Raw genomic sequence first — 72,089 nt, forward strand, 5'->3', positions numbered from 1 at the left:
TTAGTGCATGCAACTGCATCACTATGTATACTATATATCTGTGTGGCCAGAGCAGAGCACAGTCAGCAGCTGCTGCTGACTTTAGTTTGGAGACGCGAGACTGCTGCGTCACGTTTACTGCACTGGTTGAGGGCCAGGCCCTGGCCTGGGGCTGCATAATGGAGACGCGAGACTGCTGCGTCACGTTACTGCACTGGCTGAGGGCCAGGCCCTGGCCTGGGCCTGCACAATGGAGACCAAGACTGCTCCATCACGTCACTGGGTTGAGGGCCTGGGCCTGCATTCTTCGACGGCGTGGCTGAGACCTGAGTGAGTCACCACACCCCACCCACACCACAACAGAGTATGCATGCATAAATAAATATACAACACAACTTTTGTTTGGGAAAACATTGCTGCAGGTTTATTCCATACAAAAGTATGCAATATGTCGGGTTATCTTACGGGCGATACAAGGGCAGGCAGCTGTACCAACCTATGTTGCCCGGCCCGCCTGATGAGCCAAGCATTGTGGAGAAACCAATCGGCGCTATCCTTAGGGGGGTGATCCTCTTACTGGATCACGTGACACATTGGTCCCATATTACTCATGCCCCTTTCAGGTTGGAGCGTAGCAAGGAAAGCCCCCGGTTGTCCAGGTCCACAACCGCCTGAAGGACTAACGGGGCGCCGACGTAATTACTCCAGGACTCTCCCCTGAAGCTCCTGGGATTTGGCTCTGGCACCCTTACTGTGCTCTTGCAGAGGTACCCTTCTATATTCAAATGCTTCCAGATCTCCCTGTAACTCCGCCACAGCTCTGGAGGCGGCCACCCACGCCTAAAGAGCCCCCCACCAAAACAGTTCCTTTCTCACTGCAACCTGCAATTTCCCGGGCAGTCTGTGTTCTGCACTTCTGTTCTGCTTTGTGACGCAGCACCACGGTCATGGCTGTAATAATGGCCAGATGCCATGGCAGATTTACAAAGTTGAGAACAACTTGCCTGCGAGAGCCTCTGCCACTGCCAGAGGCTTTATCACCTATCCAACTTTCCTGCTTTCCATTGCGCTTCAATCTTATTGTCCGTGATTTTTTAATAATGTTTGCATCTTAGTTAGTTAATTATTTGAGGGCCCTGCCTCCAGTGAGGAATAGTAGTTATATCTAGAATCGTCAGTCGAATGCAGGCGAGCGCTGAGGATCGGAGCGCACTGGCAGTAAGCACTATACTTTTAATGAAACAAAGCCACCCATTTGCCTTGTGCAACTGTCCTGGCTTCAATTGTTCTAATTGCCTCCTCTGACCATCAGAGGCAATTGGAACAATTAAAGAACAGTCGCACAAAGCAAATGTGCTTCTTCGCTTCATCAAAAGCAGTTCTTCAAGTTCTGAATTGCGTTCTCAGGTCGCGTCCCCACTCTATATAAACACTAAGTCTAACACTCTTTGAAGTGCAGTCTAGAGTGACTCAATCTGCACTTCAAAGAGTGTTAGGGTTTATAGAGCGAGATCGCAGACTGGTACTTTTGCAGTCTGGTTCTCAGCATTGTATCTTGAAGTCTATTATGAAGCTCTGTGGTTATACTGAAAAAGCAGCTACCATGTTGTTGTTATATGACATCCCTTTATTAATGTAATAACTGCACTTTCACAATTGCTTTATTAACCTTCTCGCTTCTCAAATTTGCTTGAAAATGCACCATTTACCCACTCATTTTTTTCTGAATTTTCTCGGGTGGAGAGCCCCCCCCCGAATCCCTCTTTAATTGTTCAGTCTTGCTCACTGCGCTCGCTCGCAACGGTGCTCTCCCACAAGTTTTACGTCCTCCACTTTCAAATGTCACCAGCCGCCACTGATACCCCTCCACATTGACCACTGTCAGTGGCAACTTGGCAGCTCAGGCTTTTTCTTTTTTTACCCTCCCATCTATCGCCATTAGAACACCCTGTGGCTCGGGGGGGGGGGTACCATTTTGTCACAAACTATGACTTAGACAACAGTACAAGTACAGTCACCTAGTTGAACCAACAGAAATGCTGGGTAAGGGGGTCAATATATTACTGTGAGAGTCAAAGGTAAAGGGTTACCCTTACCCAGGCATAGTGGAAGGTACCAGTAGAGGAAGCCTAATGTTGGTATGGGATTATCACCTATCAACTCAGGGCAGTGCTGCCCGGAGTCCTTAAAATAAACCCACATTACTGCCCAAACTATTCCTCAACACATGTTTTTTTCAACATTAAGGAGATCCACAGCCCTTTTTAAAGCTAAGACAAAGTATGACAAACGTATTGACTTCATTTAGAGTTATTTCTGTGTGCAAGTTATTGAGTGTTTACACTGTGTGAAAGTTGTATGTTTGTTGCATGGATGGTGGGGGAAAACATCTGATCCACTCCACGCTGCTCTATCTCAGAACCTTGGCAGACCCAATGACTGAACCAGAAAAGTCTCCACGAGTTAGATATTCCACATAGGGTGGTAAAGTTGCTGGGGGAGGAGAATCTGTCATTTTGTTGCAGACTTTTATTTTCCCCTCTTCTCAAGCTAAAAATAGCTGCCTGGTGCCAATACAGACACCCTTGCGCCACAGTGCTTTGGTGCCTGCGTTGCAGGGAATGGTTGATTATGTACAGGATGGTGTCTCTTCCTGCACATCAACAATCAGTGAATAATGGCAATTTGCTACTTCTATGTGTGCTGCAGAATGCAACACACATAGAAGCAGCAAATCGCCCTTATTGATTGTTTATGTGTAGGAAGGGACACCATCCTGCACATAAACAATCATTCCCTGCAATGCAGGCACCATTGCACTGTGGCGCAAGTGTGTATGTATTGGCACTAGGCCGCTATTTTTGGTGCCAGCGCAAGGGAAAACACAAAAGTGCATCATATTGTTGTAAATACTGCGCATTCCTGCGTTTTCTAAATGGCCCAACTCAGCATGGTTGTTTCAGCACCACACCATTTCCTGGTAGATATGCCCCTGTATGTCATAACCTCAGCCAAGGATTATGCTGTTTCTTCACATTTATTCTCTGCAGCCAGAACATAAACTATGTCAACAAACATTTCCCAATAGCCAGAAAACAGAAAAAACAACACCAACATCATGTGACACCAGTAACCAATGACATTCCATAATTCCTCCATAGAAGACTGTGAGCCTCAGCAACACCATCTTTCTTCTGCTCTTCTGCCTGGAGTTTAGTGCCCCAGTATTAACTTTTTTTTTTTAAACAACTTTATTTACATTTTTCAACCCCCAGGAGATGGGTTCACCATAAGAAACAAGTTACATTTTGTACATATCTCATCAGTTGCAACTCTTCAGTAGGTTATCAACGGTATCATTGTATAAGTGTGTGCTAGCGCTACAACATTAAATCGCCTTCGCGGCTGGAGTCCATCTTGTATATTTCCCTCCCTCCAGAATCCCTCATCACATTTCATCAATTATCCCTTTCCAAAGCGTGTTCCTCTGTGAAGCGGCTCAGTTCGGGGGTTGGGGTATCCTCCTATCACGTTTGACCTAGGTTAGAAAGGGAGTCCATGTTTTGTCATGTGCAGGCATTGTGTCCCGCAGTAGTGCAGTTAGCCTTTCTATTGTAGGAATGTTCCATATTTTAGTCCGGCACATCGCCAGTGTCAGTGGGCTGGGATTTCTCCAATATTGTGCCACCACAAAGCAGTACAAAAGGGGGTGGTGATGGACGGAGCATCTGAACCAATCAAACACTCACACCCAGTCAACAGATCTGGGTTTAATCCATCACCGTTCTTTGGCCCACTCTGCCACCCCAGTTCAGACATGGCCATATGCAAATCAGTCTGACCCTGTGCCTCATGGGAACAGTCCAGCCCGAACTGCCAAGCCATGCCTTCCCTGGACCGGAAACAAGCTTCACAAGGCAGGCGGCTAGCAGCATTGCGGTTAATAATCTAGTTGTAGAAGGAGAAAGGGGGGATATGTCTTCATCATCATCTACCATGCCCAACAAGACCATTAGCGACTGCATGGGTAGAGTTATGTTTGTGATGTGTTATATGACCCCAAACACATGGGCCTAAAACGGTCATGTCTGTGAGCACTCCCACCACATGTATAGGTGTCCCCCCCTGAGTTTACTTATTTAATGCTCACAAATGTGATGAGTGCTTGGATGATTCTTTTCAGAAGGTGCGAGGGGTAGTGGTCTGATAGACTGGAGTGACCACTGTGACTGCTGAAGACCTGTGTGTGGTGGCCTGCGGCAGCCTCCTGGTATAGGATGACCTCCTTTGCTATGGTTCCCCTTGAGTGACGTTCAACAGAGATGTCCACCTGCCTTCCAACAGAAGTGCCACAAAGTAATGTGAGTGTCAGGGAAGGCTGAGTGCCTGGCACTGCAGCCTCCTAGGAGGAACGAGAGGTACCCTCTGGGTGCAGGCAGGAGGGCCAACTGTCCACATTTTGCAGGTTTGTTCTCCAATCCACGCGCTGGTTTAACTGCCTACATATTGACCTGCATTTTCGTTCCCCGCTACCTTTCACCTTTGCAAACGGTAAGCAACTGTCATAGTGGTCGCAGCCCTTCCCAGTTGCCCAACCCAGACCTCAGTAATGGAGACAATTCCTATTTGCATGGAAAAGTAAAGGTCACAGGTTAACGCTGATTTCATTAACACGCGATCCATCATAGTTTCACTTTGCACTCTAAATTGATAGCAATAGTGTTTATGGTTTTCTCAGTCCCAGCAAACATTTAGTGGTATCACCTTCAGACAATCAGGCATACCGGGTGGCCGTCCGCCTCCGGTAGACATGTTCCACTACTTTCAGTCAATTAGGCGTGCTGCGTGGCGTCCACTTCCAGTAGCCAGTCCTCAGTCAGGAAGGCACACCTGGTGATCATTCAATTCTGGTGGCCATTCCTCAACAGTCACCTTCTTGCAGAAGCCACGTTTCATTACCTTCAGTCAGTCAGACATGCCGCATGGGTGTCCTCTCCCGGTAACCATCCCTCAGTAAGTTGGGCACACTGGGTAACCTTCATGTCTGGTGGCCTTGCTTCAATTGCTACCATCTCACAGCGGCCGCGTTTAATTCAACTTCAGGCAACCAGGCATTAGGCTGTATTGCCGTCTACTTCCGGTAGCCATGCCTCAGTCAGCCCGGCACTCTTGGTGGGCCTCCACGTTCAGCAGTCTTGCTTCACTCACCTTCACTTCAACCAGGCCCACTACACGCCCACACCACTCCCTTTGCTAACATGCTTTTCCAGTTGAACTTAACTGGCAAAATTGATCCCTCCCCTGAGATTTCTGGGTACTCCCCACTGCTGTGTCATTGTGACTGTTGGTACTGCTGGATTTCCTGGGTACCACCTCTTCTACCTGGGCTGGTGGCTGATCTTGAGGCTGCAGAAGGTCATCTTGTACATTGTATGCAGAAGAAGTGCAAAACAACTAGTTAGGACATGCCATAACAGTCCTTATGTGTTCTTCTCAATGCACTTTCCCTGTCACTGTTGTGGGGGTGATAGGATTGCTTTTGTGCCGCCTTTACGAGTCTGAACAGAGGGTTCTGGAGGGTGGCAAGAGATTAAACATCTGCCCCTTTCCTTTGCCTGCCTGAGGATTTGGGTGGAATCCCTGGATCAGCCAGAGATTGAGGGCAGCCGCTGGTCTTTCCTATGCCCGGCTGCATACTCTGTACCTGGCTGGAGCCTGTGTAGCGGTGGTCTCCCTTGAGGACGTGCTGCCCTTTGACCTCTCCTTGGGGAGGGGCCAGGAGCACTGGTTCAGCCCCTTATGGGATGTAAAATAGGTGCTTGGAGGAGCTGCAACACCGGTGGGGTCCTGCACAAAGCAGCTTCACGAGCTCTTTCAGCTCATGAAATGCAAACAGTCTTGAATGTGGAGGCAAAAATGAAGCTCGTGATCCTGGAAGAGTGCCCTTGGTATTTCGTTCTTCCATTAAACCTGTTAAACCTGTTTCAAAGTGCTTGCATATCGTCAAATCATTGGACAGAGGCACGGGGAGAGTATGATTTTACCAGGCTCAAACAATTTGTTATTTTGGTGGGCTCAAGAGTGCAGCAGACTTATTTGCTGCAAAGGCTATACATTTAAAACTACATTACATTTTGGTTTATACATAATGAGACTGGGCACTTCTTCCCTTCCACAGGTAAAGTGATTGCCCAAGAACACACAATTTGTACTTACTGCAAATGCTATACATTTACCACAAAATAAAAGCACAACAGAGTTTTCCAAAATAATGTGGGTGTTAGTGGTTCCTGGGTTAACCTTGTTGCTTCCTGTGTTTTTGTCTGTGTATAAATCATTACTTCACATTTCTCAAGGTTTCCGATTACCTTTTGCCTGTCAATTCATCATCTCCTTAGTCTTTAATTTTGTGTCTATGACTTTTGTTTATTTTTCTTCTTAATTCGGGTCTCTTTGTGGGTCTTCGCATCCCCAGCTACCTTTGTAGCTCGGTGTGGTGTTCAAGTTTATGGCTGGTGTTCCCTCTGCTACTCCTCTCCATCTAGAAATGTAATGAGGAATTATTTATGCCTTATGTGCTTTTTGCTCCTGAAGTGGGATCTTTTTGTTGGATACACTCCCCGACTTTGACTGTGTTTTCTGCTGGCTGGTAAAGTAGTCAATAGATGAGACCGGGCTTTGCACCCTGTCATTGAGAAGAATGGGGTTTGGCAGGAGGAACCATGCTTTACTTTTCCCCTCTCTTCATTCTCCCAAATATTTAACATCTTCTAAGCTCTAGTCCAAATGTCATGCCAGCCTTCATGGATCTCATTTCTAGCCATTAAAAAAAAGCAAAAAATGTATCTTTATTGCTAGAGGAGATGCTACCATCTGACTCCATGACCCCACAAACTCTTGCACCTGCTTCTCTTCTTAGAACATCATGGCAGCTGATCTCCTTCAATTATTTCTATCGCATAATAGATCTTTTCTTACTAGTGGGGGCCCTTCTATCTACACCTCACTGGAATGTCCTCAGTACCGCTATCCAGGAATCTTTGTAAACTCCATCATCTGATCAGTGAAGGAAAGAGTTAAGTAGACACTTGTTGTCTATAGACATCCTCCTCCTCAGCTTATATGTTGAAAAACACATACACACCCCACCTAACTATACTCGCCTAAAAATGTTATACTTTTCCTATTGAATGCAACCACAAACTGCCTAAATGTACTCACCAGAATAGTAGCAAAACTGAAAAGCCCTAGAAATGTGTTCAGATTTGGGGTAGTTGGAATATGCATAGGGCACAGGTGTGTTTTATGTTTTAAGTAGGATGCCAGTAATTTCCCTGCTTTGTTACCTTCACATATCCTCAAGGACTTGAATTTATTAACCCAGACCCCCGCCCTCCTACTAAGTATCGCGTTATACTCTTATTTCTTTTTAGTGAGGTCATTTAGAAACGAAGTATTGTGGAGGTCCGCAGCGTGAGCTAGTTCCAGATTCTTAATATCTCTTTCTAAAGCAACAAGCTCTAAGTTTAGTGTCTTGTTAGTTTGTGCCCGAGTACCAATAATCACCCCTCTTATAGTGGCTTTAAGTGCGTCCCAAACATTCGCAATGTCCGAGCCCGGAATATCGTTCAAGGCAAGGTAGTCTTGTATGGCTGCTTCAATTTTTTTCTTGTTTTCTGGTTCCGTGAAAATATCATCATTGAAGCGCCATCTCTTCGGGGGAAGGATAGATCTGGAGCCTACTAATTTAGTTTGGATGCTGGAGTGGTCTAAGACCAGTTTGGGGGCAATATTGGTTTCCTCAATAAGGTGGGTGAAGGGGCTATTGATAAGGATATAATCGATCCTGGAGTAGGAGTTATGGGGGGTCGAGTAGAACGTGTAGTCACGACCGTCAGGGTGCTGCTGGCGCCACAAGTCTTATAGGTCAAATTTGGAGCAGAGGCATTTTAAACTGTTGTGTGATCGGGTGGGGTGGTAGGTGCAATTTGATTGGCAATCAATTACAGGGTCGAGGGGCAAGTTGAAGTCCCCCCCAACTATAAGTAGTTCATCCTGAGGTACTTTTTCGAGTATGGGGGAGAGTGAGTCCCAAAAGATCGGATCATCTCCATTCGGGCCATAAAAATTCAGAACGTGGATGTGATCATCGTTCTTTAATAGGTGAGCCATGACTAATCTGCCATCGGTATCCTGAGTGTGTGATACTAAGGAAATATTGGATTTTTTTGCAATAAGGGTAAGGACCCCTCTCTTTTTGTGTACTGCTGAGGAGCATAAAGTGTGTGAAATCCAGTGTTGTTTGATAAATTCAGCGTCCCCGTTAGACAATTTGGTCTCCTGGAGAAGGAAAATGTCGCCCTTGGATTTGGCTAAATATTCTAGGACTTTCCTCCGTTTAACCGGGCGATTGAGCCCTTTGACGTTTAGGGAGACAATGTTAAGGCATTCCACTATAGACATTGTGTGGGTCATGAGGCTGCAGTGAGTCGCTTGTGGATTGATAAACCTACTGAGTGAAAAATTACCACATATTTGGCTACGCTAGCTGCGGCTTGGCACGGCTGTAATGTTCGTGTAGGACAGAAAAGGGCTGGATGAGCATGTAGCAGACAATCAACCATAAGCATTTCTGTTTGTTAGAGATCTGTACTGTTGCAAATAAAAGGACACTGCAAAAAGCAAAACAAGAACACAAAAGGCATACTGAAACAATCCAAAATTTTTCTCCCTGCAAAAAGCAAAACAAGAATACAAAAGGCATACTGAAACAATCCAAAAATGTTCCCCCCCCCCCTTCTCCCCCTCCCCCTCCCTCTACCCACCCCATCATCCTCCCAACCCTCCCCCCTCCCCTCTCCCCCATAACTAGAGTGAAGGAGCAGTGACGGCAGTACCGTCCAAGCTCGACTTAGGATGAGACTAAGATGTCATCATAATAGGAGAAATCGTAATATCTAGCTAGTAAGATGTAACAGAGCATAACCAGGGTATTCCAAGCTATTGGTAAAGAGCCTATAGAGGCAAGAGCTGGTCGGATTTACAAGTGTAACATTATTCAGGACTATAAAACAATCAGAAGAACAGCAGAGCATAATGACTATGCCAGAGCCACAGGTATTAATGTGGTACTTCAGAGTCGAGCTAATAATAGTGACTATAGGCAAGTCTTACAGCATGGACGTTCCGGTTCCCTAAAGTAACAGGGGTCATCTTAACAGGAGAGAACATTAAATCAATAAATCTAGCTATTATTTTGTATATTGTAGTAGAATCAATCTTAAGCTAATCTAAGCCATTGGTAGAGTGCCTGTACGGGCAAGAGCTAGTCACAACTACAAATGTAACACTTTACAGGACTATAACATTATGGGAAGAACAGCAGAGCCCGGTGACCATGCAAGGGTCACAGGTGTGAAAGTTTCCATTTCAGAGCGCATATAACAGTAAAGTCACTAGGTATGTCTTTGAACATGGATCTTCCGGTAGGTACCCCAAGTAACAAGAAGGAGCAGTCTGAATACGTAGCATGGGGCCCAAAAGTAGTTAAAATTCGGTCCTACCTGACGGCGAGGGTCACTTTGGATGCTGGGAACCAGCTAATGTAACATATAACAGTAGTAGACACAACTACAAGTTTAACGCTTTACAGGACTATAACATTATGGGAGGAACAGCAGAGCCCGGTGACCATGCAAGGGTCACAGGTGTGAATGATTCCATTTCAGAGCGCATATAACAGTAAAGTCATTAGGTAAGTCTTTGAACATGGATCTTCCGGTTCCCCAAGTAGCAAGAAGGAGCAGACTGAAGACGTAGCATGGGGCCCAAAAATAGGTAAAATTCGGTCCTACCTGACGGCGAGGGTCACTTTGGATGCTGGGAGCCAGCTAATGTAACATATAACAGTAAAGACATTAGGTAAGTCTTGAACATGGATCTTCTGGTTCCCCAAGTAGCAAGCAGGAGCAGTCTGAAAACGCAGCATGGGGCCCAAAAGTAGGTAATGTAACATAAACCAGGAACTTACATTTTGAAGGCAGGAAAGCAGACATATGTGGGCCTATGTAGGCGACATGGGAAAACGGGCGAACACGGAGTGATTGTAGATCACAGGGAATCAGTGGACAGCTCAACCTTGCCCCGTGGTCAAGTTTTCAGCTTCATGAATTTCTGTCTTTCTTTTATTAGATGCGATGTTAGATGAGTCCATTGCTTGCGTAGGTGGGCCTTCCAAAAACTGTGCTAGCTCATTAGGGTTGGAGAAGAAGCGAGGTCTGCCGTTGGTGATGCTTGTTAACACTTTTACCGCCGTACACAAGGCGCAGGATTTACTTTGCAAAATTTTTAGCCAAGAGGTTTTTAAAGGGGCCGATCGTAGCAGCGGGCACGTGACTGGTGGACAAGGGATGTATGACATGAAAACGCGGGCTTTTACCCCGCGCTGCCATTACGACGCTGCTTTTACAATGAGAGTCGTTACAACGCCTTGGGCTGTAGGCGCTGGATAGTGGAACAGTTTAATTTTCTATTCCAACTCCAGCCCACGTTACAGTAGGGAAGGTGTTGGAATAGAAAATTAAACTATTCCTTTTCCAACAGCGCGCAAGTCGTTGTAACGACTTTTGTTGAAAGAGCAGCGTTGTAATGGCAGCGCGGGGTAATGCCTGCGTTGTCATGGCTGCTCACCGTTGTCAAGTAAGTCAAGGTTGCTAGGATGCTCAGGACTTTAAAAGGAGCACCCAAAGGCTGAACCAGAGGCACTGGTGAGCAGCTTCCAGTCAGAAGCATGGGCAACGGGGACATAGGATGAGGGTTCTTGAGTTTCACTATAAACTTGGAAGTGGGAACACTCAGCCTGCCCAAGTCAAAGAAAACACAGATCAACCAGGAATGAAAAGGTGTTATGCAAGGATATGATCTACCTGCAGCAATTGACGAGGATGGCGGGACTTTCTGCGTCCTCCATTATGGCCATCTACATTTCAATGAACTGCAGAGACTGAAAGTTGATCACTTGAGGACCTACTTGTAGATGGTCTTGCTGTCTCGGAAGGCAAGATGAGGGATCCACTGGTGGCTGGCTCACATGGAGGGCTGGAACTGCCAAGTGCTCTTTGGCCTGGATATGGTGATCAAATTGGGTGTTGGTCATTGGTGTCTGGAATTTTCTGTGACAATACTGGTACAAGCACAAGGTGGTCAGATGAAGAACGAAACCTTTGTATCAATTGCTTGGAGCTACTGTGAAGTTGTTCATGTAAGCAGTCTGTCTTAAAACAGGGCAAAGTGTTGTATCCTCCTGCTGATCATCAAAGTGTCAGCGGTGGGTCATGTCAGCGACCTGGCCAGTACAAAGTCTGAACTCCTTGCAGCCAAACAGTTTTGGCATAGAAAGATTTCAGCTATAGTACAGTTCCTTGGGACCAAACAGAATCTAGTTGCACATTTAAAAACCCTTGCTACTGCTGGTATTTCAGTGACTCGATGCTCAACGAATGGAGTTTCCCTTGCTTGATAGACAAGTGGGGCCTGTGTAAGTATGATCAATTTGCTACAAGATTGAACTCCTAGCTTCCAAGGTTTTTCCATTGGAATCCGGACCCAGAACTGTTAGCATGAGATACTTTTCTGCTGGACTGGGTGATCACTGTAAATTATAAATCGTCCCATTTGCCATAATCGCAAGATTGAAGGTGCAGGTTCGAAGCAAGGAGGTGACCCTGATTATGGTCCCACTACTTTAGCGGTTTCAAGCATGGTTTTCAGTTCTATTCGGCTTTTCTTATGATTCTCTGATCCTACTTCTCTGCTGCAGTTAGCCAATTCTGAGCTGTCCCACAAGGTACCTTCAATCTCTGGTCGTCTGGTCGTGGAAGGAACCCTATGCTTGGTGGTGTGGAAGATTACAGGAGATAGTGGCTAATTCCAGAACTTTCGGAACAGGCTGTGCTCCTTATACAGCAATGATGATCTTTAAGCATAGTCAAAAGATACTTATCCGCATAGGGTGCAAGGGGAGGTCTAATCCAATATGCTTGGATCTAGTACATGCCCACATTTTATTTCTTAGAATTGTCAGAACACAGTTTATCCTACCCAGCCATAATTTACTTCCATTCCCCTATATCAGTGGCCCACCTACTAATAGATGGTGGTGTGATTGGGGAGCATTGTTTGATCTGCAAATTGTTGAAAGTGGTGTGGGTTTCCAACATTCCAAAGTATAGGTATGGTTGTCTTTGGGATATGAATGTGGAATGTGGAATGAGCTGCCACAGAGCATGAGACAGATTGATTCTCTAATCGAATTCAGAAAGAGCTTAAAAACATGGCTCGGGGGCGTGGCCAAGACGGCAATGCTGTAAGACGTGCTCCGGGGGAGCTCCCACTGCATACCGCTGCTATAGGCGATTAATGCGGAGCCAGGGCACTTACCTGCCACCCGGGAAGTGCTGAGGACCTACTGATTTCGGCGCTGCACAGGACGTGGTGCCCTGGACCCCGGGAGGCTCCGGGAGACATTGGGCGACGGCGACACTGCCATCCAGACAGAGCGACCGCCATCTTGTGCCCTGTGCCCTGGGGCTTTGATTGAGACGCAGGCGGCGAATAGGTGGCCCTCCAGCCACAGACGCATTCTCCAGGCGAGGGATTGCCCATAACGGACACTCGGCTGTGAGGTGCGAGGCGTTCTGGCCCCTCCCGGACGGCGGTGACTACTTGGCTGGGGCTGCTCGAGGGTCCTGATCGGAGCCCGCCATTTTCTCCCGCCTGCGGCTTCCACTGCCCTCTGGTTGCTGGGGAGATCGGGTGAGGCCGCATCCCCTTGCAGGTACTGTGCCCGGGGCCTCAGTAAAGATGGGGCTCTGGCGCTGAGGGAGGCCCCTGCCGGAGCCCACGCGTAGACCTGCTGGTTCCTCGCCCGAGGAGACGGTGCCTGTGGTGGTCAACAGCCGGAACTGCAGATATTTTGCCCGGCGGCGCCCTCGGGACGGCGTGGGACGGAGCGGCTGCCTTTCCCCACTCCCGCGGCGGACAGAGATGGCATCGGGGCGGGGGGCGCCCTGGGCGCTGCGCCTGCGGAGCAACTCCCTACATGTGGCAGCTGGCGGGCGGAGGAGAGGAAGGAACCACGGCCCGCCATTTTGAACTCCTGAGGCCCAGAGGTATGGCTTAATGGCAGCGGCTTGGCCGTTTGAGAGGCCCGGGGACATATGCGCGCCTGAACCTCCGCTGCTCATTGGGGGCTATACCAGGCGGCGCGAAGAGTCGCCTGTTGTAGGGGTGGTATTTGGCCCCGCTGCCCCATTGCCCGGGATAAGAGCTGGAGAGGAGTTGGCTGCATGAGTGTAAGGAGCGGACCGGCGAGCGGAGTGGGGCCGAGAGCGTGGCCCGCTTGCCCTCCGTCCTTGTACCCGTGACGCTGCCCGGTCAGCTTGCTGGATGGACGTGTGTTACCCCGGTGGGAGAGGAAGCTGCGACCCGCTATTTTGAGTCCTGGAGGTGAGGGCCTGGGCGCTAGAGGGCTACTGTGGAGCGGACGTCGCTCCTCCTTCGACTACAGGGCGGACCTCTGGAGCGGAGCGGAGTACAGCCTGCGGTGGACCCGGAGGGGGTACCGCTTGGGGGTTTGAGGAGCTGGGTCCCTGCAGGTGGTGGCCTGAGCTGGACGGCTCCCCCCGCAGCGGGAAACCATTGACTCACGGGCTCTTGGGCAGCCTGTGGCGAGTGCGGCTTACTAGAGGCTCCGTTCGGCAGTGGAGGGGCCTGCACTGACGGACGCTGAAGGGACTGGTCCTCCGAGGCGCCATCATCTGCGGGTGCGAGCAGGTACTGTGTTGATCATTTCAAGTGAGAAGAGTGGTCCCTGGGAGCTGCGGGGTGGTGGCCTCTGTGAATTGCCTTCCAGTGTCTCTGTGGGACTGCCAGGGGCTATCCGGTGGCTGGAGCAAGAACCTTAGGGTTGCGTGGACATTGATCATAGACTGCGCCTCATCCCATCTCTGTGACATTCTGGGCCTATTGGCGGGGAGGTCCCTCAGGGCATAACTGTGCGTTCTTTGTTAATGGACACGGGAGGGTGCTGACCTCAGCCTGGACACACTGGTGGGGGACCCTACTGGTGCTCTCCCCTTCTGAGGTGGTCGCTAGCCGGACCTCCCCCCCTGGCCTCACACCCTTCGGGCTCTAGCAGTGACGCTGGTGTCCCGGTGTTGTGGGCTTGGGCACTGCGGGTGGAGGGGGGAAACTGTTGGCCTGGTGTGTGGTGAGAGGCGTGGGAGCGGAACCGGACTCTAACTTCGACCCCTGCACGGCCCTCTATACCCCAATCTGACGTCTGCGACACGGCGAGGAATACCTGGGACCCTTGGCTTCAGGCGGTTGTCGCCCACGATGACGCGCTCCAACAAAGGGAGCAAGTCCGACTTGTCAGCAGCCCCCAAAGACAATACTGTTGTTGCGATGTGGGGGAAGACTGGGGTGACGGCTGGCGGGGATGGGCCATCGCGAGCTGCGGAGGAGTCCCCGCTGGTCACACAGGCATTCATGTCCACCTTCATGTCCGAATTGAAAACGGAGATTGGATCGTTGAGGTCTGAAGTACACTCGTGCGTGAAGGAAATGCGGAAGGAGGTCACGGAACTTGGAGACCGTGTAGACGGATTGGAGCGAACGATGGATGCGCGCACGGAAGATCAGGAACACCTATGGCAGCGCCTGGCGACCCTCGAGGAGCAGAACATCGAGCTCCAAGTGAAGCAGGAGGACTTATAGAACAGGAGTCGCCGCAACAACCTTCGTATCCGGGGAATTCCTCTCAGGGAAGAGGGGGAAGACACCATGGGATACGTGACGCAGCTCCTCCACGAGGTCTGGGGGGACGAAAAGGCTTCCCCTCCGGCACTGGATCGGGCGCATCGAGTGTCCGCCCCGGCGGGCAGATCAGGACTCCTGCCGGACATATTAGCGCGGGTCCATTTCTTTACCGAGAAGGAGGCAATCTGGAAAGCCGCGCGGGATAAGCCGGACCTCCGATATAGAGGCCACAAAATCCAGATTTTCCAGGATCTGGCGCCCGACACCCTGAAGAGGAGACGAGCGTTTCGGCCGGTGACGGAGAAACTGCGCAGTATGGACATTGCGTATCAATGGGGTCACCCGTTTGCTCTGATATTCCAGTGGGAATCCAAGCGGAGAGTCATCCGGACTTACACAGAAGCGGCGCAACTCCTCCGACTGCAGACGACCCCGCCGGCGAGCCCGACACCGTCTCATAAGCGAGAGAGGACGGCGGCGGCACCCTCGTGGACTACTGTACGCCGTCAGCACCGCCCGCCGTCTGACGCCGAACAATTGCCCTCACAGGCTAAGCAGGATATCATTGCACATATTCGATCTCTTGAGGGGGACAAAGAGGGCCGTGATGGGCGCTCCCCGCCACCTTTACTTGCGGCATGTTAGCGCTCCTCGTCTCCTATTTCTGGGGGCCCTACACCTGGGCCTTATGCTGTCTCACATTTCACCCTGGCTCCTGATGTACGGGGCGGGGTACCAGTGGGGGCTCCTTGAATGCAGAATTTCCAAGACCGTCACGACCCCCCCTCTTTGACTGTCCCTCAGAGAGTTACATCCCAGAGAGCGTCCAAACCTGTGGGTGTAGGATGCCCTGTACCGGGGTCAGTACAGTGAGGCCCTGTTGGCTGCAGTTGTTGTTTTTTGACAAGTGGCATCCCTGGCTGCTACTTGCTACTTCCTCTTTTCTCTACTTTTCCTGTTTCCCACTATTCTACGCTCTCTCTTCTTTCTCTTTTCTGGAGGGCGCGGGGTGGGGACGTCGGTGGATGGGCTGGGGTGGGGCGATGCGGTTGCGTGGCTGTAGTGGGCGTGGGGTACGCGGGATGTGTGCTGTGCGAATGTTGCCGGGTGGCGCTCGGAATCAGTTATGGCAGTAAACGCTCCTAGTCCTCTAAAGGTCCTGACGCTTAACGTGAAGGGCCTTAACTCACCTAATAAGCGTAAGCAGGTTTGGCAATATCTCCTACGGCAACACCCTGACATCATATTTCTCCAAGAAACACACCTCATACAGGCTGATACTGTGCGCATGGCTCACCCTAAATACCCGCTCCAGTTCTGGGCTGCAGCAGACACTAAGACAGCGGGAGTAGCAATCTTGTGCAGGACTGGAATCAGGCAGGGGGGCGGCAGACCCTACCGGGGTGATGATGGACGATTTCTTCGTGTGGAGGTTGAAATTGGACGCCGTCACATCACACTGTGCAATGTGTATGCCCCTAACCAGGCGCAGGCCCGCTACCTTCGAGACCTTCTAGGGGGGCGGGTGCCGCAGGACGGCTCCTCGCTCATCGTGGGCGGAGATTTCAACTTAGTCTGGAATTCAAAGATGGACCGGAGTGAGAATTCCTCCAGTGGCACAGGGGCAATGTCGGCGACTCTGCGCAAGCAACTGACGGACTTTGGGCTGCTTGACGCCTGGCGGTACTTTTCCCCAGATAAGCGAGGATACTCATACTACTCCCATGTCCATCGATCCTACTCTGGCATAGACTATCTCTTCGTCACTAGTGATCTCCTCCGCGACACGGTGGAGGTTGATATGTCTGACGTCTCCCTCTCTGATCACGCTCACGTTGAGTTACTGCTGCAGGACCCGGCGGCATGCCCTACCTGGGAACGGAGGTGGTGCCTCCCGCCGAGTATTCTGCGGGATGCAGCGGATGTGGAAGACATTAGGGTAGCCATTGTCTCCTACTTTGAGACCAATGATCTTCCTGAAACACCCTTTCCTGTGGTCTGGGACGCCTTCAAGGCTACCATATGGGGCCACATCACATCCCTCTCGATTGCAAGGGCGCGCGAAGCACGTGCGCTGGAGGATAAACTGGTGGGAGACTTGAGGGCGGCGGAAACGCAGGATCAGGACCATTCTACCCGACACACGAGACGGCACCTAGCTAATCTTAGGGGGCAGCTCCGGCTGATTCGCACAAATGGGGCGGAGAAATCCCTCCTGGCACTGAAACAGAGGTATTTTGAAGGGGGGGACAAAGTGGGGAAGCTACTGGCGTGGAGGCTGAGAGCCCGAGCCGCGAGAGAGCACATAGCAAATGTTCAACTGCCTGACGGGACAAGGGTTGTTATGGCAAAGGATAAGTGCCGAGTTTTCCGGCACTACTATACGGCGTTGTACACGGAGGAGAAGCCACCTTCGGCGCTGGTGGAGGAAGTACTGGGGCAATACGGGGGTGCGACACTGCACCCGCAACACGCGGAGGAACTGGAGGAACAGATCACGCCAGAGGAGATAGCTGCGGCGATCCGCGAGCTCCCCTTGGGGAAAACACCAGGGCCTGATGGGCTTCCAATATCCTTCTATCGCATGTATCAGACGCAGTTAGGCCCTTACCTTCTCCGCCTGTTTAACTCCTTTACCGAGGAGGTAGGCCTGTCCCTTGATATGGGGCTGGCAGAAATTGCCTTGATCCCGAAACCTGGGAAAGACCCCTCACTGTGCGCGTCGTACCGACCGATTGCTCTGCTAAACTCGGATTTTAAGATCTACACCAAACTACTAGCGAAGCGGATGGGTCCTTACATGCTGAGCTTGATCGATCCAGATCAGGTGGGCTTCATCCACGGTTGTCAGGGAGCGGACAACGTCCGCAGGGTTACCCACCTGGTAGGTAAGGCCCATCACTGGAGGATCCCAGCTTGTCTTCTCTCGCTCGACGCGGAGAAGGCGTTTGACCGGGTGGACTGGGCCTTCCTCAGGGCGGTACTGTACAGGGTGGGGTTCGGTCCGAAGATGATTGCTAAAATCATGGCCCCATATATTACACCACGGGCCAGGATACGGGTCAACGGGCAGCTCTCGGAGTTGCTCAACGTTGGAAGGGGCACCAGGCAGGGCTGTCCGCTATCACCCCTATTATTCGCCCTCGCAGTTGAGCCCCTAGCAGATATGATACGAAGGGACCCCAATATTCACGGTATTCCTCTAGGCGGCCAGGACAACAAGGTAGCGCTCTTTGCAGACGACGTTATTCTCTCACTCACGCGGCCCTGCGAGTCCCTGCCAGCAGTGCATTCTGCGCTGTGCCTTTTTGAGAGGGTTTCTGGCCTGAAAATTAATCACAGCAAGTCCTGGGTACTCAGCCTCACTATTCCGCAATCGGACATCTCCTCCTTGGAGCACTTAGTCCCTTATAAATGGTCGACCCAGCACATCCGGTACTTGGGCCTGACATTAACCTCCTCGCTGGACGGCTGGACACAAGCCAACTGGAAAGACTATCGGCGATCGATCCTTGAGGACCTACGGCGGTGGAGACCACTGGTACCATCCTGGCTGGGCAGAATCAACGCTGTCAAGATGTCCATCCTGCCCAAAATCCTGTATCTATTTCAGTGTCTTCCTACCCCGATACCGCTACATGGCATCAGAGGCCTTCAGCGTGATCTAACGAACTTCATTTGGGGGGGTAAGAGGCCTCGCTTCTCTCAAGCTTTACTTATGGCACCCAGGGACCGGGGGGGTCTAGCCTGCCCCAATCTGGTTGAATATTACTGGGCTGCTCACCTTCGGTGCGTAGTGGAGTGGGGTGTAACAGAGAGTGAAAAAGGGTGGCTTCATATGGATAGGGCCGTGACCGGGCGCACCATATGGGATCTGGCATGGAAGCCTAGGGCAGGACGATCTCCGAGCGCGTACCTGGCGGTGCCCACGAAGACGGTGCTGGAGATCTGGGATAGGATAGCGGTCCGCAAGGGCCTTACAACCTTCCCCTCGCCTCATACCCCTATTGAAGGGAATCCAAGTTTCCCTCCAGCACATCGGTCAGGGGCTTTTCGTAAGTGGCCTCAAGGCGACTGCAGGGTGCTCACGGATCTGTTTGCTGGAGGTTCCCTCAAGACTTTTGCGGACTACAGGGAGGAATTCTGAGTGCCGCGTACGGCCGGAATGCAATACGCTCAACTGAAGCACTGGGTGCTAGCAGACGATACCTATCATGCGGCCACACGCGCCTTTACCCCGTTTGAGCGACTGGCTCGCTCTTTTACGGAGACAAAGGGACTTATTTCCAAAATCTACCGGATTTTGCAACACCCGCACACTCCGCCTTCCCCGCCATACCAGCAACGCTGGCACTCCCTCTCGGAAGTGGACATCACCCCGGCGCAGTGGTCCAGACTATGGCGTGACATACCTCGGATTTACCGTAGTATACCGCAACAGGAGAATGCCTATAAAATGATGACTCAGTGGTACTACACACCACAGCGATTACACAAAATGTTCCCGACCTCTTCTCCCATGTGTTGGAGGTGCCAATCTGCGATTGGGGATTTCCTGCACATATGGTGGACCTGTCCTTTGCTGACCCTCTTCTGGAAGGAGGTCCTAAGTCACATCAAGGGGGTACTGGGGTTTCCTCTGCCTGAGGCCACTTGTACGATACTATTAGGTATTAAACCTGCAGGATTGACGGCCCTCACTCGGAGTGAGTGGGCGCTGACACTTCAAATGCTAGGCAGCTCATTGCCCTGTACTGGAAGAAGGTGGAGGCCCCGCACACCGCTGCGTGGTTTGTGCGCCTCTGGCATGTCATGACAATGGAACTTCTCACGGCCCGGCTGCAGGCCCGAGATGTACGCTTCAAAGCGGTATGGCAACCCCTGGTGAAATACCTGTGCGCTGTAGAGCAGGCGCGTAACATGCCCCCTAAGCTCCGGGCGCTGCGATTAGTAGAAGATGCGTTGGTTCCCTCTGATCCAGGTAGATTGCTGGCGTGAGGATTGGGTGTGCGAGGCCTAGTGCATTGTCGATGACATTGACTGCCCTGACCGCTGACACAGGGCCCCCCCCTTCATTCCCCCCTATTGGTCCCCACTCTTAGCGTCTAGCGGCCCCTTTCTCTCTTAGTCTCATCTTTTCCTCTACTCTTACTGTCTTCTCTGCTTTGCAGTCCTTTTTCCTGTCGCTCTACGGAAGTTTTGACCGTCATGGTCTTATTGTTCTAACCCTCTGGGTTTCCTGGTTCCCGATGTTCCGGGGATTGGGCTATCATGGGCAGTGACTACACAGGATCTGTTGACTGAGTATGACGCGACCGGCCCTTATGGGTTGTAGGTAAACCGCTGTGTATAATTTTGAGCTTGATTATTGTCAACGATTTTCCATTTTCTCATGTTCTAACGCAGCCGTCCCTGTTGGGTTGTAGGCTTAACGCTGTGCATAAGTCACGCCACTGCAACTCCCTGTTATGGGGGTGAAATAAAAAGATTTGACAACAAAAAACATGGCTCTTCCCGAAAGCGTGATCCTTCACTGTTCATTCTTTTGATTCCCTCACCCTGATGGCTGGGTTCCGATATCTGAGCGCAAGGATACTCGTAGGGTGGCATATATAAGAATACATACAATATAATACAATACAATGTGGTGCTTAAGTTGAGATGGTCTGATAATTAAGATTTTTTGAGGAAGACACTTTCTGCAAACTTAGTGATGGTAATATGCCTGATCTAATATGGGAGAGTTTCCGACATACATGATTTGCATTTGTTGGCAACATATTTATTGCTGATGGGTTAACCTTCCTTGATGCTAGTAAGTAAAAGTCCAGTACCCAGTTGTTTTCACGGCCTACATTCATTCATGTCCCTACGCTGTGTGAGGCTAGATGTCTGAGAATGTATGATGATGTAGCAGAGGAACTGAGATCTGAATGTGGGCTCAACATCTTGTAATATATCTTTGAAATCCCTTAATTCAATTTCGTTACCCACCTTTACTAAATAGGTTAAGTGAGTTCTACAAGAGGCAACTATTGGCACTTCAGTCTTTAGTGCACTTTCTGAGAGATGGAAGATAACCTCCAAGGTGTTTATGGCTGGAGATAGGTTGAAACACAGTAAGAGGGGGACGTATTGGTCAACCTATTTGACTTGTATGATGTTTTATTACAAGCTAAAGTGGAGGTGGTGCCCACTGCAGTTAACAACCTTTGAAAAAGCATAATCCTCACCTCTGGTTCTGATATGGAAGGAAAGCTTCCTAGCCACTGAGAAGGAGTGTTTAGATTCTGTTTAGGAAACAGGCGAGGACGATCCCAACCAGGTTTAAATTGTGATGAGGTAGATGTTACAGGTTTAAATTGTGATGAGGTAGATGTTACACGTGTGCCCACCCATATTGTATCTTTGTTATTTCACTTCACTTCATGCTATGCATGAACGATAATTTTATGTTATGGAGTGTTGTAATATTGTTGGCAGCAGTTCTTAAGGAGTATGACTTTCAATGCACTAATGCATACTCTTGTCTCTCTCAGGGAATGAACAAAAAGAAGAATAGAACTGTTGTATTTTCTAAAAGTCCTTCAGAAGAATACAATGTGCTTCAGTGCAAAGAAAGAGGGAGTTGCTGAATCTCAGTGTCTTTTGTTGGAGGAATCTTAGGCTTTCATCGGTTACTGGGGTCACATGATCTCTGTCTTGTTAGATTATATTTTGGCTGTTGAGAAACAATGTGAAGAAAGAAGAGCATAACTGTTGCCTGTGTGTCCTTAACAGAATCTACATTTTCTTGGATGTTAGCTAGGACAAATGTTATGTACATCCATATGGAAGCAAATGCGTGCATTATTTATTTGTTTATTAATTTAAGAGTCTTATATAGCACCGGCAAGACCCGAAGGTATCAGAGCGCTTTACAACATATATCATAATGCAATCGGACATACATTGTTTCAATAAACAGAATTGTCTTGTGTTAAATCTTGTTAAGGCCTGGAGGGGATCATAGAAGTGAATCAAAACGCTAGCGATGTAGATGCCTTCTTGTTAAGGTGGCTATATTATCCGCTGGACGTGATTCCTGTGGCAGAGGTACTCTAACTTGTTGGGTGGATGCTATCCAGTTGGATGAGTACAGTTGAGGAAGAGGTCTTTGAGCTGTCTTTTGAAGATTATGAAGGAAGGGTTGGTCCTGATATCAACTGGGATGGAGTACCAAATTTTAGGAGCATTTTCAGAGAAGGAGCATGATAAGGTTTTTTGTTTGTGAGTTTTGGGAGGAATGAGAAGTAGTGTGTTTGTGCTCCTAAGAGTCCTCCTCTGGCCTGCCTTTTTGAGTTTGGATGCCAGGTAGGCAGGTTTACCGGTGTGAAGAGCTTTGTGAGTAAGACATGCAGTTCTGAAGTTGGAACGAGCTTTAATCAGGAGCCATTTTAGTTCTCTTAGAGAGGGAGAAATGTGGTCGTATTCCTTTACTCTGGTGACCATCCTAGCAACTGCATTTAGAGTTGTTCGGAGGGTGGGCTAAGTGAGATTTTGCCATGCCTGTGAGGGATGCTTTCCCGTAGTCCAATCTGGATAGAACCAAAAGATTGTGTGGCCTGTTTAAGGTCATTGGGCGGGATGAAGAGTTTGATTTTGTTGAGTAGTTTTAGGTTGTAGAATGCGCTCTTCGCAGTGCTCTTAATATGTTTGATTATGTTTAACACAACTGTTAAAAATATATCTCCACAACCAAGCAGTACATTTTAACCTCCTTTCACCGTTCCTCCGAAATAAGGACATTTCTTGAGGGCCTTAAGTGCCACCGTGGAAATACATCCTGAGATAGATCATTACACCGAAGACAACGCTCTGGCTTCTGAGAGTTTAAAAAACGAACATGATTACATTTCCCATCAGATAGAGCGTAGGACGTGTTGTTAGATAGCACACTAGAAACATAATCCCTACTGTACGGCCTTAGGCAGAAGTTATATCCCCGGGGGCAGGCCTGTTGTTGTATCCATCTCATTAGTAGCAGCTCTCTGTGGAATTGACTCTTCCTCTGCGTGGGCAGACATGAGATCCTCCTGCACATGATTGAAATAACAAGCATTGCAAAGCCAGTATGTCTTGGCAAGCTGGCATATGTCACAAAAGTGCAAAGAAGAAAATTTAAATATGCTACTGCCTAAAGGTATTGGTCCACCAGCTTGGGTAATAAAGTGAATTTATGATTAGACGGATGTGCACATGTGATCAGGTTATTTGCCACACTCATGGTGCGAGAGAGGTAGCGACTGAAGTGGCTGAACCACTGCTCATGCTGTGTGCTGTTGAAGGGGGAAGCAAACGTTGAATGAGAGTTAAACAGTCCAATGAAGGAAGAAGGCAGAGCTAAAGTTCCTTAATTTTTTGTATATATGCAGTTCATAAAAAGAGAGGTTTTCACCTGGATTTAGGAACTGATAGATATTTTGTATTGGTTTTATGAATGCAATAAACATACATAGCATGAAATGAAATGTACTTTTATAAAGTGCTTGAATGTCTGGAGGCATCTTGGCGCTGGCTTTTCTCAGTCAATGTGGAGAGACCAGCTCAATGAGTGAGCGGAATGTCTGTCAAGGCCAACTATTGGTTAAACAACAAGGTTTTTAGAGCTTTCCTAAATTGAAGATGGTTTTGTAATTTGCTTTATTTTAAGAGGGAGGGTATTCCATAATTTGGTTGGGTATGTGACAAAGTTTCTGCCTCCCAGGACGAATTTCTGAATTTGGGAACAACTATGTTCTTTGGCTGTAGATGAACATAATGGCCTAGTTGGGGATGTACCAAGATAAACTGCGCTTAAGTGCTCCAGACCTGAGTTATGAAGTGCTTTAAAGGCAATGCACAGAGCCTTAAGAGCAATGCGCTTCTATATGGGTAACCAATGCAGCCCTTTACGCGCCGAGGATACTGACTGATGCTTGGGGATTCCATGTAGAAGCCGGGCTGCCTCATTTTGCAATATCTGAAGTTTAGCTGCATGTTGGCATGAAGCGCATTTTAGCAAATCCAATTATAATAAGACTAGGGCTGTCATCACTGTCTTTTGCCGGATCTTAGGGATAAATGGAAGCATTTTCCTGAGCATCCTAAGGATGTGAAAAGCAGAGGATGTTATCGATTTAACTCGGCTTTCAAATGTTAGCCAGTTGTCAGAAAGAATTTATACGTTTCTCGCTTTCTCGAATGCACTCATTTCATGTTCAAGCTGTTATCAATGGTGCAGAGAGGGAGCTAGACACGTATTACAAAAATAGAGACCGGCATGATATCTCCCAAGCCTGCTTAATGCTCCCCAATTCGCCGCTTCTAACCAAGGAGCGCACAAAATAAAACAGTATACCAGGTTCATGACAAACCAAAACGCTACTTGCACACATTCAGTCAATCACGTTCAATTAAGCCCCCTGGTGCTCACCCCAGGGACCCCATACCTTCTCAGATTTCCTCGAGTATCCACGTTCCTTCCTTTTTTTTTGTAAACAGATATTATTGAGTTTTAGTCGTTGGACATGTACATGGTATACATACAAGCTCTATCTTTAATAATTTCCCCTGTGATAAATAGGTCAAAAAAACATTCTGGTATTCTGTTGTAACGTGACATCTACGTTAGTATATTGTAGCATATGTGTAGACAGCTACATATGTTTCATCACTAGATAGTTCAAACTCTATTTTTGTAATATTCTATAAGCAGGGGCGGCCCGTGCAGGTAAGTGCGGTGGGGTGGTGGGGCTGGGGAGGATTCGACAGACGACCACGAGGGAAAATGAAATAAATAATGAATTTTCCCTCGTCGTCCTCTGTCGAAATGCCCGACCACCCCACAGCTCTTACCTGCACAGGCCGCGGCTGTCTATAAACCCCTGTTCCCAACTCCCTGCCCATCCCTACACAGCCCAATAAGTGCCACAGCGGACATTATGCATAAACATAGACGTGATCTTGCCACGTTTACCTCCTATTAAACCGCCTCACTCTGCAAGATGATAGTATGTGTTGTGTACTGATATTTATGTTATGTGCGCTGTATGTGTGCTTCTTGTACATAGCTCGTCACTTGTACTCAGATGTTGTAAAGTAGTTATGTCTACCATATCTTTCTTAAGGAGGAGAGGAACCAGGGGCGGCCTTAGGCATGTGCAAGCTGTGCACCTGCACAGGGCCACCAAACCCCAGGGGCCACCACGCCAATATATATATATCTTTAATATAATAATCCTCTGAGGATGGATACATATTTGCGTGGCGGCCCCTGGCAGGGATTTTGGTGGCCTCCGGCTCTGTTCCACTTCCAAACAGCCTGACCCCCCCTCTTCACTGGCCTCCGCGCAAGCGTTCCTCCGGGGGCACCCTACCTGCTCCTCCGGGGGCCCCCTACCCACGCTCCCTGCCCAGGGCCGCTATGAGCCTAGAGCCGCCCCTGGAGGAACCAGTGCTTGAGGAACCTATGTCATTGTTCAGGCCCCTTAGGATTTCCTCCCAGGCTCCAGCCGTTTCCATGGAGCCCTGTCCTCTTTCAGCCTCTCTAAGGATGTGGATGCTTTTGTATGTGGACCATAAGAGAAGTTTGCTTTTCCATTTGACTATCTGAGGGCTCCTCGCTGCCGTCCAGTTCATTGTGATATGTCTTTTTGCTATGATCAGCGCCAGGTGAATACATTTCGAGGTGACTTTAAACTTGGCAGGGCGTGCGAAGGGACCCAGCAGGCATGCCAGTGATGTTTTTGGGATGCTGCTTTTAGTGATGTCATTTATAGTCTCTACAAAATACGTCCAGTGTTAATTCAGGTGTGTACAACTCCACACCACAAGGAGCATGTCCGCTCCTTGTACTCCACATCTGGGATACCTTGCATGAGCATGTGGAAACACGTTTTAACTTTATGGGGCATATGATATGCACTGTGTAGATAGTAGGAATTCATTAGCTTTAACCTGGCATTCCTGGAGACTTTTAGAATTCTAGCCAGCACGTTGACCCATCCCGGATTATCAATCGGAATACCGATATTGTCAGCCCACCTGTCTTTCATCGCAGTTAAGGACATAGGCATACCTGTCCTTATAGCGCTGTGTAGGCCTGTAACCGCCTTAAGTTTACCCGTGGTCATGCAAATTATATGGCATCGCTGATAGATTCCTTCAGGCCCACTTTCCATTTTTTCATTATGATCCCTACCAACTCTCCATTGAAGAGGAATTGTTCCACTGGCAATTAAGAATCTGCCCAGAGCTCCTCAAACGGTCGTAATTCCCCCTTTGTACAAGTATCCTAGTTTGTTGGTTCATTCTGTCAAGCATCCCTGGTGGTAACCTGCATAAGGGTTGTTAATAATTGCTGTGGAAGGTCTGGAGAGGAAGTGTTTTCTATTCTAGTCTTTTGTAGGCAGCGCAGCCAATAGTGTTTGGCGACAGCCCATAGTTTATTAGGTCACATTTGTGCTCTTTTCTGCTCTAGAAGTGTCTGTAGTAGCTCCACTAATGGTGTGTCCTCTTCCACATGTGCCACCCTATTGAGTCTAATATTCACCCATCTTACAAGCCATTATATTTGCACTGCTAGGTAATATGACTCGAAATCTGTTACTTGGTGCTGCATTTTAGACAGGGCTACTCTTTTCCTCCCCTTGCCCCATATCAGATCAATAAGCTATGAATCCGGCACGTGAAACGTGCCGGGGGACTATCACTGCCAGGGTAGTATAAAGAATATAGTAATCGCGGTAAGTCTGTCATTTTGCCAATCGCAAACTCTCCTTGCCACTGACAGAGGAACTGCTTTCCACAAAGTTATTCCTGTCCACAGTGAGGTGGTACCTTTTCCCACATTCCCTTCTAGGATAGTCTGGTCATCTCTGTATAGTCAAACCCCTAAGTATTTCAGTGATGTTTGTTCCCATCTAAGTCCCATTGGCGCAAAGTGCTCATCTTGTAGTGGTCTGAGGGGGAACATACTGGTATTTGGTCAGTTTTATACATAAAACAGAAATTTCACCAAATTCATTCAACAATCGGATGGCTTTCACAGAGTCTGACCGTATGGCATTCAGAAAAAGCATCATGTTATCAGGGTGTTGCACCATTTCAATAGCGTTTATCTCATTAAAACGGCATCTTAGTCGCACACTGCATGTCAATGATTCAACCGCAATAGAGAACAGTAATCGGGATAGTGGGCAATCTTGTCTAGTGCCATGTTACACTTTATAGGAGTCTGAAATCACTCCTTCTGACAGAACTCTCACATTGGGATCTAAATATAAAAGACATCTCCATCCTGTCCATCATGGTGGACAAATATTCCCAGTCCAGACTATAAAATGCTTTCTCAATGTCTACTGACCATTTCTGTGTCCACATTTTTCGGTTGTGTCATCAATAATATTGTAACTACCCTCTGGAAGATTATTTCTGTGTTGCGTTCGGGTATGAAGCCTGTCTGATCTGGGTGTACTAGTAGTTGCATATAAGGTAGTAGGCGAGATGCGAGAATGCTGTTTATTATTCTATATTCAACTTTTACCATTGGCAGGAGTCTGTAAGCTTAACATCACGTGGGGCTCATCCGGGTTTGAGCAGGGTAATCACCAATGCCTCTCTTTTGGATGTTGGTAATTTATGGGCCACCTTTGTAGCTGTGTACATGCGCAGTAGTTGCGGAGCTAGTTGTCCCAGACAGGTAGCATAAAACTCCATTGAGAGTTTGTCCGATCCCAGCACTTTCTTTCTGGGCATATTTTTAACTGCTTCATGAATCTCTTCTATTGCAGTGTCAGAGCCCAGTGTTTCCACTTCATCAGGTGGCAGACTTGACAGTGGCAGTTGGTTTAGGAAGACTCTGATTACATTTTCCATCTGCTGCTGCCGCCTCCCAGTATATAACGTAGAAAAGTAGCATCTAAACCTCTCCTTTGTATCTGACTGTCCAAATATTCTCACCCCTAGTTCATTCTCAAGTTCTAAAATCCGTGATACTGTTATCGTTGGGTTAGCTAGCCAAGCAAGCAGAGTCCCTCGTTTGTCTCTTTCTATATGTATCCTAACCATGTACTCTTTGTAGTAGAAACACTAGACTTTTTCTACTTATTCTGCTAATTTTTCTTTCTCTCCTAGTAAGGGTTTTTAGCAGGTTGGCATTACCTGGTATAGCCCTTTCCATCTCACTAAGTGTTTTTAGGTCTCGCCTGTCAATGCGCATGCGCATTGAGCAGAGCGAGACTATGGGGGCTTAAACAAAGCTTACCTACACTGGCGATTCACTGGCGATTTGATGAAGTGCATGTGCACTTTTAACTCAATGCGCAAGCGCAATTAGTGAAAATGCGCGTGCACAGCATCAAATCGTCAGCTTAGTGCCGCCAGCAGCTCTTCCCGCTCCGCCCCCTGCTGCATCAAAGGCTTGGCGCTGTGCCTCAGCCCAGCCATTCTCCTCCCCTAATTACCCCCTGCGGCATCAAAGGCTTTTTCACGGCCGGCCGGCCGTGCTTTCAGTTCACGGCCGGCCGGCCGTGTCTCCTTTTCTTTTTTTTTCTTCATTAATTGAATGTCTTCCAGCAAGCTCTCCTCATCCGTAGCTTTAGGTGTGATGACAGCATTTCCTTATAAGATTACTGCTCTCTTGGGAATATATGAGGGCAGGAAGCCTTCTGAATTCGGCTGATCATTATCAGAGAGTGTTTTGGTGAAAATACGGGACTTTTCTTATGCGTGCTGCTACAAAAAGAGCTCAGCTCTCCTTAGCTACGGGAAAGCTGTTTGGCTTACTTCTGCTCGCTCAGCCAGCAATTGTGCCATGTGGTGTGTTTTTAGCTTTACTAGCTCATTGGTGTGTACTGGCTTGCCACTTTGCTGGAATAAAGTACCGGCCATAATGCTGAATACGACTTTCTTTTAATTAGTTCACCAGTTTGCTGCCAAGTGAATTTGAGAGTAATAGTGGCAATCATGTTTGAAACTGCATAACGTGAGCGGAATAAGCTTGCAAGCCGCAATCACCCCACATCCACCACCACATCCACCACCACCTCCACATCCACCACCACCGCATCCACCACCACATCCACCACCACATCCACCCTCACCCTCACCCTCACTCACCCTCAACCCCTCACCCTCAACCCCTCACTCACCCTCACTCTCACTCACCCTCACTCACCCTCAACCCCTCACCCTCACTCACCCTCACTCACCCTCACCCTCACTCACCCTCAACCCCTCACCCTCACTCACCCTCACCCTCACCCTCACTCACCCTCAACCCCTCACCCTCACTCACCCTCACTCACCCTCACTCACCCTCAACCCCTCACCCTCACTCACCCTCAACCCCTCACCCTCACTCACCCTCACTCACCCTCACTCACCCTCACCCTCACTCACCCTCAACCCCTCACCCTCACTCACCCTCACCCTCACCCTCACTCACCCTCAACCCCTCACCCTCACTCACCCTCACTCACCCTCACTCACCCTCAACCCCTCACCCTCACCCCCTCACCCTCAACCCCTCACCCTCACCCTCACAACACATATTGTGTTACAATAGGTGTCACATTTGCGAAAGATAAAACTATTGGCATTGTAAATAACAAAGCTATTAATTTCGCTATTTTCAAAACAAGCACATAAATAAAAAATGTGTCCTTTACAATACCAATAGCTCAAACTTTCCTAATGCGAGACCTATTGCATTGCTGTGCTTCTCTCCCCTGCTGCACTCTCCTGCTCTCTAGAGATGTGGCCTAACGACCAGAGCTGCCATCTAAGTCACGTAAATACAAAACATGTTGCATTCCAAATGCTATAGGTGTCACATTCGCGAAAGTTATAACTATTGGCATTGTAAATGACAAAGCCATCAATTTAGCAATTTTAAAAACCAACAAATAAATAAAATATGTCATTTACAAGACCAATAACTCCAACTTTTCTAATGCGAGACCTATTGCATTTGCAATGCTTGTTTCTTGGGCATCTATTTCACATAGTAATGTGCGACATGAGTGCGGAGACTCCGCCACGACTGGGGGCCTCCACCACAACTGCGGAGACTCCGCCACGACTGGGGGCCTCCAACACAACTGCGGAGACTCCGCCACGACTGGGGGCCTCCAACACAACTGCGGAGACTCCGCCACGACTGGGGGGCCTCCGCCACGACTGGGGGCCTCTGCCGTGACTGTGGAGACTCCATCATGGCTGGGGGCCTCCGCCACGACTGAGGAGACTCCGCCATGAGTGAGGAAGCCCTTTGTGAATCAGGCCCCTATCGTTTTTTTTTTTTTAAAAAGCGCTCTAATGCCCTTGGGCCAAGTTTGCACTATTAACAAAAAAATGCAAAAAGAGCATTCTGCCTTTCTTTACTTTAATAGTAATTTAGGAATGTTTTATACAGCTCATAACGTTGGAAGTGATGTTTTCTTGCTTTCCCTTCCGAAGTGAATGATTCTTGTATTTCCTGAAACCTCAGATACCCCATTGCTTCTATTTTTTGCCGCTACTTCAAGTAACCCCCATCTGCTTTTCTAAAGACAAATCAATGTCCGAAATAGCCCCGCCTCGTAAGAGTTGAAGCCGCAAAATACTGTCTTTCACACCTATAGCAGCCTGCTTCCGAGTACCAAAAACCAACTAGCAGCATTCCTACTTTCAGGAACAAGGCACAAACAGCAAATCAAGCCCACTCTTCTCCTGCACCTCAGGACGTCCTCATCAGTCCAGGAATTCAGGAAGGGGATGGCTGTTCGAATAACAAAGCACAACCAAGCAGGTAGCAACTCTAGCACCTTGTGTCCCACATAGGTGATTTGCCACACTTTGTATTCACTTGAATGATTGATTAGTTCTAAAGAAAATCTTTAAAAGCTACCACTGGATGCAAGAATGGATAGTATTCAAAGTCAACTGGCTGTCTTACAAAGCTGCCTATTTAAACATTCCTGCCTTCCTATCAGAAAACAGACAGCAAGTGGGTTGGGAACAATACCTAGCCAACAGAGTCCCCATCCTGAGTGGCTTAGAAAAAACGAGAGCGACTTATTCAGAATTTATCAGGAGAATTGCCTATTACAAGAATAGTCTTCAAAATGGATTTCCTCTTACAAGTATAGTGTAGGAAGCTGGCTCTGTATATACTATACCAAAGTAAAGTATAGTGTGCACAGAGTCCAATGGAACCTCGGAGGTATAGCAGAGGCTAAAGTAGATAATATCTTACTCTCTTTTGTGGTAGTGTGGTTGAGCAGTCAGGCTTATAAGAGGGCTGTGTTAAGCATTTGTTGTACACACTCAGGCAAGAAATTATATCATACACTCAAAGACTGAATCCAGACCAATTGTTTGTATAAAAAGTTGTTACTTTGTTATTTTTATTACTAAAAACAAGGGTGAATCTGTAGCAGGTAAGAGAAACTTTGCATACAATGTTACTTCTCAAAATACAGTTTGCACTGGTTTTGTAGGAACACACAAATTACTTTTTCAGGTGAGAAAATAGGTTTTAGGCCCCTGAGAACATTTGAAATTACTTTCAGATTACTTTGTAGGTACTTTTTTAATTTGGCATGAAACAAACTAACACAGTTTAAGCAAAAAGGTTATCTCTTTGAAAGACACTTTGTTCCTTTTGTTGCAGTACAAGATTTTTCAGAGAAAACCGACCATACGATCCTATGGAGGAAAATGAAGTGTTAGGTTTACAGGTAAGTAAACTGTTTTAGGAATGGAGTTTTGGGGGTAGAACCAAGGTTCCCCAAAGTTCAGGTGGACACTAAAGGGGCACTACAATCGGCACTAGGGCAGCCGGATGCAGGGTGCCAATGTTAGCCAATGGGGCTGGGGGCAACTTGGCTGGGGGCTGCTTACGGGCATGCCACTCGGTCTTGGGTGATCAACATTGCAACCAAGCTTTTTTTTTATAATAATGGCCTGAGAGTAACAGAGTCATGAATGTTTGGACATAGGGGAGAAAACTATACCTATGAAATATACATGAGGTTCCCAGTTAGGCAATAGCGGTTTAGGGTGCAAATGTTTCTGCATCTGCACTGCCAACGGTGAGAAAAAACTAGTTGCAACAGTGTAATTCATTTTTTGTGTCCATATAAAATGTGATGGTGTGCCAAATGTAAACACTGTAAGAGACACTTAAGTTGGGACAGGTTGAAGGTACAGAAAACCATCTGAGAAAAATCTCTCCATTTTGATATAACTCAGTATACACCTTTTTGGTGAAAGACAGGCGTGGCCTGAACCTGATCCTGATCCAGTAGGGTGACCACCCCCCTCCAGCACATTAGGCACACTATATGTGAGATAACCTAAGGAATTCTGGCTTATGGGATCTTCTTTTACCTGCATTGAGCTAATTAGACTAAGACACCTGAGTTCAAATCATTTGTATGTGAAAGGTTCAGGAATGGAGAGTGCCTGTAATGACCTAAAGTGAGGCGATCACCCGATGATCCAGGACAAAACAGTAGAACGTTCAGAAGCACATAGTCCTTGCAGCTCAATAATTAGATTTGCAGATGTTACAGTGATCATGGAGGCTCTTGTCCATGAAAGTTTGTTTTGCAAGGCATGAATCGATACAAGAGAAGAGATTGAGATCCAATCTCATAGTAATTCTAAAAAGAAAAACAGCGGTATGAGACCAGTCAGGTGAAGTTACCTACCTAGGTGGCAGTGGAAAAGGACCCCGCCAGCCTATTTTGTTAGATGCAAAGGCCACCAGATAGGTCTTTCAGGTATCTACTTGATTAACGAAGTCCACTGGTTATCTGGTAGAAGAAATTACTTTGAGAAGATTCATGCCATTAGAAAAAGCTCAACAGTAACCCTCAGCGACTCCACATTGTATTGAGTCGATGTTGGATTTGTGGCAGCAGAAGATTCACATTGTGATAGAACAGCTATAGTTGAGCAAAGCTGAGCTTCACAGTAATTTAAAACTTATGTTGGATAATCTTACACATTCAAAAAGAGAAGGTGTTCCACCTCTGATCATATGCTTGGCAAAAACACATATCTGCATATGCCAGGATACAAGGAAAGTGCATGCTATAGCTGTCGTGTGGTGCGAGTGACCGCTCAGGCTGTCTGCTCATTTTGATGTGTTCGGGTACTAAATCTGATGCGGTCGAAATCTGCAGTGATAAAGAGCTTGATGAACAGGCAAAACCCATGTTTTCCATTGAAGAGAAGGATATATTCTATGAAGTAGGAGGCGCCAATATTTGATTTTGCAGACCGACTTAAGGCTGGACTGGTAATCATGCAGGAGGTGAATTTCATGATTTGGGTGGAGAAGGTACATGGACGCTGCTTCTTGGTTTACCATTCTCCAGAACTGTAAGAGTGTGATGGTCTGTAGCTTTCACGTTGGTTGTAGTCCAGAGTTTGTTTCATCTAAAATAGTATGGCATGTCTGGTTTTGAGTGTGCCTAAAAATATGCCTAGAGTGAGGGAAGTGTTTTCAATTTTGATGTGGGGCATGAGAGTATCACCAGAGGAAGACTTCAAAATTGAGGGTGGGAAACTATCCTCATAAAACGTGGCTTGAGAACTATGCGGACGTTGATGAGTTTGGTGGTTGTCCACTTGTAGCCCATAGGGTGATTGTGGGTCCCATGTAAGGTTCATTTGTATATTCAAAGTGTTCTCGTGGATGTTGAATGATAGAAGGTAGCATCATGGTCAGTTTCACGTTATCAATATGAAGTCTGATCTTGATAATGTTTGTGAATAAATGCCTGATAAATTGTTGTTCAAAGTGGAGTGCTTCAAGGGTGGGCAAGAAGGGACTTGATGTGAAGAATGCTTTGTTTTGTTATAATTTATAGATATAATATCAGTACTTTTTCAGCAGAACGTTTGTGTGTTCAATATTACTTTGCCAGAATATTTCACTGGGTTTTTATATCTTTAGTTTGACAGTCCAGCCACTCACTCTCAGGTTTCTCCATTTCAGAATGGACTATCTTTTCTAGTCCCATCTTTTGCTAGCATTCTGGTATAGGTTTTCCTGCATTTATAATGGAAACACATGGAGGTGGGGCTCGGGAGGGTTATCTGTCTCACTAGCCACCCATCCAAACCTCTACACACTTAAACATTCATTCAGGTGGGTATGCTTGTGACACACGTGTGTGAATATGGTGAGATTGTGTGTTGTGTACGTTTGCTGAATATATGGACGGCTAATTTGCCTGAAGTGATTCAGGAATCTACTCCTTGAGGAATCCTCTTGTATACCGAGGTAAGATATACCTATGCTTCCTCACTCAGTCATTCATTCGTCCCTCAGTCCTGTGTATCTGGGACAATTTTATTTAAGTATTATGTGTGGGGTGGGCATGGCCACACGTGCTACCAAAATGGCGGCCTAACGCGGAGCTCTGAAAAGTGAGCATGATCCTTCTGTGTGGGCCCCATTCCATGGTGATATTCCTCTATTATCCAGTGGAGAACAGTGGGCGGCTCATCTCTGTGGCTCGGGGGACTGCCTAGCACCATTTCAATAGGTCATTTTACTGTATTGTATTGTAATGTCTTATAATTAATTTCATTTATATGGTGCTGACTACTCCTGGGGCATTGAATCGCTATTTCGGTGAGTAGCGCTCTACTCTGGAACCCAAAAAGGATTAGTGGTGAATTAGTATAGTGAAATATGAAAGTCATTTTAGTGGTGAATATGTTAGTCAGTTATTTGGATTCAGAAGGATAGTGGAGAAATAGAAGAGGGAAAAAGGTTTGCATTTATATAAAGCTTGTTACCCCAGATGGTGTGTTGAAGGTTTTTTTTGTGAGTAGCACGCTACTCCAGAACCCATAAAGGATTATTGGTGAATTAGTATAGTGAAATATAAAAGTATTTTGAGTGGTGGACAGGTTAGTGAGTTATTTGGATTGAGAAGGATAGTGGAGAGATAGAAGAGGGAAAAACATATGCATTTATATAGTGTTTGCTACCTGTTATGAGGTGTTGAATCACTTTTTCGGCAAGTAGAATATTACTCTGGAAGCCATAAAGGATTAGGGGTGAATTAGTAAAGTGAAATATGAAATTAATTTGAGAGGTGGTCATATTAGTCTGTTATTTGGATTAAAAGGATAGTGGAGGGATTTAGACTTTTTTTGGAGATCACAGCAGTAGGAGGAGTCTTGGGACGAGTAAAAGGGATGTAGAAGGGGAAGAGTCAGAAGGAAGGGTTTAGAAAGGCGTATTTTGGGGGATCGGAATAGTAAGAGGTATGAGTTGATTCAAGGAGGGGTAGAGTACAGATGAGTCTACTGTGTGTCGCTGCCGAGAAGGAAATACCACCTTCGGTAGCCCAGCAGTGACAGAGAGTGCTGGTGAGCCTTAGGCCAGCCCCCTCTGCCTGCCCGGTTTGTCGGATGGGTGCTTCCTACTGCTGTGCAGTGACAGCGGCCTTCCCCCTCACACCTTTGATCTGCGAGCCCCCTGAGGTCACGAAGAGGGCTTGATCTTGCCACCTGGAGTGGGGCATTGCAGTGCTGGGCCACAGGCTGCCAGCGGACGACTCAAACCTGGTGAGGGCTCCTTTCTAAGACATTGACGTGATTTGCCACTTGCGCTTTGCTCCGAATGCCCCAAGGCTTAACAGATAACTCATTGTGGGGTGAGGGAGCGTTCTCCCGATCTACGAGAGCTGGTGCAAAACCTGTGGTGGTCCTCTGATGGGCTTTGGCACTATGCCCTCTATTCTCTGGAATGAACCTGGTGGGTATGCAACAGTACTTGGGCCTGAATATATACTGGACAACTGGGAAGCTGCTACTGTGTGATTCTAGCACAGAGCCCTCCTCCCTCAACCTCCATAGGACATATTGAGCCTCTCTTTACAGTGGGCAAGGGGGACCCGCATCAGTGGAAGCTCCCCTCGGTCACCAAGAAGAATCCTCAAAATACAGACTCCTCTACCACCCTTGCTGACTCTGCATAGGTGGTGACCGGGGAGACACCCTTGGAGCCTACCACAGCATCCTTCTGGAGCTTTTGTGCAGGTCTCCAGTACATTGATGCCAAGATTGACTCCATGGATATCGGATTGGGTGGTTATACAGAGCGAATGGACCAGCAGGCCGTGCAAATTGACGGGGCAGAGCAAAAGGTTTCTGATCTCAAAGATGCCAAGTTATAACCGAAATATGCAGCATGTCTTGCCATATTCCATTCCAATTGTCTCTTTTGTGGCCAGTTTGGTGGGGAGCATATTGCTAACGGAGGATTCTATTATTCATGACCAGATAGATAAGAAAATGGAGTCCTGAGGGATGGCACTTATGTCACAATTCATTATCTCTGATTTCAAGTAGCTCTTTAAAGCAGTGGAGTAGGGAAGAGTGTTCCTCCTTGCTAGAATGCATCAAACAACAGACTGAATATATGTCAGACATTTCTTTTGATGTAGTATGGGCTGCAGCTTTGCGGCTTGACAGAACTTGGCTTTCAAGGACTAGCATAAGGATTCGGGCCAGAAGTCCTTTACACTGCTTTTGCCATTTGAGGGTACCCTCCTGTTGAGGCAGAGGTGGAAGACAAGTTGCATCAACTCTTTATGGAGGAAAGGCACTCCTCACAAGCAGTCATGTTTTCCTCCTCCTACGAAAACTTTTTCTGATCGACAACCTTCTCGTCACCAGCACCAGGGAAGATTTCATCCTAGGAGAGAGCCAGAGAAGAAATCAAAGTCCCTGAAGAAGCAGTGCTCCCGACTATCTAGGGGATGGCCATCCCAGTATGGTCGGAGACAGACTGATTTTTGTCCTGGCTCAAATACTCAAATACTCTTCAGACTCTTGAGTTCTGCAAATAATTTGCACAGGGTACAGGATAGTTTGTGCCCCTTCCACCTGAAACTAGATTGAGACAAACGCCATGACCATCACACGAGGTGAAGAGGCTCGCTATTCAGTAGAGGAACGAGGCTGTTGCAGAAGGAGGGGATTTCGGCGGTTCTCCTGCTGTCCAATTGTCAGGGCTTCTATTCCATAGTTTTTCTGGTACAGAAAGCCACAGAAGGTTTCTGGATAGTGTTCGATCTGGAACATCTGTATAGATCTGTGCAGACTCTCCTGTTCCAGATGGACACTCCGCAAAGGATGATTTCCTTGGTATGTAGGGATCATTGAAAGGTCACCTTAGACCTTCAAGCCGCCTACTTACATGTGCCAGTTCATCCTTATACAAAGGAGTAGAACTGGAGCCAGACCCTCCAAAGCTTCTGACAACAGATGCCAGCTCCTTTGCGGCAGGGTTCAACTTTGGAGCCTGCCTCCAAGCAAGCTCATTGGTTCCTTGCAGTGAGCAGGCTGTCCTCCTGTTGGAGGGCGTTAATGGCTGTCCAGCTGTCTAAGCAGCTTTCTATGCGGCATTTCCATGCGGTTATTCAGGAGCATCATGTGTTGTGTCCAGTATTTTTTGCTGGGATAGTCTGAAGGTCTACTTGGGACTGCTTTGTTATTCCTCACGAGTAATAAATGAGATGAGGACATAAGGACATGGAGGTATTGTTAATGTTTCTATTACTTACTGGTAACCTTCATTACTCCTAATCCTGTTCATCCCCATCGCATTCATTACATTCCTCCTATACCTTCAAACTATTGGGGAGCTTGATATGCCAGGAGGCATGCTGGATGAATTTTACTATTATAAGCTAATGCCTGAGGGGGAGGGACACTTTTTCAAGCATTTCATGTTATCTTTTCTGGTTTAGGAAGTTGGTTCACCGAATGAGTAATGAAGGGGATGGGGACAAACAGGACTTGGAGTAATGAAGATTACTGGCAAGCAACTGAAACATTCCTGGCTTTGCTGTGGTCCTTTTCCCATACATAAAAGGAGACCCCTCTGCCCTGCTAAGGTGTACCATGCCAAGCGTGGGAGGTAGCTCGTCACATACTTATTTTTCTTTGTATTCTGGACTACAGTACAGCTTATTGGGCACAATACAAAATTACTAGAACGTAAACAGGAATTCAGAACTCCAGGAGGAATCATACATGGGATCTGCCCACTTTGCACATGAGCCTGTGTGACCGATTGTAGGGCTCCAACTCTAGAGGGGATGGACAACTCCAAGAGTCCTGTACTCTGAGCTGGCATCCTGTTTAAAATGGGCTGCATCACTTACAAAGCTATTGCTGAAGGCACTCCTTGCTGTCATCCTCATGTACTCCAGTCTCCAAGTGACCTTATGCTGCAACATCATTACACCCCTAGCATACAGAATGGTATTCCTATGGAAACCCACTATGCACCCTGCAGCTTTCCTATACCTTAGGCAATCTCTCAAGACTATGCCCTTCAAGGAATACCTCCTCAATGTACAATAAAGGGCTCACATTGCTCCCCGATCGTCAGGCATTCAGCCTGCCTCCATCACCTCTACTTACCAAACTGCACAGTGTTCCGTTACTTGGTAACTAGGCTTGCAGTACACAATGCCACATGAATATATACTATGATTATGAACAGATATGTCATGAAGTAAAATATATGAAATAGGGTGCGAACACAGACTTTTTGTGATAGGATGTGTATCTTGTTTACAGGAGGTGAACATGTGGTATATTGTTTAATGCTTAGAAAAAGAAGGGCGCGACCCCACTGCTCAAGAGGGGGGGGGGGGTACCACAGGTAAATAAAATGCAAAGTTCTCTTGGAGAAAGAATAAAATAATGTTCACAATAACATCTAATCCTCTTGTTATGTCCTCCACACAACACAGTGCCACAATCACTCAAAAGACCCTAGACCCAACTGGTCAATTATAGTACATGTAGTATTACAAACAAATGCATTAAAAAAAGATGATTTGTGTCAAAAGTATCTATCGCAAATTCAAAATTACAATACATCAAAAGTTTATACATTATAAGCACAATGCTGCATTCATAGGACAATGAGAGACAAAAAACCAAGTGCAAATAATTAAATGCATCTGATGGAGCAAGATTTCGCATATTACGCGACTTGCTTGAATCAAGAACCTCGAATAACATTTTTAATCTTATAATTCAACCTGTACATCTTACTAATTCTTTTCTTTTTGGATGCATGTGTATCTTAGAGACGCTTGCCTATGTGTTTTACTAATACGAATAACCCAGGTTCCTAATATGGCCGCCGCTTGGGGATTTGCTTCTGCGCATGCGTTAGTCACACTCACGTGACGTGACGTAGTTGCAGTTCTGGTGGGAAAATGTGCGCATGCGTACTAGCCTCAAAATGGCTGTTTGGTGTCCTAAACGTGGTGAAGCTTGCACAGATGCTCTCGTGTTATTGTGTGTTGCACTAATTCATAACGGCATAGTATATTTTTATAGTAAGAAGTATAAAGTAACTATTCTTGGTATACAACAAATTCATTTATTTCTATGTATTAATTTGTTTTCGCTTACTTTCCATGTACCGCGGTATTGAGGGTCTGGTGTAATGCTCAAGACTCCATATAGAGACGATGTTCCGCGCATGTCAAGTTTCCTCCGGCGGCATTGACAAAATGCCATCTGAAGGTCCCTGCCAAGATGCGCCTGGGAAGATGCACCTTCACCCAGCCGGAGAAACAAATTTGTACTGCATTTGCTACAATTGTATTTCTCTTTTGTATTCTGTAGAATAGGTCATGGGAACCCCAAACCTGCTAGGCGGTTCCATAAAATGCAAATACGAGCTTGTAGAAGTTTGTTCTGATTGGTGTGTTAGCTTATCCTACTTGGGGACCAATCGAAATTGGGGATTCTGACACTTGCAACATTTTGGGGGTGGTACACTGACCCGAAAACAGTATAACTAGCCTAGGTATAGCTAGAGAATTTGTCCGACTTGTCTGAATAGCTGACCTGTCACTGACCCAACGCACTCAATAGGTGACTGATACAGAGGTGCTGCGGAGCACTCTGTCCGAATTTGACCATAGACTCAAAGGTTTTACTAAACCTTAAGTGCTGGCGGAGCACTTTGCTGGGGAGTTCGCTAACCCAATCGGGGTTCTGACTGATAGCTGCAGAGAGGGTGGAGCGCAGGCGTTTGCTTCCGAACTGCGGGTGCTGGTCGTGCCTTGGTGGTCCTGTCCTGATCCTAATCTGGTTTTCCTGTCCTGTCCTGGGGTGTCCATTCTGCACCTGCTGTCCCATTGATGACTGTCTTTCCTGGGGTTTATCCTGTCCTTAACTGACCCGTGGCCAGGGTTGGTTTTCACACCAGTCTAGGTAATTATAGCGCGAAAACTCTATACTGCACCTTCTATTTTTCTGTCTTTGCTTCAATAAAGACATATCTTTGCATACGTTAAATTTCCATGCTTTCCACAATCTTCTAAATGAACAGTCCATGCATTTATTTCCATAGCATGTTCCTATGTTCCCCTACCTTTTAGAATACATTTTTCCAACGGTCTATGAACTATAGATGTGGTTTATAATTTCCCTTTGCAAACTGATTGAAGCAACATTGTTAGATTTATAGCGTGTCCCAATTTTTTTACCCCTTCCTATAGATGTATAGGATCCCTAACTTTCATTCATACACTTGAAGTACATCTCCATAGTGAAATTCTAGTACGTGTATAATTTTGCCCATTTATAGTTGTCCCTTCTCAAACCCCATAACGAATCCGCTTAGTGTATTTCCCTGTTCTCATCTCATATTAGAATTCATAAATGGTTGCATTGATTTATTTCATCTACAGTTATGTGTCTTTCGTTATCTTGATTATTGAATGCCTTTTAACTGTAAACCTAATGTTTTCTGAAATTGAATCTGAGATAAACTTTTAAAACTTCTCAGTTGTCCGTGGTCATTTTATGAGTACCAAGGAAGATATAAAGTTGGTATTTGTTTTTGCCTGCCTTTCTTTTACAGCTAGCTCCCTGATCCATTGTGGTCATAGGTACCCGTAATGGTGGATTGGTAAGTCGGGTACACTAGAAATAAATAGGAAAAGAAAACAAGGATTACTGGTAGTAGAGTGTTAGGTCACCCGATCAAGGTATATGATAAATTAGGAAAATATTATGGGCCTGGTACGTGAATGGTGAAATTATGTGGCCGGGTGACCTGCGATCTCTATCAGTAATTTTCTGGTAGCAGAGTTATGGTTAGGGACTAGTTAAAGTTAGGTAGGACTAGTTAAGCTAGATAAGTTGGATGCTGCTGGAAAGTTTATTGCTGCTACAAGAGTAAACAATTTTTGTGACTTGATCAATCCCGTGAAATGTTTGATTTGAAAAATTATGAAATGTTTGAAATTACTTTTCTTACTGTTATATTGATAAATGTACTAATCCATTCGTTAGTAAAGTGTTCTATGTTTGTTGGGAATCCCCGGGGAATTGAATAGCGAGTGGTGAAGAGAATCCACTTCGCTTCGCGGTCACTGGCCTAAGGAAAGTTGGTGCAGGTTAGGCAGAACTGGAAGCACTAACTAGGGTTTTCTGAATGCATGTTTGAATAAATGATAGCAACGAGTTCGCTGGTGAAACTTCTATCGTGATATAACCTAGTAAGGGTCACACCGGAAGGAGTAGCAGGTTCATCGGAGCTTGAGTGATCGCAAAGGGGTTCGCTGGTGAAACTTTAGGCTCTGTAAATATCCCAGAAAGAAGTGGATGAGTCGAAGAAGTAGCAGGTTCCCTAATGCTTGAGTGAAGGGTAGGCAGAAGCGATCTATCCGTAGCGTGTGAAAAGTAAAAGGAAGTAGTTTACTTGCAGTGGAACAAATCTTTGCTGTCTAGACACTTGGGTACAGTGGCGAATGTGTACTTGTTGTTAAATAACAAAAGCACTTGCACTTTTAGAGAGAAATTAAGTTTCCGTTACCTTGTGAGGGAGGGAGTCAGTTGCGGAGCTGCTCTGACGTCACTCTGTGCCGCGCTCGGATTGGTAGACGCAGCGGGTGTGTAGCGGAGCTGGAATTGTAAAGGAGGGGTGAGTGCCGAAGCGTGAGAACCTGTCTCCCGAAAAGGCCGCGCACCCATTGGTCGAGGTTATTTGAATTCGTGCATTTCATTGGTCGCACGGAAAATTAGAAACGCATTTGGATTGGGAGTGATTTTGTAAACAAAAGTCGCTCGCAGAAAATTATATGTGGCATTCGTATAGACCGCATACCAGACCTGATCCACGTTATTTGGGTTTTGAGAACGATCAGTGGAAAGGTCATAACACTAGCATTATGTACGGAAATAAAAGAAAGTTGTCACTTGTTAACAAAGTGAAAAATTATTTCAAAAAAGACAAACCGATTAGAACCAGAGAAGGTGCTGTCATTCCACCACCTAATACTCCTGCATCGTTCATGATGTTTGATAAAGGGTACCACTCGTGTGTATGGTTGGAAAACTGGGCGGAATACACAAAGGACGACGGAATTTTGGCTTTTCCGTTAGAAGGTACATTTAATGGCAGGATTCTATTTAATCTGAGAACCCGAATGAATGACTTACATCCCAGACCTAGATTGACGCAGTATGAGGCTTTAGAGGAATGGGAAATCGAGGCTTTTGAAAGGGATAAGCCCCGAATGGATAAAGGGTTAACAAAATTTTATCCGAAATTGAAACAGGAGACCCGAGACAAAAAAATGAAACAGTGGAGACAGAATGATTGTAGAAGGAATGTTTCCAATGATGCCAATGGGTGGTCCTCCTGGGGGGGAGAAGAGGACAGAAAAATGCAAACATTGGGTGCCCATTGGGGAGTCGGATGATGAATTATTAGATGACATGTTTACAAGAAGTCCACCACCTTATAATGAAGGACACAGACCTACTAGTGAAGGGGATGATTCTCGAAGACCTCCTCCCCAGGATGAGGCCAAACCTGCAAGTGTAGGAGGGGGTGTCAAAGACCTCCATATAACGAGGGTTTGGGATCCATAGGTACAAGAGATATTTATCCAAGAATACCCGTTAGTGGGGAGGCAAGATACTCGCGAGAAAGGGACTTTTGCTCTAGACTTCCCTACGAAGGTGAGGAAAGACCATCCAGTTCAGGAATTCCCTTCTTAAAACCTCCGTATGAGGAAGGACTGAGAGATCTAAACCCAGGAAGTTTGTTCCCAAAACCTAATTATGGTGAAGGACCCAGTGAGACACATCCCACTGCCCCGAGTTATGCCCCAACTTTGACCCCACAGGTATTACATGACAATTCAGTAGAAAGGATATTGGAGGACAGGGAACTAGAGGCTCTAGCTAAGCAGAGAGCAGAGATAATTCAGAAAATTTCTCAGTTAAATACAAATCCTGAAGCCTTGACAATCCCAGTAACTATTGGGCCAGTGGTTCCTCTGTATGGGGACAGACAGGGAAGTCCAAAGACTCCAGTTATTACCCCAGTTATAGCACAGCCGAGGCCAGAGCCCTTAATCGTGGATGACCAGACAAGTGAATGTGAATCTGAAGTCTCGCTAATGGACTTGCCTAATAGGGATACGGGAAAAAGGATGCCGAAAAGACAATCCTTTCAACACGAGGGAGATTCAAATGGAATTAACTTCGGGTACTAAGAGTGTCACGTTAGTGACTCCTGAAGAAATCGAGAGATGGAGTCGAGAATTAGAGAAACAAGTCCCTCAGTCGAAACCTTTAGATCTATACAAACTGAGAGTAGAAATAGAAGAACTGATGGCAGGAAATGTAGGATTAGATCGATTAAATACCTACTCTGAAGAAGAGCTTCTGTTTATCTGCAAGAGTCTCACCCGAGTACTCCATGAGAAACTAACCGGCACTGCAGCTAGTATGGGAATAGATATTTCAAAATCAAAACCATTGTAAAAACCGTACAGAGCAGATTTCTCAGACAAAGATTTGGAAAACCAAAATGTGTCAGGGAAAAAGGCACAGGTCAAAGAATTGTTGACAGTATTACAAAAATGGGGAGATGTAGAAAGATGGAAAGCCAGATGGGCCAAGAAGAAAGATGAGGCTAGATCCAAACAGGCGACTCCTGAATTCGTTCTAAAGGAAGCTGACAAGCCAGAGCAGTTATATCCTATGCGTGAAGTGCCAGGTGGAAAATATGTGCACGTTCCATGGTCCAGACAGGATATTGTGTCCTTTACAAATGACTTTCCAAAATTACGAGAGAAACCTGTGGACTGGTACAGGCAGGTGGAGAGGTTTGTAAAGGTGCAAAAGTGCCTATGGAAAGACCTGGATGGGTTCTTTGATACAGTGGTCCCTGTGGATCTATGGACCGAATGTAAGATTGCCATCGGGTGGCCTAGTGAGGAATACCCGAGGGACACTAACACAGGAGCCCCATCTGACGAAGTGATGAAAAAATATGATCAGGTAATTCTGCACCTGAAGCAAAAGGTGCCTGCAAAGGAAACTGATTGGACTAAGATAGATAGAACCACACAGGAAAGGGATGAGACTGTGCACTCTTTTTATGAAAGACTGTTACAGGTGTTTAAAACATACAGTGGTATAGACAACATCGAGATGAAGGACATGACCCACTTCATTTACAGGTTTGTAAATGGTTTAAGACCTGAAATTTGCCAGTGGATTAAAGATAATAAGATTTGTTGGCAGTCTAAGAAAATGGATGAGGTCTTACGGTACGCAAAGTACTGTGAGGACGAGATGGCAGACAAGCGAAAGGCTCTGAAAGAGAAAGTTATGTGGGCACAGGTATAGCTAGCAGAACAGCAGGAAAAACAATTGAATAAGATGAATAAGAATACCCAAATTCAAGGCTCTGGGGGTGGTGGGAAGCCAAAAGTAAAAATGAGCAGAGAATAGGCTAAAAAGAAGTTCCCCTGCCACCAGTGCGGAGAAATCGGGCACTGGAGAGACGAGTGTCCATATTTGCAGCATGATAACACCCAAACCCCTGATTTAACTCCACAGACGCAAATGAAAGACCAAGAAAGACCCAGCATCAGGTAAAGGCAAGTCAATTGCCCAGAGCGCCAAAACCAAATTATAAGGGAAGATCACCACAGGGTGATGACAAAGATTTGGGGAGGTAACGAGAATAGAAATGCAGCAACTTCGCAGTTTCTGTTGAATGATACTTTTCTCTGTGACGACCAATACTGACGGGGCCTGAGAGGGGAGGACGAGGAGTGTGTACTTGGCGCCTCCTTGCCGGTAGACCAGTCAGGGCCATACATTGAAGGAAAGGTTGATGGAAATGATGTCACCTTCCTATTGGACACTGGTGCTACCCGTTCTACTGTGAGAACAGCGGACGTTCCAAACCTACCCCTCTTGGGAGAAGCAATCCAAGTAGTGGGCGTGTCTAATCAATTGATTAGTACCCCAGTTACTGAGCCCATGGAGATCACAATAGGGAATTTCAAAGAAATGCATAGATTTGTAGTGTGTGATACCAGTCCAGTAAACTTACTGGGACGTGATTTGTTGTGCAAAATGAACTGCACCATCTTTTGCACACCAAAGGGCGTCGAAATTCAAAACCCAGACGAGGATGGCATATATAAACTAATGTTAATCAGACCAGACTCAGAAATTAAACAAATGACTATACAAGACTTACCCGAAGAACTCCAAAAGACAGTGAAACCAGAAGTATGGGACTTTACTGGAAAGGATGTAGGATTAATGGCAAGTGTAGACCCAATAAAAATAGCCATGAAAGAAAATGCAGTTTACCCCAATACCAAGCCATATAAAATGAGTGTCGAAGTGAGAGCAGGAGTTGCCATTGAACTAAAAAGACTGCTAGAAGCAAACATCATACAAGAAGTGATGAGTAGCCCATGTAACTCTCCAATAATTGGAATCAAGAAACCTAGTGGCAAGCATAGGGTAGTGCAGGACCTGAGAAAGGTAAACAAGATCGTTGTTCCTTGTTGTCCCATTGTTCCAAACCCAGCAGTGATCTTGTATCAGATTCCCTGGGATGCTGAATGGTTTACCGTGATAGACCTATGTCACGCATTCTTTTCAATCCCATTGCATCCAGACAGCAAATTTCTTTTCTCATTTGCTTTCGACAGTCACGTGTTCGTTTGGAATTGTGTCCCTCAAGGGTACACAGAAAGCCCCTCGATCTTTAATCAGATTCTGAAAAAGTGTCTTGAATCTTTAGTCTTGCCTGGAAATTCTGTTCTGGTGCAATATATAGACGACCTTTTGGTGGCATCTAAAAGTCATAGAGATTGTGTTATTGACACCATTGCTTTACTGAATCACCTAGGCGAAAAAGGACATAAAGTGTCCCCTGATAAATTGCAGTTCTGTACAAAATCAGTGAAATATCTGGGGCACCAGATAGAAAAAGGCATCAGAAAAGTTACCTCCGAGAGAGTCAAAATAATTCGAAACATGCAGTTACCCTGCACTCAGAAAGAAGTCAGAATGTTCCTTGGGGTGGTAGGTTACTGCAGGCAATGGATTGTAGGATTTGCAGTCCTGGCAAAGCCTTTGATAAAAATGACAAAGAAAGGAGCAAAGGACCCAGTGGAATGGGATGATGACAGCTTAACAGCATTTACTAAATTACGAGAATGTCTATGTACATCCCCTGCTTTAGGGATGCCTGACTATTCTAAAGACTTTGCACTATTCTGTGACACACGAGACAATTGTGCACTGTCAGTCTTAACTCAGGAGCATGGTTTGACTAGACGTCCAGTGGCATATTTTTCTGCCACTTTGGATCCAGTGGCTGCTGGATTACCTGGATGTCTGAAAGCAGTAGCTGCAACTTGCACGAGTTTAGAACAGAGTGAATCCATTGTTATGGGACATCCTGTAACTGTGTATGTTCCACATGCAGTTGTAATTTTACTAACCCGAACTAAGACCCAGTATCTCACCCCTAGTCGGCTGACTAAATACGAGAGGATTCTCGTGGGTGCTGCAAATGTAGTCATTACTCGGTGTAATATTCTGAATCCAGCCACCCTACTCCCTGGCTCAATGATTGTAGAAGCCGAGGGAGAGGACAAGCATGACTGCATTGATCTGACAGAATTCAGTACTAAACCATGCCCAGACATTAAGGAAAATCCTTTGCCTGTGGAAGATGAGGAGCTGTTCGTGGATGGCTCATGTATGAGACACGAACTTGTAGGCCTAAGTGCTGCTTATGCTGTAGTCTCTATAAACGAAATTAAAGAAGCTTCCTGTTTATTTGGAGTGAAGTCTGCACAAGTAGCCAAATTGATTGCATTAATAAGAGCCTGCAAAATTGGGAAAAACAAAAGAATAACAGTATATACTGACAGTCAGTACTGTTATGGGGTTGTGCATGACTTCGGCCAATTGTGGCTACAGAGGGAGTTTCTGACTTCTTCAGGTACTCCCATTAGAAATGGAAAAGTTGTACAAGATTTACTGGAGGCAATCCAATTACCAAAAGAATTGGCAGTGGTCAAATGTGCTGCTTATAAATCTGGCATTGACCCTATAACTTTGGGAAACCGATTTGCTGATGAAGTGGCTCAACATTGTGCCAGAAATCGCATGTCTGTAAATGTTAAACTGGGGGGACCTGGAAACAGCTGCCAACTTATGGTGTTTGAGGAAGTGCCCACTTGGGAAGAGTTGAGAGATTGGCAGCATGCTGTGCCTTCAACAGAGAAGGAAAAATGGAAGAAACTTGGTTGTCGACCGAGAAGTGAGGATGGTGTCATTGCGGGCCCAAATGGTATGCCTGTGTTGCCTAGACATCTGCTTGCTTCTATGGCCAGACTGATACACGGAGATTCACACACTGGTAGGGATGCCATGGTTCTGGTTTTCCAACAAACATGGTACAATCCGAAGTTCAGGAAGGTAGCAGAGTCGCTCTGCCAGAGGTGCTTAACATGTCAGCAATTCAACGCTGGGAAAAGAACAGCGGTTGAATTAGGAAAAATTGGGAAATCAGGGGGTCCCTTTGTGAGAGTACAAATTGACTTCATCACCATGCCTCGTTGTGAGGGAAAAAGATATGTCCTTGACATTGTCTGCCTGTTTTCAAAATGGGTGGAAGCCTACCCTGCCAAAAAGAATGACGCCATAACTGTAGCCAAATTGTTGCTACGAGAATTAATACCTAGGTTCGGGGTTCCAGTCACTATTGCATCAGATAGAGGAAAACATTTTCAGAATGAGGTAATCGATCAGCTCTGTAAAGCATTCAAGATCACACAAAAGCTGCACTGTGCATATCGTCCAGAGGCTTCTGGAGTGGTGGAACAGATAAATGGCACTATAAAATCAAGATTAGGAAAGATATGTGATTCTACTGGCATGCACTGGATAAATGCTTTACCTCTTGTTCTGATGTGACTCAGAAGTATTCCAGACCGAAAAACAGGCCTGAGCCCTCATGAAATTCTGATGGGAAGAGTGATGAGACAAGCATGGGTACCAGGACATAAATTGCTAAGCATTTCTGATGATTTAGTACTTGAGTACTGCAAGCAACTGGGTGACCAAGTGCGTTCTATCTCTCGCCAGATTGGGGAAGACGCCGTCGCCAATCCCACAACTCCAGTCCACAAATTGGTTCCTGGTGACTGGGTTGTACTCAAGAAACATACTCGTTCAAGTTGCCTGGCACCGAGGTGGGGAAAACAACACCAAGTGATACTGGTGACCACGACAGCGGTAAAGTGTGCCGGCGTTCCAAAGTGGATCCATGCCAGCCATACACAGAAGGTGATTCCAGACGAGAAAACTAAAGCTGAAGGTTGTCCAGCTAAGGGGTCTGCAGACGTTGGTCCTGAAGTAGCTGATGACGAACAACCGAGCACCAGTCAAGATGATTGGATACCCATAATCGACCTGACTGAAGATCCAATCAGAACAAGAAGTCAAACCTACGAAGATAGAGCGTGGAATAGAGAGGAAGAGATAGGCACAGGCGAAGATCCTCAGATTATTGAGATTCATGTCAAGTCTGAGGAAGGAGAAGGTCAGACAGGGACAGAGCAAGTGATCGACACACCTCCACAAACTCCTGAAATCGAAAAGGGACAGACTAGAACTAGTGCAAAAGTTCGAGCAGAAGAAAATCAAGAGATCGAAGTGCTTGAACAGGATCAGATAGAACTAGAAGAACGTGTTCAGGACACAGAAATAGAAACATCTGAAAACCAAACTCAGAATACCCCTGAACAAGGCCAGCTTAGCAACCAGGCAGAAGAAACAGATACAAGACCTGGGACTAGTCAGCTAGGAAGGGAAGGAGCAGAAAAAGAAGTGCCACAAACAAACGAAAATAAAAGAGCATTAGAAGAAGGCCATATCACAGTGCCAGCTAAAAGACTCAGGAAAAAGAAAAATATTGAACCCAGATATATCAAGAGACTGAGACTGAGAATAAAAACAGTAGAAGAGAAACTTGCAGAAAAAAGAAAAAGTCCTCGTCTTACAGAACAAGCTGGAGAAAGCTCCAAAAGAAGAAGTGACCGAATAAAAAGACTGAACGAGAAATACCAGGATCCTGAATAGACTTATCTAATTTTGGAGGAGTTTGAGGATCTTGATATAACTGACGAAAGTGACGAAGAACAGACAACTGATTATTCTGCCGAAGAAGACGAACCAACCTGAAGTTGCTCAGTGTAAGCTACGTGTGCAAAGTTACGAAGAGGGGTTGAAAGCTTCTTCTGAAAGAAAATGTCTGATTCAAATGTGAATGGAAGGCCTAGACGCAATTGTTGCAAAACATGCTGTAAAGTATGTATATGTAGTATAGCTATAGTGTTAATAATTTGGGTAGGACTGACAGTTTTCATTCCTTATATGGTGAGCAAAAATACTAATATTGACCCTACACAGACTGTGACCACTGACCCTGAAGAACTGACAACACGAAGTGTAGAAATACGTGAAAAAGCACTCAGACAAACAAAACAAGATTTAGAAGCATCAGATGAGGAAGGACTACATTATCACGGAGTGAAGAGCCAAACACATTTAAATGTTTTCGCAAACCTTTTAGTACCTTATGTAGAAACTATGGAAATAGAAGACTGCTATGTCTGCATGAAGCTACCTACTTCTGTAGCTGAAGGCGTGTCTTATCACCTACCTTTGACTTATGGAATTTCCTGTAGTATTTTAGCTAGTTTATTTTACAAAAGAGGACCGTTACAGTACTACTACTCTAACGCTGACGTGATATTTTCTGAACTCCCAATACGTGGAAATCTGAATCCTGTACATACTAAAAGTGACGTTACACGTTATATGGGAGAATACTTTCTGACTATAGGTACCATAGACTAAGTGAAGCACACAGAGACAACTTGACCTGTTCATTACATGAACAAGAAAAAATGTTTTTAAAACATGGCAGAGAAAAGAAGGGAGAGTTTCCAAAGGAAGGCAAATGATAAAAGACAGAGAACTCCTAAATGGGCTGAAAACATGGAAAGCACCTCAAATGGTGGAGCGGGTCCTGCTTTGTTGCTGGATTTCGAGAGGAAAGGGAAACTCGGTCTTCACCGAGAAAAGACTAGTTATTATAATAACATTTTCATTGGTTCCAGTCAATGTGAACACAATTACAAGGTAATTGGAGGTTGGGGTTTCAAAAATGGGTCAGAACCTGTGTTTCCCGGAATTTATTATATATGTGGAAACAAGGCTTATTTCAAATTGCCGGATCACTGGTATGGAAGCTGCTATTTTGGCATCGTCTTCCCGAAAATATACCACGTGAAGGAAATTGCTGGAAGCAATGAAAACACTAATGGCTTCGTGCGTAGTAAAAGAGAAAGCGTAGGTGAAATAATGGGTAGTATTTTTAGTGCACTGATACCTGGAGTGGGAGTGGTTCTGAACACACAGAATTTGCAAATTATCCACAATAGTGGATGTGCTGTCTACTGATACAGCCCATGGATTTCTGTTGGTCAATACCGAAATGGTTGCCATCAGATCAATGGTTTTGCAGAACAGACTTGTGCTGGACACCTTATTAGCAAAAGAGGGCGGAGTCTGCAGAATGTTGAGAGCGCAACATTGTTGCACTTACATACCTGACAAAAGTGTACAACTAAAAAGGTATGTGAAAAATATTAAACATTTGGAAAAGGAACACAAACCACTGGAGGTTGATAGTGCCTGGAAGAGACTGGTTGATGGTCTCTCCAATATAGGTCATTGGTTTGCTAATTTAGGTAAAAGTTTATTGTTTAAGGTACTGGTGCCAATTGGAGTGATAGGTTTCGTCATATTCCTCATATTTGTCTGCTGCAAATGTTGCAAACACACAAAGAAATACACTGTGAATAGAAGAGGTGTGAAACGGAGTGTGGATGAGCTTGAATTGGAAGAAATGAATAATCAGATTTACAAAAAGGTGAAAAATTCTCACCCCGACAAAGATGTGAAAGATAAATTGAATCGAATGTTGGAAGTAATGGAAATGCACAAAGTGTGAGAAAAGTTGGCATCTGGTTCCATTAGTTTGTGATGATAGTAAATATCATCAAAGAGGGGATTGATGGAGCAAGATTTCGCATATTACGCGACTTGCTTGAATCAAGAACCTCGAATAACATTTTTAATCTTATAATTCAACCTGTACGTCTTACTAATTCTTTTATTTTTGGATGTATGTGTATCTTAGAGACGCTTGCCTATGTGTTTTACTAATACGAATAACCCAGGTTCCTAATATGGCCGCCGCTTGGGGATTTGCTTCTGCGCATGCGTTAGTCACACTCACGTGACGTGACGTAGTTGCAGTTCTGGTGGGAAAATGTGCGCATGCGTACTAGCCTCAAAATGGCTGTTTGGTGTCCTAAACGTGGTGAAGCTTGCACAGATGCTCTCGTGTTATTGTGTGTTGCACTAATTCATAACGGCATAGTATATTTTTATAGTAAGAAGTATAAAGTAACTATTCTTGGTATACAACAAATTCATTTATTTCTATGTATTAATTTGTTTTCGCTTACTTTCCATGTACCGCGGTATTGAGGGTCTGGTGTAATGCTCAAGACTCCATACAGAGACGATGTTCCGCGCATGTCAAGTTTCCTCCGGCGGCATTGACAAAATGCCAACTGAAGGTCCCTGCCAAGATGCGCCTGGGAAGATGCACCTTCACCCAGCCGGAGAAACAAATTTGTACTGCATTTGCTACAATTGTATTTCTCTTTTGTATTCTGTAGAATAGGTCATGGGAACCCCAAACCTGCTAGGCGGTTCCATAAAATGCAAATACGAGCTTGTAGAAGTTTGTTCTGATTGGTGTGTTAGCCTATCCTACTTGGGGACCAATCGAAATTGGGGATTCTGACACTTGCAACATTTTGGGGGTGGTACACTGACCCGAAAACAGTATAACCAGCCTATGTATAGCTAGAGAATTTGTCCGACTTGTCTGAATAGCTGACCTGTCACTGACCCAACGCACTCAATAGGTGACTGATACAGAGGTGCTGCGGAGCACTCTGTCCGAATTGGACCATAGACTCAAAGGTTTTACTAAACCTTAAGTGCTGGCGGAGCACTTTGCTGGGGAGTTCGCTAACCCAATCGGGGTTCTGACTGATAGCTGCAGAGAGGGTGGAGCGCAGGCGTTTGCTTCCGAACTGCGGATGCTGGTCGTGCCTTGGTGGTCCTTTCCTGATCCTAATCTGGTTTTCCTGTCCTGTCCTCGGGTGTCCATTCTGCACCTGCTGTCCCATTGATGACTGTCTTTCCTTGGGGTTTATCCTGTCCTTAACTGACCCGTGGCCAGGGTTGGTTTTCACACCAGTCTAGGTAATTATAGTGCGAAAACTCTATACTGCACCTTCTATTTTTCGGTCTTTGCTTCAATAAAGACATATCTTTGCATACGTTAAATTTCCATGCTTTCCACAATCTTCTAAATGAACAGTCCATGCATTTATTTCCATAGCATGTTCCTATGTTCCAAAACAATAGAGGAAGTGCAGAGGTATTGACAGAATCACCCTCCAAACTGATTTACATAAACAAAGAGATTCTATCAATGTGTAGTGATATATTTGTATTATTTGTTTTTAGTGGTGAAAAACTAGTGAAAATACTCTCTCTTAGGGTGGTAAAGATGAGAGCGCAATGTGCTTTTTAAAATACCCCTCACACACTAAAAAAATCCAGTAGTGTCATGCTTCATCATTGGGGTCTTCCCGTCCCTCTACGGGGCGGGGCGTGCTACGACCTGACCGACTACGCGGGAGCACTAATGTGGTGACAGGACTATGTGATGGTGCAAGGTGGGTGGTGTCAGTGAAGTGTAGGGACCTAACAATGTGTGGGAATACAAAAGTAAAAAATCCTCTGGCTAGTGGAAAAAAACAATTTATTCACTTCCCTAGCTGGGGACGTTAAGAAAGGGGTTTTGGGGTTGAGCTGATTGCTGCAACCTGGTCTACATGTTTCGTAGGCAGTCCCCTACTGCCTACTCATCAGGACCTTCTACTGGTCCCTACAGGAACTAAGCTCAGTTGCTAAGTGTTGTCAGCCTGTCTTCCTACAAACTAGCAGTAAAAATCCACTGTTAGTTTATGCTTCAGGGCATGAGCTGGCCCCAGGGAAGCAAAAATATCAAAAAATGATGACCTGATTGCGGTCTCTGTAAGGAAAATAGGAAAAAAAGGGAAAAACACAGATATTTACATTTGTAGCTGTGGTTTTTACTGCGCTTTTATCATTGTTTGCGCCACAATTCCACTCATCATGTCCATTTACCCATCACACAAAGAATAAACTTAATACTTTATGGACAGAGTGATGGTTCAATCTGCCATCCCCTGGCTGTCCGTGAATATCGCCGAACAAAGGAGAAAAACACAGATGTTCATATTGGTAGCTGTGGTTTATCTCTGCGCTTTCATTATTGTCTGCGCCACAATTCCACTCATCATATTTCATTTGCCCATTTCCTAAAGCCTAAACTCACGACTTTATGGACAGAGTGATGGATCAATCTGCCATCCCCTGACTGTTCGTGAAAAATCACCGAACATTGTGGTACCCCTTGTAATTAGGGCTGTTTCAATCTCCACACACACACACTCTCATAACTCGATGCATACAGCGACACCCCACAGGGTTAAAAACGAGGACCCGATTTCTTATAATGGTCTTAGATATAGTCATTGATTCAATAAAAACCCCCCAAGAAGCGGGGCACACCCCAACTTATAAATGATTAACGATACATACTGCTGTGGCAAGCGTGATATGCCCCATGAGCTGACAATCGGTAGGAAATCACCGCGGCGCTCTGAAAGAGAGAAAACCACGCCCTTAGCGTCGTACACAGACACACTCTGCGAGGAGTGAAACTCATATCTCAAAAACCCAATCGTTTTGAGACCTTGGATGAAAGTCTATGACTTACATTGTCCGCATAGTTCCTAAGTCTTACTTCTACCCGTGTTGCTGCTCTGTAGAATGCTCGCGTGTGGGGAGCGGTGGAACATTTAAGCTGCACTGCGCGCTGGTGAAGGTTCTCCTGAAACACTAGCGCGCTAACCCAAAATGGCCGCCCGCAATGGAACACGGGTGTGCTGTTGCGGAAGTCTTGCTTCCATATCCATTATTATTCAAAATTAGCCAGCACATCACGGATTCTTTAGCATTTAATTTGTCAGTGATGGGATCGCTGTAATATAATATGCCAGTAATGATTCTATATCCTTAAAATAGTGTGAAGGCCATTATAATATGAACAGAGTCGATTACTAAGGACCTGAACTAAAAGATTAGTTGGGTTGCCAATTACAGGGAACAGATATATCTAGTAATAGGATCGCTGTCCTATTTGTGTTGCAGGTTTTACTCCCGTGATTGGAGAAAACAAGGTTGTGTATAAAAGCTGGACAGCAGGGTTAGCTGGTGGCAAGAGCTTATTGGGGTTTTAAGTATGACCACTATGAGAATATTGTAAACAGTGGTTATACCACAGTCACACTGTGTTTCGAAGGGGTTAGTCTCCGCATGCAGGTAGTTCTAGTATCGTGGTGGGGACATATGTTTTTAATTTAGCCACGGATAGAGGTGGTGCCACTGAGAGGGGGGGTGGTGTTGGGTACAGGAGTTCTATAACTGACCCCATGGAATTTCATCGTTCAACCCATGTTTGTTGGACTGGACACGAAAAACCCATCTCTGTTCCTTTTCCAGGAGATGTTTTTCGTTGTCAATCTGTTCAATTATGGTCCACAGTATGTCTTCAGGTTTGTGACCACTCTCCAAGAAATGGTTTGTTAGTTTGGTGCTGGACTTCTTACACTTGATTGTGCTTTTGTGCTCACCTATTCTCAACTTCACCGCCCTGCTCGTCATGCCAATGTATTCGAGCTTGCAGGGGCAGGTGATGAGATACACAACATTGGCACTATTACAGTTACTGAATGTTCTTTGTTCCCATGTTGTCCCGTTGTTGAAGGTCAGTTTCTTGCTTTTTCTGGTCAGACAGCATACCTTGCATCCGCCGCACGGGTAGTGCCCTTGTACAAAGTTTGGATTGCCTGTGTTGTTCACCCTGTTGTCCTTCGGTCTGGTATGTACCAATATATCTCTGACACTCTGTGCTCTTTTGTGCGAGAACATAGGTTTTGGAATTTCCAGACCCCCGCTATTAAGGATCTTCCAATTCTTGTTAATGATTTTACTCACTTGGTCAGAGTTGGTGTTATACGTGGTGACACATATTGGTCTCTGCTCTTCCACTTTTTTTACTTTCTCTTCCAGGAGGCTCTCTCTACAATTGTTCCTTGCTCTCTTATAGGCTTGATCGATGATCTTTGGAGGATAATTCCTCATTAGAACTTTTTCCGCAGGTCTTCTGACTGAGATTTGAAATTGGCAACTTCCGTGCAGTTCCTACGGAGTCGCAAGAACTGGCCGTAGGGTAGGTTGTCCCTCAAATGTCTCGGATGAAAGCTCTGGTACATCAGGAGACAGTTCTTGGAGGTGCTCTTAAAATGGGTTGTTGTCATCAATCTGCCATTCTTGGGGAAGATGTTCAGATCCAGAAATACCAGATTGGTATTTGTCGTGACGCTGGTAAATTTGAGGAATTCATCCTGATAGTTGAGCCATGTCAGGAACTGTTGGGCGCTCTTATCATCTCCATCCCAGATGATAAGGATGTCATCAATGTACCTCTTCCAGGTCAAGATCTTTTGCCGGAATGGGTTGCTGGTGCTCAGTATCTTAGTTTCCTCAAGGTGGTGAACATAGAGACCAGCTATGCTTGGAGCAAATGTGCTTCCCATGCTGGTCCCATGCTTTTGGAGGTACAGAGTGCCGTTGTACTCAAAGAAATTCTCCTTAAGGGCCAAAGCACAGCATTCCATCACCACGTTTCGTGGGGTTTGGTACTCCCAATCGTCTGTGAAGAGGACATCTTCAATTATTGCCAGTGTTTCGTTGTGAGGCAAGCTCGTATATAAGCTTTCCACATCGCAGCTGATTAATAGCTGTGTATTGGGGTCAAATGACACCTCCTCGAGTAGATTAAGCACATCCTTTGTGTCTCTGAGGTATGTTGATGTGCTTTGTACCATGGGTCTTAGGAATGCGTCCTCAAACCTAGAGACTGGTTCGAGGACTGACCCAATCCCCGATACAATCGGTCTGCCCGGTGGATTTTCAAGGTCCTTGTGGATCTTGGGTAAGATGTACAAGTAAGGGGTCCTTGGGTTTTTTTGACACAAAAATTCTCCTTCTTTATTGGTAATCCAGTCGTGCGACAGTGCCTCCTCTACCATTGTCTTGATTTTGATTGAAATTCTCTCAGTTGGATCTGATGAAAGTATTTCATAGTTCCTTTTGTCTTGCAACAGCCTGGTGCACTCCTTGTCATATTGTTCTATGTTCATTAGTACAGTTGCACCCCCCTTGTCCGCTGGTTTTATGACCAATTGTTTGTCGTTGCTTAATTCACGGAGTGCTTGTCGTTCTTCGTTGGAAACGTTTTGGAAGACTCGTTTCTGCATTGGGTCGAGAGCTTCCAGATCTTTCATGACTGCTTTCTCGAAGGTCAGGAGCTCTATGGGGAGGGTGTTGTTCAATGGAGTGAAGGTGGATCGAGGCTTGAGTCCAGTGTCTCCTTTTTCTTGGGTGTCCACTTTGTCTTTGAAAAAGACCTGTAACTTGAGTCTTCTAATAAATTCCTGTACTTCCTTGCATAGGTGGAATTTATCCATGTTGCCAGTGGGGACATATCCTAAGCCTTTCTCCAATATTCTTTTTTGTGGTTCAGATAGTTCGTTGCCCATTAGATTTACAACCAGGCTCATTTCTGGTTCTTCGACGCCCCTGTCATGCTCCTGGTTGATACTCTTGGAGTTCCTTCTTCTTCGTTGCTCCAGTGGACCGAGTTGCCTCTCCGATTCCTTCCCTTGGTCTGTCCTCGGCGCGCCCCTAACGGCATCACAGCAGGGTAAACAGAGGCCACCCCGGTTTCTTGGTACTAAAATGGCCGACCTGGGCCTTGCATTCACTGAGGACGAGATCTCTAACCTCATGGCCTCTCTAGGCACTTTTGAAGGATTGAACTCCAGGTGCCCATCTATGAAAAATAGTGACTGGGATGAACTGGAAGAACTAAGGAGAACCCAAATAAAAACAGCCATCCACGGGCTACTTATGTCAGAATATCTGAAAGTTAATACAGCACCATCAGGTCTGGTAGTTCGGAATGAACCGTTCATATTCCTTGAGGACAAAACCTTTAAAATCAATTGGTCCCAAATATCATGGAGATGTACACGGGACTGGATCGTCTTGATCATAAAAACAGCGAGCGATCTAAAGGTGGAAATACAAGCAGTAGAGGTACGTCTCAAGAGTTATGAGTCTCCAGCTAACTTAAAAAAATATCTGGACGAACTAAACAAAACATTGAATGACTTTGAAATATCTCTCAAAGACAGTAAATATGAAAAACTTCAAAAAGATACTAGCAGGTGGAGTAAAGAAAAGATCTACCCCTATATCAAGGAGAATTATAAACCATCAAGCGATAATGCTTCCAATGACGGTTCATCAGATGCCGGATCCAACAGCTCCAACTCGAGCAGCAACAAAAGCCCTAGATACCAGGGCGCACGAAGGAATTTCCGACGACCCAACAATCGGGGCATGAGGGGATGGAACAGCTACCCCCAGCCAATGATGTACCCCCCACAACAGTTCGGCCCACCACCCTTCCAACATCCGAATGCCCCTTTTCTGCCATGGGGATTCCAACAAGACTACGGATACTTTGACAACTCGGGTCCTTTTTTAGGGGCGCGCCGAGGACAGACCAAGGGAAGGAATCGGAGAGACAACTCGGTCCACTGGAGCAACGAAGAAGAAGGAACTCCAAGAGTATCAACCAGGAGCTTGACAGGGGCGTCGAAGAACCAGAAATGAGCCTGGTTGTAAATCTAATGGGCAACGAACTATCTGAACCACAAAAAAGAATATTGGAGAAAGGCTTAGGATATGTCCCCACTGGCAACATGGATAAATTCCACCTATGCAAGGAAGTACAGGAATTTATTAGAAGACTCAAGTTACAGGTCTTTTTCAAAGACAAAGTGGACACCCAAGAAAAAGGAGACACTGGACTCAAGCCTCGATCCACCTTCACTCCATTGAACAACACCCTCCCCATAGAGCTCCTGACCTTCGAGAAAGCAGTCATGAAAGATCTGGAAGCTCTCGACCCAATGCAGAAACGAGTCTTCCAAAACGTTTCCAACGAAGAACGACAAGCACTCCGTGAATTAAGCAACGACAAACAATTGGTCATAAAACCAGCGGACAAGGGGGGTGCAACTGTACTAATGAACATAGAACAATATGACAAGGAGTGCACCAGGCTGTTACAAGACAAAAGGAACTATGAAATACTTTCATCAGATCCAACTGAGAGAATTTCAATCAAAATCAAGACAATGGTAGAGGAGGCACTGTCGCACGACTGGATTACCAATAAAGAAGGAGAATTTTTGTGTCAAAAAAACCCAAGGACCCCTTACTTGTACATCTTACCCAAGATCCACAAGGACCTTGAAAATCCACCGGGCAGACCGATTGTATCGGGGATTGGGTCAGTCCTCGAACCAGTCTCTAGGTTTGCGGACGCATTCCTAAGACCCATGGTACAAAGCACATCAACATACCTCAGAGACACAAAGGATGTGCTTAATCTACTCGAGGAGGTGTCATTTGACCCCAATACACAGCTATTATTCAGCTGCGATGTGGAAAGCTTATATACGAGCTTGCCTCACAACGAAACACTGGCAATAATTGAAGATGTCCTCTTCACAGACGATTGGGAGTACCAAACCCCACGAAACGTGGTGATGGAATGCTGTGCTTTGGCCCTTAAGGAGAATTTCTTTGAGTACAACGGCACTCTGTACCTCCAAAAGCATGGGACCAGCATGGGAAGCACATTTGCTCCAAGCATAGCTGGTCTCTATGTTCACCACCTTGAGGAAACTAAGATACTGAGCACCAGCAACCCATTCCGGCAAAAGATCTTGACCTGGAAGAGGTACATTGATGACATCCTTATCATCTGGGATGGAGATGATAAGAGCGCCCAACAGTTCCTGACATGGCTCAACTATCAGGATGAATTCCTCAAATTTACCAGCGTCACGACAAATACCAATCTGGTATTTCTGGATCTGAACATCTTCCCCAAGAATGGCAGATTGATGACAACAACCCATTTTAAGAGCACCTCCAAGAACTGTCTCCTGATGTACCAGAGCTTTCATCCGAGACATTTGAGGGACAACCTACCCTACGGCCAGTTCTTGCGACTCCGTAGGAACTGCACGGAAGTTGCCAATTTCAAATCTCAGTCAGAAGACCTGCGGAAAAAGTTCTAATGAGGAATTATCCTCCAAAGATCATCGATCAAGCCTATAAGAGAGCAAGGAACAATTGTAGAGAGAGCCTCCTGGAAGAGAAAGTAAAAAAAGTGGAAGAGCAGAGACCAATATGTGTCACCACGTATAACACCAACTCTGACCAAGTGAGTAAAATCATTAACAAGAATTGGAAGATCCTTAATAGCGGGGGTCTGGAAATTCCAAAACCTATGTTCTCGCACAAAAGAGCACAGAGTGTCAGAGATATATTGGTACATACCAGACCGAAGGACAACAGGGTGAACAACACAGGCAATCCAAACTTTGTACAAGGGCACTACCCGTGCGGCGGATGCAAGGTATGCTGTCTGACCAGAAAAAGCAAGAAACTGACCTTCAACAACGGGACAACATGGGAACAAAGAACATTCAGTAACTGTAATAGTGCCAATGTTGTGTATCTCATCACCTGCCCCTGCAAGCTCGAATACATTGGCATGACGAGCAGGGCGGTGAAGTTGAGAATAGGTGAGCACAAAAGCACAATCAAGTGTAAGAAGTCCAGCACCAAACTAACAAACCATTTCTTGGAGAGTGGTCACAAACCTGAAGACATACTGTGGACCATAATTGAACAGATTGACAACGAAAAACATCTCCTGGAAAAGGAACAGAGATGGGTTTTTCGTGTCCAGTCCAACAAACATGGGTTGAACGATGAAATTCCATGGGGTCAGTTATAGAACTCCTGTACCCAACACCACCCCCCCTCTCAGTGGCACCACCTCTATCCGTGGCTAAATTAAAAACATATGTCCCCACCACGATACTAGAACTACCTGCATGCGGAGACTAACCCCTTCGAAACACAGTGTGACTGTGGTATAACCACTGTTTACAATATTCTCATAGTGGTCATACTTAAAACCCCAATAAGCTCTTGCCACCAGCTAACCCTGCTGTCCAGCTTTTATACACAACCTTGTTTTCTCCAATCACGGGAGTAAAACCTGCAACACAAATAGGACAGCGATCCTATTACTAGATATATCTGTTCCCTGTAATTGGCAACCCAACTAATCTTTTAGTTCAGGTCCTTAGTAATCGACTCTGTTCATATTATAATGGCCTTCACACTATTTTAAGGATATAGAATCATTACTGGCATATTATATTACAGCGATCCCATCACTGACAAATTAAATGCTAAAGAATCCGTGATGTGCTGGCTAATTTTGAATAATAATGGATATGGAAGCAAGACTTCCGCAACAGCACACCCGTGTTCCATTGCGGGCGGCCATTTTGGGTTAGCGCGCTAGTGTTTCAGGAGAACCTTCACCAGCGCGCAGTGCAGCTTAAATGTTCCACCGCTCCCCACACGCGAGCATTCTACAGAGCAGCAACACGGGTAGAAGTAAGACTTAGGAACTATGCGGACAATGTAAGTCATAGACTTTCATCCAAGGTCTCAAAACGATTGGGTTTTTGAGATATGAGTTTCACTCCTCGCAGAGTGTGTCTGTGTACGACGCTAAGGGCGTGGTTTTCTCTCTTTCAGAGCGCCGCGGTGATTTCCTACCGATTGTCAGCTCATGGGGCATATCACGCTTGCCACAGCAGTATGTATCGTTAATCATTTATAAGTTGGGGTGTGCCCCGCTTCTTGGGGGGTTTTTATTGAATCAATGACTATATCTAAGACCATTATAAGAAATCGGGTCCTCGTTTTTAACCCTGTGGGGTGTCGCTGTATGCATCGAGTTATGAGAGTGTGTGTGTGTGGAGATTGAAACAGCCCTAATTACAAGGGGTACCACAATGTTCGGTGATTTTTCACGAACAGTCAGGGGATGGCAGATTGATCCATCACTCTGTCCATAAAGTCGTGAGTTTAGGCTTTAGGCAATGGGCAAATGAAATATGATGAGTGGAATTGTGGCGCAGACAATAATGAAAGCGCAGAGATAAACCACAGCTACCAATATGAACATCTGTGCTTTTCTCCTTTGTTCGGCGATATTCACGGACAGCCAGGGGATGGCAGATTGAACCATCACTCTGTCCATAAAGTATTACGTTTATTCTTTGTGTGATGGGTAAATGGACATGATGAGTGGAATTGTGGCGCAAACAATGATAAAAGCGCAGTAAAAACCACAGCTACAAATGTAAATATCTGTGTTTTTCCCTTTTTTTCCTATTTTCCTTACAGAGACCACAATCAGGTCATCATTTTTTGATATTTTTGCTTCCCTGGGGCCAGCTCATGCCCTGAAGCATAAACTAACAGTGGATTTTTACTGCTAGTTTGTAGGAAGACAGGCTGACAACACTTAGCAACTGAGCTTAGTTCCTGTAGGGACCAGTAGAAGGTCCTGATGAGTAGGCAGTAGGGGACTGCCTACGAAACATGTAGACCAGGTTGCAGCAATCAGCTCAACCCCAAAACCCCTTTCTTAACGTCCCCAGCTAGGGAAGTGAATAAATTGTTTTTTTCCACTAGCCTGAGGATTTTTAACTTTTGTATTCCCACACATTGTTAGGTCCCTACACTTCACTGACACCACCCACCTTGCACCATCACATAGTCCTGTCACCACATTAGTGCTCCCGCGTAGTCGGTCAGGTCGTAGCACGCCCCGCCCCGTAGAGGGACGGGAAGACCCCAATGATGAAGCATGACACTACTGGATTTTTTTAGTGTGTGAGGGGTATTTTAAAAAGCACATTGCGCTCTCATCTTTACCACCCTAAGAGAGAGTATTTTCACTAGTTTTTCACCACTAAAAACAAATAATACAAATATATCACTACACATTGATAGAATCTCTTTGTTTATGTTCCTATGTTCCCCTACCTTTTAGAATACATTTTTCCAACTGTCTATGAACTATAGATGTGGTTTATAATTTCCCTTTGCAAACTGATTGAAGCAACATTGTTAGATTTATAGCGTGTCCCAAATTTTTTCCCCTTCCTATAGATGTATAGGATCCCTAACTTTCATTCATACACTTGAAGTACATCTCCATAGTGAAATTCTAGTACGTGTATAATTTGGCCCATTTATAGTTGTCCCTTCTCAAACCCCATAACGGATCCGCTTAGTGTATTTCCCTGTTCTCATCTCATATTAGAATTCATAAATGGTTGCCTTGATTTATTTAATCTACAGTTGTGTTTTTCGTTATCTTGATTATTGAATGCCTTTTAACTGTAAACCTAATGTTTTCTGAAATTGAATCGGAGATAAACTTTTAAAACTTCTCAGTTGTCCGTGGTCATTTTATGAGTACCAAGGAAGATATAAAGTTGGTATTTGTTTTTGCCTGCCTTTCTTTTACAGCTAGCTCCCTGATCCATTGTGGTCATAGGTACCCGTAATGGTGGATTGGTAAGTCGGGTACACTAGAAATAAATAGGAAAAGAAAACCAGGATTACTGGTAGTAGAGTGTTAGGTCACCCGATCAAGGTATATGATAAATTAGGAAAATATTATGGGCCTGGTACGTGAATGGTGAAATTATGTGGCCAGGTGACCTGCGATCTCTATCACATCTATTGTGGGTGGTTTCCTATGGTATTAGTTTTGTTATAAGTTAGACTGTCCACAGCCCTTCATATTCTATTGGACAGTAACACGTTCCTAGGATACAACCAATTAAAAACCACAGACTGCGACCCGATGGAGGACAGCAGCTGCTGCCGAGCCAGGTCCCACTATCAGTGGAGGCACTGTGGAAACCCTATCTATATGAACAATACACAGACTTCCAGCAGCATTGCAGCACAATATATGCATAAGTATTTTCTGGATTACCAAATAGGATCAAGGTTATAGGGAATACCAGGCTGCACCTCCATCATTTAAATAAATCAGGAGTATTGCGCTTATGTATTAGCTCCAAAGAAGATTGTGTATAATTAGCACTTAGAGCCCATAGGAGCCCCGCCCATATCAAGTGGAAGATATAAGTTCCTGTGCCATCATTGGAATTGCCAAGGAATTCGCTGGTTCTTTTTAATGAGACTGTTATATAATTTTAGTCTTGAGAAAGGTGGTTTACATCGAACAACATCACCAAAATGCATCGACTCCTGTGGTTTTTAATTGGTTGTATCCTAGGAACGTGTTACTGTCCAATAGTATATGAAGGGCTGTGTACAGTCGAACATATAACAAAACGAGTTCCATAGGAAACAACCCACAATAGATGCAATTAATTATTTGCACTTGGGTTTTTGTCTCTCATTGTCATATGAATGCAGCATTGTGCTTTTAATGTATAAACTTATGATGTATTGTAATTTTGAATTTGCGATGGATACTTTTGACACAAATAAATAATCTTCGTAATAATACATGTACTGTAATTGACCAGTTGGGTCTAGGGTATTTTGAGTGATTGTGTATGATTGAGGCGCTGTGTCGTGTGGAGGACATAACAAGAGAATTAGATGTTATTGTGAACATTATTTTATTCTTTCTCCAAGAGAACTTTGCGGTATATTTTTTCATGTCCTTGGGAGGTGGGATCACCACTTTCTAAAAAGGAAAAAGTCCCAAAAAGCAAGATATCAGTTATATCTTTTGGTCAGATGTGTGTTGCACATTCACACCAAACATTGTTTTCCATACCTTTTGTAGGGAGCTTTGAGTCCGCTTTCTTCAGCCATTGGTTTATTTGCTCCGGTACCTTCAAATCTTGGCTCAGCCAATGGAAATATTTCAGTTTCACAAATGTTCTATTGGCTGCTTGGATGATTATTTCTCTCTCCATTGTAATACACGAAGGACAGTTTTCCAGTCAACTTGCAGCCTAGTAGAATTGGGGTGTGAGCTCTGACAAAAACATCTGAAAATGATGCTATAGGGAAAAGAAAAGTTGTTTTTCCCCCCGATCCTATCCATTTTCCAGATGCGTTTGTCTGAGCTCTGTCCCTTGTATAGAAACAAACACTGCCAAAAGACAACCGCATGCATCAGAAACGTCAAACCTATTGGCTGTGCCAAAGCTTGTTTACATAGGTTTCACTAAACTGCACATTAAACAGATGCAAAATATCTGGGGTACTTCTAAATTCTGGACGCCCTCTTCAACAAACTGATACTAATAAATGTAAACGCGCATTGCCTTCTCCAGAGAGTTTAAAAAGCAGAGGGATCAATTGAATACTTGAGGGCCAAGACGGTCAACCTAGTAAAAACCAACAAACCCCTATTACAGCAAAAAACTAAAATTCTTTATTTGTAAAGTGTGCAATTGCAGCTTGTATCAACTGCCAACACTATAGATGGCACAGAGACTAAATTGCACATGCAAGAAAAGATAGGTCTGCTGTACTCGTATTAGAATGTGATAATCCATGCTGTCATGAACGACAGAATGGAAGGGAGTCACTTTATCTTGGCGGATGGGTCTGGCATAAGAGTGGATCAGAACCGAAGGCTAGTACAAAGTCATTGGCTGAGTTTAGGAGGTGGATCTTCAGGCATCTCTGGACCTTCAAGAAGTTTTTTTTCTAGTCTCAGGTAATCAGGCATGTTTTTAGAATGCAAAGAGTTCTATAAATAAAGTGATCCACCATCAAATTCTATGTATCTGTATAAAAGGGTGACAAGTAAGCATGGGCGTAAAATCCGCTCCGCTCGCGGATTTTTCGGATTTTCGGCAAATTCGCAATCCGCGAACTCTCGCGAATTTGTCGAAAATCCGTGAATCCGCTCGCGGCGGATTTTTTGCTTGGTTGCGGCGCGCGGCGTGGTGCACGGCGTTCACTTTCCGTCATTTTAGCGTTTGCCGAGTTGTTTTTCTTTGCGAGTGACGCGCCATTTTAGATCTTGCTGCGTGTTCCCGCGGGAGTTTGTCGCCCGCGAATACGTACTCGCGGCTTGCCACCTTGCACAGCACACCTCGCGAGAGTTCGCAATTGCGAACACGTAGTTGCGGCGGAAAGGAACAATCTCGCACTTGCGAAATAGAGATTTTGCAATTTCGCACAAGAAAATCACCAGCAAACAGGATAAACCTTCAGAAAATTATGATTTTTATCAGAATCACTCCTCAGGTTGACATTTGCATGGCCTTTTTTTTTTGCAAGGAGTCCATTTTGGGGGGGGGGGGGAGGAAGGAAGTGCCCCACAGTCTCCAACTTCCTGTTCCTGTCCAGCAGGCTCCTCCCAGTGCTTTGTCCATCTCCTGGTCACTTTCATTTGGATCTGGAGCTGGAAGGATTACTTTTTGTGGGTGCTGCTGGATATTTGGATTTGAGGCCTTTTTGACTGTCTTTGGATCACTTTTGGATTAGAAATCAACTTTCACAAGTAAGTTTGTTTGGGGCATTACAGTTGCTGCAAGTACAATTTTTGAACTTTTTCAGAAAATTAAATAAATTATATTGTGGGTAGCCACAGTATCCAGTAGGACCAGGGTTGGTTATGGGTGCATGATACAACTGTTTTGTTGAATTTAAACACCATTGAGGCCATGGATGGGCTGGGATTGTGCAGATTTTATTGTTTTTTGTCGTTTTTTTGGGCCTGCTGGTGTGGCCCTTTGCCCAGGGGTGGTGAGTGTTGCATGGGCCTAGTCTTTCTGTGGGGTGTCTTCTTGAATTTAAACACCATTGAGGCCATGGATGGGCTGGGATTGTGCAGATTTTATTGTTTTTTGTCGTTTTTTTGGGCCTGCTGGTGTGGCCCTTTGCCCAGGGGTGGTGAGTGTTGCATGGGCCTAGTCTTTCTGTGGGGTGTCTTCTTGAATTTAAACATAATTGAGGCCATGGATGGGCTGGGATTGTGCTTATTTTATTGTTTTTTGTCGTTTTTGGGGGGCTGCTGGTGTGGCCTTTTGCTTGCCCAGGGGTGGTGGTGGTGCATGGACTGAGTGTGCCTGTGGTGTGGTCTCACTCTCTTTGATGTAAACATCATGGATGGCATTGGATTGTGGTGATTTCTGGCTGTTTTTCTGTTTTTTGGGGGTGTACTGTTGATGTGGACTGGCCATGTGGGTGGTGGTGGTGGCCATCTTGAGTGCTGGCTGGTACAGGCAACATGTGCTTGGGGTGTAAGGGGGCCATTTTGAGGAGAGGCAGTGTCTGAGGCCTGCACTTATTTTGCCTACTTTTCATCCCTTATGCCCAGGGGTAGTGAGTGTTGCATGGGCCTAGTGTTTCTGAGGGGTGTCTTCTTGAATTTAAACACCATTGAGGCCATGGATGGGCTGGGATTGTGCAGATTTTATTGTTTTTTGTCGTTTTTTTGGGCCTGCTGGTGTGGCCCTTTGCCCAGGGGTGGTGAGTGTTGCATGGGCCTAGTCTTTCTGTGGGGTGTCTTCTTGAATTTAAACACCATTGAGGCCATGGATGGGCTGGGATTGTGCAGATTTTATTGTTTTTTGTCGTTTTTTTGGGCCTGCTGGTGTGGCCCTTTGCCCAGGGGTGGTGAGTGTTGCATGGGCCTAGTCTTTCTGTGGGGTGTCTTCTTGAATTTAAACATAATTGAGGCCATGGATGGGCTGGGATTGTGCTTATTTTATTGTTTTTTGTCGTTTTTGGGGGGCTGCTGGTGTGGCCTTTTGCTTGCCCAGGGGTGGTGGTGGTGCATGGACTGAGTGTGCCTGTGGTGTGGTCTCACTCTCTTTGATGTAAACATCATGGATGGCATTGGATTGTGGTGATTTCTGGCTGTTTTTCTGTTTTTTGGGGGTGTACTGTTGATGTGGACTGGCCATGTGGGTGGTGGTGGTGGCAATCTTGAGTGCTGGCTGGTACAGGCAACATGTGCTTGGGGTGTAAGGGGGCCATTTTGAGGAGAGGCAGTGTCTGAGGCCTGCACTTATTTTGCCTACTTTTCATCCCTTATGCCCAGGGGTAGTGAGTGTTGCATACTTGCATGTCCCTAGTCTTTCTGTGGGGTGTCTTCAATGTAAACATCATGGATGGCATGGGATTGTGCTCATTTTTCTGTGTTTTGTCGATTTTTTGGGGTGTATAACTGAACTGATGTTCCTCTGTCTTCCATTGCTTTTAGGTGCACAAGAAGACTCAATAGAACCACCAGTGCCAGGAAGAAGTCCTGCAGCGGTGTGTGCAGCATAACGTCACGCGACGTCACGTCTGGACACAGAACCCTCTGCAACTCGTGCAACTGCTGCCTGCTGACCTGCTCTGAAGAAGATGGCCCCAAAAAAAGTAACCCGTAGCTCCTCTAGCAAGAAAGGTGCCAGTAAGGAGCAGAAGAAGCAAGTTACCAAGGACACTGGTGTGCCGCCCGCCCCTTTTTTTGGGAGTAAAAAAAAAAGTATGCCTGCAGCAGCTGCAGCGGGATCTGCTGGGGACCAAGCTGGCAGCAGCACCCCCGCTCCATTGGGCTCAGTGCCACCACCACCACCACGCCAACTTAAGTCCAAGCCCTTGAGTGCTGCAGAGGCAGCCAGTATACTTCTTCAATCACCATCGACCAGTGATGTTGGCTCATCGCAAGAAAGCAGCAGCAATGTCCCTCAATCAACACAGGTTGTTGTAGCTCATCTGACGAGTGTTGAACAATCACAGCCGCAACAACAATCACATGTGCAAGTACAAGCCCAAGTACATGTGGAAGGAGAGGCAGCGCAAGGAGATGCGCAAGCAGAGGTGCATGGAGGGTCACAACAAGTGCCCACAATAGTTGTTCCTCCCGAAGTAGGGGCACATCAGGAAATCGACAATCAAGGCGAGGTATCATTTGAGGAAGCCACTCCTCCTGATGATCCTTCATTGTCTTCCACACCCCTAGCAAGGAAGAGATCAAGGGTGGTGTCTACATCCTCTTCAAGCACACCTCCTTCTGATGATACGGATCAAACTTGGGAACAAACAAAGGTAGTTAAGCGTAAAAGGAAGCTCGTCCAAAGTCTCAGAGTTATGGAGTGTGATGAGTCTCAACAAGAAGTGGCGGATACTGCTGCTGATGAAGACTCTGCCAACGACGACCCAGTCATCATAAAGGTCACTGCAGCCCCAGCGGGCATGCAGCAAACAGACATTTTGACCCTAGCCCGAAGAGCTGCTGAGCGTGATGATGATGTTGTCGATGAGGAGGCAGTGGAAACACCACAATCATTGGAGTTAAGTAGTACACCAACTCGTCCCGCTTCCATATTTCTTTCTGGCAAGAAGAGACCGCCGTCAACCTCGACCTTAATTAGTGGCGGTGAAAGTGCAAAACGTACAAAAGTTGGGCAATCCACATCCTCCACTTCATCTGGCATTAGCTTCATGACCACCACCACCAGTATCGCCGCCTCCTCCATGTCCCACAGACACTTCAAGTCCCCAGTTTGGGACTTCTTTACTGTTTGTCCAAAAAATCCAAAGTTTGCCATTTGTACCCTTTGTAAGCTTGCAGTTAGTCGTGGTAAGTCAGGTACCAACTATGGTACCGGCGGCCAGAGAGGTCATCTTGAGAGAAAGCACACTGTCAGATGGTTTGCGCACCTAGATGCGATCAAGAAAGGCCAAATTCAAGGAAACGTTGATGTTTCATCTGATGATGACGAGCAGGAAGAAGACGTGTCAAACACTTCCCTTACACCCAGTACCCCTGTCAGCAGCACACCCAATGTGAGGCACACTAAGAGTGTTGGAGCGAGTGAGACACCAACGCACAAAAGTTCACCAGCGAGCAAAATTGGGTCAACGAAGTCATTATCAGCCCGTAAATGCTTGGTCCAGGGCAACATTAGAACAATGCTTACTTCAGACGTGCCATATGAACGCAACCACCCACTGACGCGTCTGTATAACACTAAGCTGGCTAAAATGCTAGCTGTGGACCTTCTACCTTTTTCTTTTGTAGAAGCGGTAGGTTTTCTTGAATTAGTGGCAACGCTCTGCCCTAAATGGAAGGTTCCGAGCCGGTTCTATTTTGCCAGAGTTGCGGTTCCAGCACTACATGAAGATGTGCTGCAGGCGATTGGGGCAGCTTTGCAGAAGAGTGCTGTTCACACAATACATCTGACAACAGACATGTGGACCAGTGGCCCAGGCGATGATTACATGTGCATCACTGCACACTGGGTCTCTTTTTCAGGTGTTAAAGCAAAGCTAAACGCAGGTGTTGACCCGGACCAAGTTTTCAAAGCTGCTCGGAAACATGCAACACTAGCCATGTTTGGCTTGGAGAAAAGTCACACAGCAGAAAACCTTTTGGAAGAGTTTAACAAAAAGGTCTTGACAATGCTATCCCCCCTAAAACGCAAGATTGGTTATGTTTCCACGGATAATGGCGCCAATGTAGTTAAGGCCATGTTCATTGGTGACCATGTTAGAGTGCCGTGTTTGGCGCACTGTATCAACCTGGTAGTTCAAAAATTCTTGAGTGATAGAGAGTCCAGCGTTTGAGGTAATGGCCACCTGCCGCAAAATGTGCAACCATTTCAGCCATTCTTTTAAGGCCCGGAAGCATCTGCGGAGACTGCTACTTCAACGTAGAATGCCAGTGAAAGCACTCATCCAGGAGGTGGCAACACGTTGGAACTCAACCTTCTACATGCTTGAGCGTCTGTATGAGCAGTATACGGTACTCGATCACTATTTCTTGACAGAGGCTACATCTCAGAAGGAGGACCTGCGGATGAGTAAGGCGCAATGGGACATAGTTAAAAGCCTGACAGACATGCTTCGTCCTTTTGAGTTCTTCACGCGTGCAGTCAGCCAGGAGGACTGTAATTTGGGAAAAGCTATCCCATTGTTGTGCATACTGGAGCACCAACTGATGGCGGTTTCTTCTGAGTTTGAAAAAGATGAAGAAAAAAAAAACCATTTCATTTTGTCTGAGAAATTATTACATCGCCTACGTGGTGATGAACGTCTTCAAAACATCAACTCAGATCAGCATTACATTTGTGCTACTATTCTGGATCCACGCTACAAAAAGGCGCTGGCAGACAACGCATTCTTTCCTTTCGCTGATGCAGATGTTCAAAAGTACAAACATTGGTTAGCCTGGTCAGCCAAGAGGTTTGAAAAAGAACGGCAGGTTATTGAAGGAGAAGCCAGTACATCAGCATCAGCATCAGCAGGCCATCCGCAGTCACAAGAATCCACTTCTGCACCTGTGGCTGGGGCACAAGTGACCTCTCAGCCGTTAAAGACACCGGCAACTGGATCATCTGCACCACACACAATGACAACACTAACAGTGGCTGGGGAGGAGGATTGGCTAAGTTTGATGGGGTATGGTTCTCGAAAAAATGTCACAGGCACAGCAAAAAGTAAGCAAAGTGGAGGAACAGTTGATGACCTTGAGTCGATGGTGCAGGACTATCTGAATGACTCAACAGAGGTCTTCCTTAATGATGAGCCATTGCAGTATTGGCATGGCAAAAAACAATTGTGGCCACAGCTCTTCAACCTGGCTATAAACTATTTGTCTTGCCCACTCGCAAGTGTGTCTTCTGAACGTGTTTTCAGTGCTGCTGGTGGCATTGTAACTCCCAAACGGAGCCGCCTCTCGCCCAAAAATGTGGAGCGGCTGACAATGATCAAGATGAATCAGCACCTCATACCACCAGATTACAAAGTACGAGAAAGCACACCGCATGAAGACGAGGAGGACAGCAACGTAGATGAGGGGATTTTTTCTCTGTTCGGTGCCACTGACCTCATCCAGCCTGAATTCGCAGAGTATGATGACGAAATCTTGTTCTTATTCCCTGACACCGAGCCCTGAAAATGAGACAATCAATCAAGAACTTTCTTTTTCGTCCTTATTCACTTTTATTCCTGTGTGCTTTGTGTCTCTCTTTCTTTGTTTTGCACAGTTAATTTAATTCAAACTTTAATCACCTAATCCCAAAAACAAGACCATCATCAGAACTGTCTTCACTTGTTTGCTTATTGATTTGAACGTGCCGCAGTCTACATTCCTCAGGTTCACAAGTTCTGAAGAACATGCTCCTCTATCCTCCTCCTCCAGACTGCGATTTCCCTCCAAGCAGAGTGCTGGATTACGCCCAATGAAGAAAGACTCAGCACTTGTGGGGGTGTTGTACTTCTTTGCGGGTGAGTTGACGGATTTGGGCCCATTGCTGTGAAGCTCTAATAATGGACAAAAGTGTTTTGGACCAAATATGAGGTGGAAATTTCTTGCCGTTTTTGCTGACTTGCTTGCCTTTGAGGTGCTCTTTGGCGGGGTTCCGGGGGTTTGTGTGTAATTTTTGGTGTCTGTCGAAGCACTGCTGCGACAGTCTAATCTTGATTGCATTTGCTTTTCAGGAAATCCGTGGTGGAAAACAGGAGTTATGATGATTGATGATGATGACCTAGCTGAACAGCGCCGCATTTGGAACGAAGGCCGAGAGATATTGTAAGTATGAGATTTAGCTTTTTCGCTGTTTGGGGGTGTTGTCGGGTGGTTTTTTGCGGGTGGGTTG

The sequence above is a fragment of the Lissotriton helveticus genome, chromosome 9 (genome assembly GCF_964261635.1).
Source record: "Lissotriton helveticus chromosome 9, aLisHel1.1, whole genome shotgun sequence".
Lineage (NCBI taxonomy): Eukaryota > Metazoa > Chordata > Amphibia > Caudata > Salamandridae > Lissotriton > Lissotriton helveticus.